Source organism: Centropristis striata, chromosome 8 (assembly GCF_030273125.1).
Source record: "Centropristis striata isolate RG_2023a ecotype Rhode Island chromosome 8, C.striata_1.0, whole genome shotgun sequence".
NCBI lineage: Eukaryota > Metazoa > Chordata > Actinopteri > Perciformes > Serranidae > Centropristis > Centropristis striata.
The window spans coordinates 15,809,093-15,879,955 of record NC_081524.1 but is presented as its reverse complement, the minus strand read 5'-3'; the positions used below and the strand labels follow the sequence as shown (position 1 = coordinate 15,879,955).

General features: G+C 41.1%; 32 non-coding genes across 32 annotated transcripts; all 32 read right to left on the bottom strand.

The window, feature by feature from the left end:
* Positions 1-23,959: 23,959 nt before the first annotated feature.
* On the bottom strand, positions 23,960-24,031 carry trnap-ugg (transfer RNA proline (anticodon UGG)). The gene has a single exon. It is a non-coding gene; the product is annotated as a tRNA-Pro (tRNA).
* Positions 24,032-24,586: 555 nt separating this feature from the next.
* Positions 24,587-24,658, bottom strand: trnap-agg (transfer RNA proline (anticodon AGG)). Its single transcript has one exon. It is a non-coding gene; the product is annotated as a tRNA-Pro (tRNA).
* A 966-nt stretch (positions 24,659-25,624) lies between these two features.
* Positions 25,625-25,696, bottom strand: trnap-agg (transfer RNA proline (anticodon AGG)). Its single transcript has one exon. It is a non-coding gene; the product is annotated as a tRNA-Pro (tRNA).
* Positions 25,697-26,072: 376 nt separating this feature from the next.
* Positions 26,073-26,144, bottom strand: trnap-agg (transfer RNA proline (anticodon AGG)). The gene has a single exon. It is a non-coding gene; the product is annotated as a tRNA-Pro (tRNA).
* A 1,093-nt stretch (positions 26,145-27,237) lies between these two features.
* On the bottom strand, positions 27,238-27,309 carry trnap-ugg (transfer RNA proline (anticodon UGG)). The gene has a single exon. It is a non-coding gene; the product is annotated as a tRNA-Pro (tRNA).
* An 802-nt stretch (positions 27,310-28,111) lies between these two features.
* trnap-ugg (transfer RNA proline (anticodon UGG)) lies at positions 28,112-28,183 on the bottom strand. The gene has a single exon. It is a non-coding gene; the product is annotated as a tRNA-Pro (tRNA).
* Positions 28,184-29,419: 1,236 nt separating this feature from the next.
* On the bottom strand, positions 29,420-29,491 carry trnap-agg (transfer RNA proline (anticodon AGG)). The gene has a single exon. It is a non-coding gene; the product is annotated as a tRNA-Pro (tRNA).
* Positions 29,492-30,872: 1,381 nt separating this feature from the next.
* trnap-ugg (transfer RNA proline (anticodon UGG)) lies at positions 30,873-30,944 on the bottom strand. Its single transcript has one exon. It is a non-coding gene; the product is annotated as a tRNA-Pro (tRNA).
* A 526-nt stretch (positions 30,945-31,470) lies between these two features.
* trnap-agg (transfer RNA proline (anticodon AGG)) lies at positions 31,471-31,542 on the bottom strand. The gene has a single exon. It is a non-coding gene; the product is annotated as a tRNA-Pro (tRNA).
* A 962-nt stretch (positions 31,543-32,504) lies between these two features.
* Positions 32,505-32,576, bottom strand: trnap-cgg (transfer RNA proline (anticodon CGG)). The gene has a single exon. It is a non-coding gene; the product is annotated as a tRNA-Pro (tRNA).
* Positions 32,577-33,269: 693 nt separating this feature from the next.
* On the bottom strand, positions 33,270-33,341 carry trnap-ugg (transfer RNA proline (anticodon UGG)). Its single transcript has one exon. It is a non-coding gene; the product is annotated as a tRNA-Pro (tRNA).
* Positions 33,342-33,943: 602 nt separating this feature from the next.
* trnap-cgg (transfer RNA proline (anticodon CGG)) lies at positions 33,944-34,015 on the bottom strand. The gene has a single exon. It is a non-coding gene; the product is annotated as a tRNA-Pro (tRNA).
* Positions 34,016-35,396: 1,381 nt separating this feature from the next.
* trnap-ugg (transfer RNA proline (anticodon UGG)) lies at positions 35,397-35,468 on the bottom strand. Its single transcript has one exon. It is a non-coding gene; the product is annotated as a tRNA-Pro (tRNA).
* Positions 35,469-35,994: 526 nt separating this feature from the next.
* On the bottom strand, positions 35,995-36,066 carry trnap-agg (transfer RNA proline (anticodon AGG)). The gene has a single exon. It is a non-coding gene; the product is annotated as a tRNA-Pro (tRNA).
* Positions 36,067-37,028: 962 nt separating this feature from the next.
* On the bottom strand, positions 37,029-37,100 carry trnap-cgg (transfer RNA proline (anticodon CGG)). The gene has a single exon. It is a non-coding gene; the product is annotated as a tRNA-Pro (tRNA).
* A 693-nt stretch (positions 37,101-37,793) lies between these two features.
* Positions 37,794-37,865, bottom strand: trnap-ugg (transfer RNA proline (anticodon UGG)). Its single transcript has one exon. It is a non-coding gene; the product is annotated as a tRNA-Pro (tRNA).
* A 966-nt stretch (positions 37,866-38,831) lies between these two features.
* Positions 38,832-38,903, bottom strand: trnap-agg (transfer RNA proline (anticodon AGG)). The gene has a single exon. It is a non-coding gene; the product is annotated as a tRNA-Pro (tRNA).
* Positions 38,904-40,239: 1,336 nt separating this feature from the next.
* Positions 40,240-40,311, bottom strand: trnap-agg (transfer RNA proline (anticodon AGG)). The gene has a single exon. It is a non-coding gene; the product is annotated as a tRNA-Pro (tRNA).
* A 962-nt stretch (positions 40,312-41,273) lies between these two features.
* Positions 41,274-41,345, bottom strand: trnap-cgg (transfer RNA proline (anticodon CGG)). Its single transcript has one exon. It is a non-coding gene; the product is annotated as a tRNA-Pro (tRNA).
* Positions 41,346-42,038: 693 nt separating this feature from the next.
* Positions 42,039-42,110, bottom strand: trnap-agg (transfer RNA proline (anticodon AGG)). Its single transcript has one exon. It is a non-coding gene; the product is annotated as a tRNA-Pro (tRNA).
* Positions 42,111-43,072: 962 nt separating this feature from the next.
* trnap-cgg (transfer RNA proline (anticodon CGG)) lies at positions 43,073-43,144 on the bottom strand. Its single transcript has one exon. It is a non-coding gene; the product is annotated as a tRNA-Pro (tRNA).
* A 1,381-nt stretch (positions 43,145-44,525) lies between these two features.
* On the bottom strand, positions 44,526-44,597 carry trnap-ugg (transfer RNA proline (anticodon UGG)). The gene has a single exon. It is a non-coding gene; the product is annotated as a tRNA-Pro (tRNA).
* A 588-nt stretch (positions 44,598-45,185) lies between these two features.
* On the bottom strand, positions 45,186-45,257 carry trnap-agg (transfer RNA proline (anticodon AGG)). The gene has a single exon. It is a non-coding gene; the product is annotated as a tRNA-Pro (tRNA).
* Positions 45,258-45,783: 526 nt separating this feature from the next.
* trnap-ugg (transfer RNA proline (anticodon UGG)) lies at positions 45,784-45,855 on the bottom strand. Its single transcript has one exon. It is a non-coding gene; the product is annotated as a tRNA-Pro (tRNA).
* Positions 45,856-46,373: 518 nt separating this feature from the next.
* Positions 46,374-46,445, bottom strand: trnap-agg (transfer RNA proline (anticodon AGG)). Its single transcript has one exon. It is a non-coding gene; the product is annotated as a tRNA-Pro (tRNA).
* A 1,367-nt stretch (positions 46,446-47,812) lies between these two features.
* On the bottom strand, positions 47,813-47,884 carry trnap-ugg (transfer RNA proline (anticodon UGG)). Its single transcript has one exon. It is a non-coding gene; the product is annotated as a tRNA-Pro (tRNA).
* Positions 47,885-48,492: 608 nt separating this feature from the next.
* Positions 48,493-48,564, bottom strand: trnap-ugg (transfer RNA proline (anticodon UGG)). Its single transcript has one exon. It is a non-coding gene; the product is annotated as a tRNA-Pro (tRNA).
* A 1,154-nt stretch (positions 48,565-49,718) lies between these two features.
* On the bottom strand, positions 49,719-49,790 carry trnap-agg (transfer RNA proline (anticodon AGG)). Its single transcript has one exon. It is a non-coding gene; the product is annotated as a tRNA-Pro (tRNA).
* A 526-nt stretch (positions 49,791-50,316) lies between these two features.
* Positions 50,317-50,388, bottom strand: trnap-ugg (transfer RNA proline (anticodon UGG)). The gene has a single exon. It is a non-coding gene; the product is annotated as a tRNA-Pro (tRNA).
* A 2,000-nt stretch (positions 50,389-52,388) lies between these two features.
* On the bottom strand, positions 52,389-52,460 carry trnap-cgg (transfer RNA proline (anticodon CGG)). The gene has a single exon. It is a non-coding gene; the product is annotated as a tRNA-Pro (tRNA).
* Positions 52,461-53,062: 602 nt separating this feature from the next.
* Positions 53,063-53,134, bottom strand: trnap-ugg (transfer RNA proline (anticodon UGG)). Its single transcript has one exon. It is a non-coding gene; the product is annotated as a tRNA-Pro (tRNA).
* Positions 53,135-54,708: 1,574 nt separating this feature from the next.
* trnap-agg (transfer RNA proline (anticodon AGG)) lies at positions 54,709-54,780 on the bottom strand. Its single transcript has one exon. It is a non-coding gene; the product is annotated as a tRNA-Pro (tRNA).
* Between the last annotated feature and the right edge of the window lie 16,083 nt (positions 54,781-70,863).

The following is a 70,863-nucleotide window of genomic DNA, read 5'->3' as shown; positions in this document are numbered from 1 at the left end:
TAAAATGCATCATGCGTCTACCCTGGTGATGTGCCTCAAGGGCATTAATGAAGTGAAGACTATGAGGGCAGCCGGCCCATCTGCGACAGAGCACACTCAGACATATGGTAACTTCTTAAGTTACAAATTAAAGCAAAAAAGCATCTAACCTGATTGGCTAGGATGTGAAGCGCAGTAGAGTGGGTTAGAATATCAACACAGCCAAATGTATGGTATGTGCATTCATAAACATAAACACAAACACACACGCTTGCACATTTGTAAATGAGAACCCCTAAGCAAACACACACATCCAAAAGAGGAAAACCAGCGTAACACACACACACACACACACACACACACATGCTAATTAATAGAAAACAAACAGTTACTCAGACGGTCTGCAGGGACTGGATTATACTGTGTCTCTCCTTGCTGAACAAATTGCTCTCTAAATTCAATCAAACACACCAAGCTCTTCTGTGAGTCTACGGGAGGTTGTAATCAGCCTGGTGGAGACTGAAGATGAAAAAAAAAAACACAACACAACAAACAAAACAGAAAAAACAGTCAGTGCCCTCAAATTATCTCAGAGAACAGTTTGTTTGAGAGTTAGAAGTCTACAGGAACAATGTCTTGATTAAGTGCAATAGATATCTGCCTACAGAGAGCTTCAGGCTTCAAGCTTCCACAAAGAGCAGTGAGCAGCATGGGAGCTGCTCTGTGGAAGCTGCAGTCATCATTTGCAAGAATTCAAAACACTCATCTTGCCAAATCAACCTCTTTACCTAGTTTAGCCAACTTAATTTGCTGTAGGAGTAATATAGCAATGAGTCCAGATAGGGGCTCATTCAAATAAATCATGGACTTTTACCCAGTGGACCGGTTTCTATGGCCCAAGAGTCAGTTGGTTCTTTTGGAGTCAACCCTACGAGTCGAGTGTTTTTTGCCTTAATCCTCCTGTTGTCCTCGGGTCGAGGAAGGAAGAAGAGGAAAGGACGCAAAGGGAAGTAAAAAAGGATGGAGGAAAGAAGGAAGGAAAGAAAGAAGGATGGAGTAAGAAAAGAAGAGAGGAGGAAAGGGAGAAAGAATGGAAAGGAGAGAGAAAGGAAGGAGGATGGAGGAAAGAAAGGGGAGGAGGAGAAGAAAGGAAGGAAAAAATAAAGAAGGAAGGAGGGAGAAAAGGAGGGAGGCAGGAAGGAAAGGAGGGAAGGAAAGGGGGGGGGTGAGGGAAGGGAAGAAGGAAGGAGGAAAGGAGAGGAAATCAGGAGGAAGGAAAGAAGAGAGAAAGGAAAGGAGATAGCGGAAGGAGGAAAGAAAAGAAGGGAAGGAGGGAGGAAAGGAAGGAAAGAAAGAAAGGAGGGGTGAGGGAAGGAAATAAGGGAGGAGGAAAGAAGAGAGGAAGGCAGGAGGAGGGAGGAAAGAAGGAAGGAGGAAAGAAGAGAGGAAGGCAGGAGGAGGGAGGAAAGAAGGAATAGTCAAAACAGATTGGGTCAATCTGACCCGGAAGGACGACAGGAGGGTTAAGTTAACCATTTCCTGTAAACATGGAAGTTTATTTTGAAAAGACACTATAAATATAACTAGCAAGTGTCCCCCAAACACTTCAATTCATTCTTTGTACACCGAAAAACAGGATGAAGATTTGTGAAAAGTAAAGTAGACTATTTAATAGAATTAGTCCTATATAAATGATGTTTAAATAAGCAACTTAAAGTAAGTTTTTCATACAAAACACAGTATGGAAATGAATTGTAAAACAGTAAATGTATTAATATGATTTTCTTCAGTGTATAGAGTAATCGCTTGCAATTACTAGTTATTTCTATAAAAAGTAATGATGAAATTATTATCAAATTAACAGCTTTGTTGACAATTGACACATACAGTAACATTAAAAATCAAAATTTGTAACTGTTTCTTTGTTTTCACAGTAAACAAATCAGTACTGTAAACAACTAAAAAAAATCAGTGTTTATTTTTTATTTCACAGTAAAGAAACCAGTATTGTGAATAAAACTAAAATCAATGTTTAATTGTTTTTTATTTTACAGTATAAAAAACAGTACTGAAAATAAAAATACAGTAATTCTACTGTAAATAATAATTACAGTAAGTTCAGTGGCGGTTCTACACAGGGGCCTCCAGGGGCCACTGCCCCTGTGAAGAAGCCCTTGGCCCCTGCTGTGGCCCCTGTGTCAAATTAAAAATAAAATGATCAATTTATAACAATGAACAACGGAACAATTCTTACCTATTTTTAGTTCAAACAATATATTATTGTACACAAAAGGAACCCAGACTGTGTACATTGTATAATAGTTTAATTGTGCAATAAAATATTGTGTATATAAAAAGATCATTCTCACTGTACTGCACTTTCAAAATAAAAAAAGTGATTGCGCAGAAAAATGAGAAATGTCATTGTCATACAAAAAAAACTGTTTGAGTCTCATTGTTTAAATCAATGTATTTGTATCTTCCAAATATACTTTGATGTTTAAATTAAGCTAAAATAATGGGTTTTAATGCTTAAATATCATCTTTTTTTAATGTGCTACTGTGCCCCTCTGATTAAACACTGGCCCCTCCTTGATCCACAGTAAAATTGGTCTAGAACCGCCACTGAGTAAGTTACTTGTTAATGGCTGCCAATAACTTAATGTAAAAATCACAGCAAATTCTTTACAGAGTGGCTTGGTAAACTAATATAATGGTTAGCACAAAAAACTGCATTTTTGAAGATTAATCTGGCAGTAAGCACAGTATAGTTCACCCTGCTCAGTTGAGCAGTCCCACACTCTCATCAGTGGGGAAACTTATCACAAAATACTACTTTGGACACTTCCTTGTATAGATTCTAATGAGTTATTGTGTACTGTTTATATCTGTCCAAGGTAACTCCTTTGTGACTTAAATTACTTTTCCACCACCAGGATGTTAAAGCTGTTCTTCTTTCATTAACTGAGTAATTGAAGGGACAAGGAAAAAGAGACAAAAAATTAATTATGCCTGCACAATTAAGCAGAAGATCCCACCGCTTTTGTCTGTCCCTTATGATATTCAATAATGGACAAAAATTGTTTCTGCTACTCACATATTGATTTAATTCTGTCATCTACTGTGTTAATTAACAAGGTATGACAGCTGAAGTCAGACGTTTCCAGTGTGAGCATGCCCCCTGAAGTATAATTATAAGAGCGCTACACTGGCATATTAAACAAACAACAATCCACAGTTAAACAATGGAAACAGATTCCTTTAATGTATATTCAGTGTACATATATATTTTTTTCAGGTAAAACAAGGATAATGAAAGCTGTCCAGCAAGGACATAAGGAAATAAATAATGACAGAAATAAAGGCACATCATATGATGCTGAATCAGATTTGACACTTTACTCATGGTGGGGTCTACCACTCAATATGTAAGCAGTTGTATAAGGTCTTCTGTGGCTTTAGAGCAGTAGTTCTCAACCTTTTTGAGTCGTGACCCCCAATTTAACATGCATGTTGTCCGCGACCCCCACTCACTGAACAGAATCTCACACGCACAGTTCAGATCACCCAGAAAAGAAACAAAATGACCAAAAAAAGGAAACAAAATGAACAAAAAAGACACAAATTGACCCCAAAAAGAAACAAAATTACCATAAAAATACACAAAATGACTAAGAAAGACACAAAATGACCAAAAAAAGACACAAAATTATCAAAAAAAAGACAAAATTATCAAAAAAAGACACAAAATGACCCCCCAAAAAAAGACACAAAATGACCAAAAAAGACATAAAATTACTAAAAACAAAAACACAAAATGACCAAAAAAAAGACATGAAGTGACCAAAAAGACTAAAACACATTAAAACATGAACACTTTAACACAGTGGAGACAGAGCTGACTTCCAAAATGATTTGGCGACCCCCAGAAATCATCTCGCGACCCCAATTGGGGTCCCGACCCCAAGGTTGAGAACCGCTGCTTTAGAGGACTTTTATTAAGTCTAAGACAATGATGATGATGATGATGATGATGTCATCAGGGTCATTTCAGCTGGATTTGGAGAATTCAAATGTTAAACAGAGATCTTAGAAATCAACTATGAACAATGTAGCCAATATGCACCAGTTTTTGCCATTCTTTGGCAAAAACTGACACAACTTCAATGGACAGACAAAAATACATTGCTGGATTACTCGTTTAAATAAGCGACAATATCTATTTTCTATGGTAGTATTGACAGGAAGACTCTGATTTAGGATCAATGAGCCCTTGATTGCATTAGTGCTCAAGGTTAAATGAAACCAATGTTGTCTGTTGTAACAAGATGTGATATGACCCGACCAATGTCAAATGCTGTGTAGACCCATACTGCACCCAGTGGCACACCTTTAACTTCACGCATTCTATAACAACAATAGACCTCATTTCACTATAAAGGTAACAAGACACTCCCAATATTGTTCCAGTATTCAAATTGTGATGTATGTATGCACAATAATCACATTGCAGGACATAAGATGTAATGCTCCAACTTTTTTACAGCATGATACACTGAACAGTTGAAAAAAACTGTTGTTTTTACAGTAAAAAAAAACAAAAATCAGCTGTGGTTGCCACAACTTTACCATAATAAATACGGTAGAACTTTTTTTTTAATAGTACGTTAAAAAGATGTTGGCACTGTTGATTTCACATTTAAGAGTGCCATTTTATTCCATTGTTTGCCTTTTAAATAAAAAGTTTTTCAATCAAAAGAAACGCTGTTCTGGCATATAATTGACAAGAAAATATTTTACCATTAAATATTACAGTGTATTTCTGTTAGAGATATGGTGTTTAGTACATTTAACAGTGAGAAAAAGTGTTTTTTACAAAAGATGAATTCAAAAATTACAGTGATGCTTGTATATTACTGTGTATTTTTGTTACACACACGGTACCAGTGTATTTTACAGTGGAGTAATGTATTTATTTATTTTTTATTTAAAAAATACTGTTTTGGGTGATATATACATTTATGGTGTTTCATTGTAACTGAAACTGAATTAACCCATTTATCATTCTAGGTGTTTTACTGTCATGGTTTAGCAGTTTTTCACCGTAAATATCTACATTTTTTACAATGTATGAAATAAATAACTTGCAAAGTGCTCATTTTCCCCAGGTGTTTTTTTTACATGTTAGGAGAAGAATCATAACCTACAGGTGCCGCAGACACAGTGATGTGCAACGCAGTATAACAAGTGAAAAAAGCTGTACTTTTTGTTCCCTGCTCAGAAGAAATAAAGTACCTATCTATGTTATCACAATGTCTCCTGACCATTCTTCCCTTGCAGAGTTGCCAGATTTAAAAGCTAGGTATAAGCCAGGTTAACATTAAAGCTAATTGAGTTAGCATGTAGAAACCAGACGTGTCACAACTAATGTCATGGTTTGGAGCTGCGACAAGTAACAGATCTATAAGAGGAGTCTGTTACATCATGTACTCCAATGTAAGGGTTCCTGGGATTTGTTGCTGTGTGACAGACTGGCTCTGCAGACTCAGTGAACCAATCACAATCATTGTTGATAAATTTATCAAACAAGGTGCAAAGATATGTATTATTAACATGATAACATTTTATATTATTGACTCCAGTCTGGATGAAGAGTTTAATATGAACACAATTTTGACGTGTGAGTCAACCTGGGTATTAAAGTACATATTTTCCTTTCGTTGTCACAGCCCTCACCCACTTTTGTCCCATTAAAAAGTCTAATATTTCTGCTTCTAAAACTGCTTTTAAACTAAAAACAGCTATTTATGCCATCTATGAAAATTCCTGCATCTCCTCATATCACAGAAAAAACAACTTTCACAGTTTTTTCCAATAGCGTGGAACCCTATTCCCCACAGAATGTAACACAAGAGAGCTTTCCACATCCAAGATTTGGCAGAGCCAACTGTCTTGTACATGGGGTTAAAGCTACCACTGATGACACAAGGGTCATGTATTTTGGGGTTGTTTTAGAAATATAAATAGAAATACTTTATGTTCGTTACAGCAGCTGCCAAACTACAAATCAGACAGAAATGGCAAGAGAAAAGAAAAACATTTGAACACTATACATACTATGATCACATCAAAAGAGAAAAAACTTTAACACTATACACTTTAAAATGTAACACTTTATACATGGGGGTATAAATAACAGTTAAATAAAACCAGTGACAGTAAAATAAAAACCAAATAACCTTAAACTGAAAACCAAGAAAAAAAGAAAGAAAGAAAAATCAGTGTGAGCAATATATAAATCTAAAACCTTATAAGATAGTTGTGTTTATGGGAAACTGTACAGAGCAGAGACACTGATTGTTTAAACTGCAGTATGCATTTGAGGGAATTGTCCTATTTTATTGCACAAACAAGATTGGAAGCTATTGGACCTGATTTGGAGTGTGTGATATTTATTTTATTTGAAGGGAGGAGTTGTAGAGACTGATGCTCACAGGTAGGAAAGACCTCCTGTGTCTCTCTGTGGAGCATCTTGGTGCCAGCAGTCTGGCTGAAGGTGCTCCTGAGTCTATCCAGCTCCTCATGGAGTCATTGTCCATGATGGCCTGAACCTTAGACAGCATCCTCCTCTCCAACACCACAGTCAGCGAGTTCATCTGCATCCCCACAACATCACTTGCCTTATGGACAAGTGTGTTGATCTTTTTGCCATCGGCTACCTTTACACCGGTTTTGGGAGTTTTAACATGCAAATAACTTTCTTTAGAAAGGGTGGGTTTAGAGCAGGGGTGTCAAACTCTGGCCCGCGGGCCAAATTTGGCCCGCAGTGTAATTTTATTTGGCCCGCGAAGCAATACCAAATTATTATCTTATTATTGTACTATAAAAGCTGACCCGCCGGTATTATACGGCGCATTTACCGCTAATGCTACAAATCCCACAATGCCCTGCTGTTGTTTTGGCGCGTCAATCAGGACAGGACCCAGAAACGCTCCTCTGGGACAGTCGTCATAGCAACCTCAAGCTAGAGCTGTCTGTCTATATTAAGTTATATATTGTATGTTTATAAGCGTTGCTGGTTCCATATTTAATGTTAAAGCAAAACATGTTTGGTATATATTAAAAGGTTTATTTGTTCAATGTTGGCCCGCGATTTTATTCAAGTTTTAAATTTTGGCCCATTGTGTATTTGAGTTTGACACCCCTGGTTTATAGGGTACTGTAGCAGTCCTGTAGGATTCCCAGAAGATGTCATGGATGATTGGGGAGAGCTCTGTGGCACAGTCGCCTGGATGCCGTCAGGACCCTGGGCCTTGCCTGACGTACACCGGCCCAGCTGCTGGCGCATGTCGTCCACGGTGAAAAGCGCCTGGTGTGTTGTCTCTGGGATTGGCAGGGTTTCCAGCAGCACCTCGCAGTCCTCAAGCCAGGAACACACCGGCCTGATGTTCGGGCGTCGGGGACAGTCGGTAGTGGTCGGATAACGTCGGGTACGCGTCTGTTTGGTGTGTTCATCTGCGTCGGGGAAGCACGGAAGCTGTCGGGCCTCATCGGGCCTGATTCGACTTGCTCAGTCAGGGAGCGTCGGCTGTCCAGACAGTAGACTCGTCAGGTCCTCTGATTGGCTGTGTGCTAGCTATGGGAGGATCTTACAACGCTTAAAATATGAAATTTAGTTTTACAACAACATAAATTGTTGTTGAACTGGCCTGAGCAGAGTGCACTGACAATTATTTGTTTCTTACCAAGATAAAATAAACTTTAGATTTAGAAGTGTAAGATCATTTATCTTGTTTTAAGAGTTAATTTCTTATTTTAAGCATTCAACATGCTTATTTCTAGATTTAATAATCTTAATTTAAGAAATCTTGTCAAGTGAAATTATTTGTCCATGCAGCAAGATCATTTCCCTCAGATTTACTGTTTTTATCTGGTTTTTAAACACACCTTTTTGCAGTGTATACATTTAAACAAAATATACTCAAACAAAACATACATGTATAAAAAATGTGGTGGGTCACCTCTGAGTGGAATTTGGACTAAAGGCTTGTAACAACAATAACCTATAAGATATAAGATGTCTGTCACTAATGTGTAAAAGTCGTTTTTTCCATGCAATATGTTGATTACTTTTTTCACTAAAATGTAAATATAAACGATAGGAGTTTGCATCGATTTTAAATAAACAAATATATTTCTCTCTATCACACTCCAGTCTCCATATGAATCATCACAATCATCTTTTAAAGTATTTACATCCTAATAACTTCATGTGTTTACTGTTTTATCTGTTTGTCAGACCGCCGTTTCCTGTAATGATCTAACATTGTTCTGGTACCAGGGGACACACTCCAGATGGCACTGACAAGATTAAGCACTTTCTATTGGCTTAAATTAATTGGGGACACTTTGGTGAAGGCCATCCCTTCCTTTGACAGGCATTTTTCTGGCTCTTTGTGCTGCTGCCACCCTGCACCACACTGCATGATGGGAAAACTAATGGTCCTGTCATCTTATATGGAGCAGCTGGCAGGAGACGTAATAGGGGGATGCAGGAAGACTGTACTCACATTGAGGGACTGGACCAATAAGGATGTCTGCAGATGCAGTTAACTCTCTGAAATGAAGATACTTATTACTGGCTATAAAGAATGAAGGAAACCATTATATGGTACCAACATTTGGAACCATATAATGGTATGTCCTACTGCATTTGTGTGCACTATACTGTACAAATGTATATTCACCTCTAGGGCAAAAGAAGGCTTTCATCATTTTAAACATGGCATGCTGAGTGAAGGTTTGGCATGTCACTGTCAACATCATTATACACAGTCTCATTTTTTTATTTGGCCCAGAGCAGGATCACATTTTGTAACAACTTGTTGGCTGCAGGTTTATTAATTGGTATTTCAAAATTAGTCAGATGGCTTAGGACAAGATTTGAGGAGAATGGGGACACGCCAGACAAAAGCACCAACATTTTTCCACACCTATAGAAAAAATATTGAAACCTATATCACTATAGGTTTAAATTTTTTGTAGAAGCCACTTCATTAAGATTGTGGATCGGAGATCGCAGCCATATAAAGTATATGAGAACCAATATATCTTCAAAGTCACATAGAAGGTCAATCTTGGTGTCGAAATCTACATTTTCTGGGTCAAGGAATTATTTAAAGCTATTGAGAATATCACTAGATGACTCACTGTAAATCATTTGTTGATCAAGATCTGACATGAGATGAAAGCGTCCCCTTAATTTTTTGTACATGGCAGCTAATCTGCACTCTCCCGTAAACATAGATTCCAAACATTTTCAGATCAGGATTCCCTGCTGCAGCACTTGAAGCGAGAAATGAACATATCTATTTCATCAAATAATCATCTAGTTGATCATGTTGAATTGGAGCCCATCAATTACATATAAAATGTCACAGATTAATCTTACAAACTAATCTCACATTCAAACCCATACACCTACCAAAACCCCAAAAATAAATAATTATCAAATTCAGTTTTTGACATTTTATGTTTTTTTTATCGAGGTATTTGTTTGTTGCTTGTATTAGCAGATGTCAGTTAACTCATTGACACAGTGTGAAGAGTCAGAGACCCATGAAAGTCACTGCTTCTGTCTGTTATTTACCACTAAAACAAGACATAGTTGTTTTGTTTGTTTGTTTGAATATTGTTCAAGTTTTTGGAGATTTTACATTCAGTGTTCAACCCAGGTGCACTGAGGCCTAGTCATTTTAAAGACTGAGAAACAAAAGAGTTCCTCAACCTGTTCAATTGCGTATGTTGGAGTGGAATTACTACCGCTTTTGAGTGAGAAAATGAATCAAACATCACGTCGAAGTTCCTTTTAGTTTTCTTTATTATCAGATATCAGAATACACTGCCTCGGTACAGCGGAGGAGAACTTCCGATCTTAAAGGCTGCTGAAAAAAGGTGTCCCTTTCCAATAAAAGCCCTAAGTTCTTTCTGCTCTTTCTGTCTGTGTTAGAGCATTTAACAATTCTGTGAACCACAATTGTAACGTCCCACACCTCCAACGTATAGAGCACGTTTTTCCTGAACGCGCACGCTGCAAGGTGTTATTTTAACCTTAAAAGGATACAACTTATACTGTTTATATTCTGCCCCCAAACGCCTCTAATATCTGACAAATCACAGATCCTACAGTACGTTATTTCGAGTTTAAACTGGCTGTTACATGATCATGAGGTGCCTTTTAGTAAAGCAGAGAATTTATGATTAAAAGTAACAGAAAATATACCACAATGTGGCACTGTAATCTAATATTATGAGAATAGTATGTGAGTGGGGTCTGATGTAATATAGCTAGAAACAATGTTCTTTCAGCATACACAGTTGAAAATTTGCCATGGGTTACCTTGTCTGACCCACAATCTAGCTAAACAGGAGGTATGGAATCTGTGAATGTTACAGTTTTCTCTTTCACACTTTGTATAAAAGATTGGAAAAATTATAACATGATCTAATTGTTTGCTCCGGATGACATCACGATCCTCAGAAAGCAAATGCATGCACTGTACCTTGCTACACTGCACTTCAGAATGTGTTTTGTCTATCCGGTGTTATGGGCAGTCACAGGAGTACAATGGAAGACCAAAAATTATGTTTTTGGTCTTAATAATAAGTTCCTGCACACTTTTCCACTAATATGTCTATGCAAAACAAATTAATAGGTAGGAATTTGATCAAATCATTGGATTGAATCAGTTACATTTTAATAGTCTATGATTTTAATATCAATATTATCTGCTTACAGGAGATCTGGCAGCTTTTTTGTTCTAACTGTATGTATATATGTTTTTCTATATCTGTATGCAGCATAAATATTTTATTTTTTACAGACATATGGCCCATGCACATGCACACAGCTCTTAAAACTTCCCTCTGCATCAATCAGTGACTGTAAAGCAGCAGGTTAATGGTATGTCGTCTTTTGTTTGTTTGTTTGTTTTTTAATTTAGACAAAAAACTGCATTATGATTATCTAAACATAGGCTTAATATGTAATCAATAAAACATATCCATTGAGGGTTTATAGTACACAGACAGGAGATAGAGCACAATAATTTGGTCCTATTTTTTATTAAAATGATTATGTCAGCCAATATACTAAGCTCATACATCCAAGTGTACTCATTAATAAAATATTACTCTTCTCATAATAGATATTATATGTAAAAAAATTATTTTAGTTCAGCCTCATGTTAAAATGAGCACAATATTTCAAAGTCAAATTACGAACACTATCAGCAAAGTTATCTTTTTACCCCTGGAATTGCTGCGGTGCTCATATTCGCCATCATTTCCTGTTTTTGATACATTCATTCATTCATTCATTAATTCTTTCTGTCTCTTACATTACTTTTGTATTAGAAACTTAGACAGAGGACTGACCAATCGGCCCAAATGAATGCATACAAAACAAAAAAATACATACATAAGTACATATTTTTTTCCAATTCTCCAGATCATCCAACTGCCCCAGGACGAAAAACGGTCCTTCATATGATGGGAGGAACTTTTTGACTTTGCTCTTGACTTTCTGTGCCTTTGATGAGGTACCACACAGCATCGCCCACCCGATACTGTGTGCGACAACAGTTCTTATCATATTGTCTCTTAGCCTGTTTCACAGACTCACCAAGAGCATCCCTGGCAATTTGATGTGCCAGCTCCAGGCGCTCTCTGAGGTGCTGGATATACTCAGGGGCCGAGGGAGTTTCGTCACTCACCTCCTTGCCGAACATCATGAAGTTGGAACTGTCACGCTGTGCTTTGTCGCCCTGTATGCCATGACTGCGTAGGGGATCATTAGGTCCCCGTCCCAGTGACAACGCTCCGCTGTAGTGGCCAGGATCTTTTGTAGTGTAGCATTGAACCGTTCAACTTGGCCGTCAGACTGAGGTCGGAAGGGTGTAGTGTGCGTTTTCTCAATACCAAACAGTGTGCACATTTTCTGGAAAACTTCAGACTCCAGACTTCAGAAAGTTCCGTCCTTGATCGCTGTGCAGCGACTGTGGTGCCCCATAACGACACACCCATTGTGAAGAAAGCACTTCTGCCACAGTTACAGCCTTGTCATTGGGTAGAGGAAAGGCTTCCACCCTTTTCGTGAAATAGTCCTGAATGACGAACACGTAGATGTTGTGGCGCTCTGTCTCATTCAGTGGGCCCATAATATCCAGTGCAATGCGCTCCATCGGGGCTCCCACACGAACAGTGCCCATAGTGCCCATGGTGCTTGTGGTGTTCTGAGGGGCCTGGCCTTAGATGCACAGCTGGTACAGGTGCCACACCAGAGGGCAACATCCTCTCTCATCCGGTACCAGAAGTATCATGTCTGCAGCCGGGCGACAGTGCGTTCTACCCCAAAATGCCCACCAACCTGCCCTTCATGCATCTGCTTCATGACATCAGGCCGGAAGACACAAGGCAGCACAATTTGGGGGTAAAACTGGGTGTTGCTGAGGCAGTAATACCGCCTAACCAATATTCCATCCCGGATGTAAAGCCGTTTCCACTGGCTCCAATATGTTTTTGTGGCTGGGCTATGTCGTGACACTGTTACCCATGGAGGGCGCTCTCCACTGGCCTCCATCCATGTTCTGATGGGGGCTATGTCTGGGTCAGCTTCCTGAGCCTGACGCAGCTCCTCTAACGACCAGTCACAGAACAGCTCAGTTTCAGTCTCATTAGCTCTCGTCAGATAAATTTTCTCTTGGGAGATTAGCATGTCAGTGCTGGCAGTTGGAGCTTCATCTACCCCCACTGGAATCTGCGCCACCTGGTCGACATCAGAGTCCAAATCACACTGCATGGCCTGATGACTGAAGGTTGCAGGCTGGGGAGGGGGATCTGGCAGCTTTGCTGTGCAGCTGACCGGGGCGATGGATGATCTCAAAGTTGTACTCGCCGAGTCTCTCGAGCCACCTAGCGAGCTCTCCTTCAGGCTCTTTCATCCTTGTTAACCACCGAAGACTGCTGTGGTCTGCACGAACACATGTGTGCTGCTGTTCAGTCCACTGAAACCGGGCGTATTTCTTGGTCAGGGCGTGGATCGGTTCAGCTATGGTAGCAAAGTCTCTCACAAACCGCCGATAATATGATGCAAGGCCAATGAAGCGACGGACTTGCGTGGGCCACTCCTGCACTTTTTGAACCTTGCTGGGGTCAGTGGCCACACCATCCTCCGAGACGATGTGGCCCAGATAGGCAACTTGGCGTTGGATGTGGGTAGATCTCACCTTCTGGAGAGATCTACCCACATCCTTAGTAAAACATTGTTAGGTTAAAATAAAATTATGTTAAACTGAGAACTTGGACATCTCTTGCTCATCATTCCCCATCAAACGATCTGTACAGAGAATTGGTAAGAGGATTTACTATTGGAGTCAGATAATTTAATTGTAAAGGTTTCCTCAATACATTTCTCAACAAAACCAAAGACACAAATGTCTTTCTTCTATCATGACTATTGCAATAATAAATTCAACACTAAGAATCCGAACACTGAAATTAGATGACGAAGGGTAAATGTAGTGGACAATAAATTTAATAGGCAGTAATTTGACATAATGCCACAAACCTACATTGGTTTCTTGGTTACTTTTGGTTCTACTGAAGGAGTAAATAAAAATTTAAAAAACTCAGAGGCTTAGAAAATATAATTTAACAGCTGGGCACAGAAGGAAAAAAGTTCATTTGTTCAGAGCACTTTTTTGTAGCGAAGGAACATGCCTATCACTGCAGCAGCGTGCCTTTTTAATATGTTTTTAATAGTTTTTGGACAACAATGGAGCTCTACGACAGAGAAGCATTTAAGAAGCAGCTAAGACTGATATATCTTATGCTTCTATTAACTTAGATACACATAACACTTGTTAGCGGGATCAATTTAATGTTAGTTTGGGTCTTTTGGTAGACTGTTAACAATAATTAACACATAGAATATTACCAGATTTTTCCATTTAATCTCTCCTATAGAAAAATAGAACAGTTGTGACCTGGTACTCATTAATGAGAGCTAATGAGCTAGGTGCCTAACGAGGGTTGACGAGCTGGATGACCCTCATGGGGTTAAACACGTGCTTATGTGACCAAATGTTTCTGCAGGTCAATGGCCTTGTTTACAAGAATAGTGAGCTATTGATACATTCCAAGATAAAAAAAAATCAAATAAATTGCCTAATACCGCACTCTTTAGGTTAGATTTAGATCAAGGAATACATGTGGCAAGATTTTAGAGGTCCATGAACCATTTTCCTTCAGCAAATACACATTCTGCCAGATGATATATATATATATATATATATATATATAGTGGGCCTAGTCCCTCTGAAGTCACACATAGGTTTATGAACCCCTTTGCTTGGCAGTGATGTCCCTGCTAAGAAAGTTAATGTCAATACTACGCAATAAACTGTAGAAAGTGTAAAAGCAATCTTTGTTGCTGAATTAAATGACATATACATGTCCACGTTTTGTCAATCATTTCAACTGTATTTCGAAATATAAATTATGTTGCACTGGAAATTCAGCAACCTCTTTTTATTAACCCTCTGGAGTCCATCCATTCATTAAAAATATACTGAGCATGTTTTTCTTTTACAGTAATAACTTTATTTATATAACAGACAAGCTGGACAAAGCCAGTTGAAAGTACCATTTATGTTTTTAGACCATTTTTAAAATGTGAATTTTCTTTCTACAATGAAAACATTTTTTTTTAATTTGCATGCAAAAAGACTGTTTTATAGTTTTATTTATCTATTATTTTTTCTGCTGTTTTTGTGTGTATAAATAGTAAAAAAAAATGGTACATTTCCTTAGAATCATGTGTCTTTTGTTTGTATTTTGGGTTCCTGGTAGCTTTATAATTTGTTAATTAAAAAAAAAATGAAAAATCAGACTGATAGCTAAGTGTTTAACGAGAGAAAGGAGCCATGCATGTGATATAAGGACAGACTGAAAAATGCTAAACAGAGACAGAAATTAATGGGAAGTTGACAAATTTGAACCAAAATACTTCGGAGATTTAAATGTCTTGTGACAGTTAAGTCCACCTTTACCCTGATCCAAAGATGTTTTTTAAAGTATTTACACTAGTATGCAATGTAAATTGCATACTACATTATCTAACTTAATAATTCATCCATTTATTACATTATTTTATACATCTTTCTGGTGTTCTGGCTGTTTAAAAATCCACAGTGCCGTGGACACACATTGCTTTTCTTCTCTCCTGATGACAGCTTGCCATGTTAGCCACCTATCAATCACAGGTAGCCACGTCACAAATCATACCCTGCTTTATCATCAAATTTCTTTTAAATGGGACTATTATTTACAGAATTAACATCATATTGCAAGACTTGAAACTAGCAATTGGGAGCATAATATTGCCACGAGAATTTTTTCTGAGGTTTAAAATCAAGTGAGAAGTCGTCTCATTTTGTATTGAGATAGATAGGACCGGAGTTCTTTTGCAACCGGCGTTGGCGAGCCCTGTTATACTTTTGAAAGATTGCAGGCTTTATTTTACTTTTGCTGTTCTAGCGATCATCATCTATCAACCTTTTCTGTGAGAGAAAAGAAATTCTCTAGTACACAGGGAGTGATGAGTTTGTTTATGTTGGTTTGTTTTGAAAAATAAATAATTAAAATAAGTGCAACATAAAGGTGAATTTTAATAGCTACAGTGACTGAACAGGAAAGGGAAAAGTGCCACGCAGTGAACCTCAAAGGCCAAAGACAGCACACACTGACAGGTTGGGCATTATTGGAGGCACACACTGCAGCTTGAACATGTCTTGACCAGCATAAAAACACAATAATATGACCACAGAGTATCATCTATAGGAAAATGTGTGGGGCTGGGGGGAAACAGTTCTCATTAACCTCTGGCTGGTCTGGAGGGTAAGGAGAGGAGCAGAGTGACTCAGCTTTAATATTAAAGAGACTTTACCCTTCTGGTTGTTATTATGAAATACAGTATCCACAGACACAGCAGCTCTCCTGGGCGGGGGGATTTTTAATAAAGCCTTATATTTACTCTTGTGAACAATATAAACAGATTCCGGCCAGACCGTCAGAGATATGACAAGGCTTCTACGAATATGGTGTCATAAATTATGAGAGGAACTCTCCATGTGTTTACTGCATAATGCCTCATTTAAAGTGGGCAATTGTGATTTATGGCTTCCCATGCATCATTGCATGTTTAATGTTATGAACTACATAAGGCACAGGTCCTGATATTTAAAATCTTAATCTTAATGTTAACTGTTGCTATTCAGGTCACGTATGAAATAAAGTTATGATACATGATGGTGTAGTGGTTAGCACAGTCACCTCACAGCAAGTTGCAGGTTCAAATCTTCTCTGTGGAGTTTGCATGTTCTCCCATTCAGCATCTCAAAATGTGTTTCGGGTCAATGTGACTCATATTGATGGAGCAGGTCACATATGTGTTATTATAATGTATATGCTGTAGAATGAATGTACAATATGATATCTATTATGTGTTAGTAGATTGTGTAATGATGTATACATATATGATATGTAGAAATGTGTGTAATATGGATTAGTATGTGAATAATTGATATAACGAAGAATGAATGAAGCACAGTCAAGAAGTGTAAACGCTCACTCTGTTTTTGTTTTGTTAGGTGAAGCAAACATATATATTAGTTTTTAGTTTTTATAATGTTGATGTTTTGTGTTTTCAGCTGTATATTTGATACTGTTGGACCCCAAGACGAATAGCTGTGGCTTTGCCGCATCTAATGGGGATCTTAATAATAAACTAAAGTAAACTAAACTTCCCAGTTAGGGATGCAAGACACTTCAATTCATGCTCATCCCTCTGAAGCAAGGACCAGAACTTTCCAGGCCTGTTCAACATCTTAACTGCATTGTCAAATAGTGATGACAGCTGGTCAGTCTGTGCCCTTCAACCACAGGGAGCTGCAGCATCTGATTCACACGTCCTTAGAAATGCTAATTTAGTCTTGCATTCACCAGAAAGGACGCCCAAGTGTCCCTGTCTTGAAGAGCTTGAAGTTTTTGCTAAAGATGTGTGTTTCAGCCCAAAAAGCAGTGATTAACATGTGGATGATTATTTTACTGAATTAGAACAGAGTCTAATTGGCTTGCCCCATGCAACCAACAGGGAGAAAGTTAAACTTGTGTGGAAAACCAGTGCTACAGATCAAAAGTGTATCCAGATACAACCTACCAGTGTCAGAGAGGATTAAACCAAGCCCCATCATGCAGTAATAGAAGAATTAACTTCTATTGCTAATGACTTCACAACCATAGTTGCAGCCCTCCAAATTAAACATTCCCATTGTAGGCTCCCATAGATTATTGCTAATGATGATAATAATACATTTTATTGGTAATGCACTTTACATAAAAGGAAATCTCAAAGTGCTCGTACTTTCAGGGTAAGAATGCACCAGGCTTAGAAGAAAACCCTACTGTAAAGGGTTCAGGTTTGTTTATTGTGTTGAGAATTGCATTGAGGAAACCTTTAGCATTAAATTATCTGACTCCAACACAAAATCCTCACCTATTTCTCTGCGCCGATCGTTTGATGGGGAATGATGAGAAGGAGACGTCCAAGTTCTCTGTTTAACTTCACTTTATTACAATACGTCAAGAAATGTGCAGTAACAGAGTCTCTGGGTTCAAACTACACGTCCCTGACATGACATGCCACTCTCCCCTGAACCCTTTTTTATATCCTAACAAAGTTCACTAGAATGTAGGTAGATCTCTTCCAGAAGGTGCCTCCCTCTCGATCCGTTGGATTTGTCAGTTTAATCAATACGTGGACACGTCATGTCACCAAGCAGAGAAGTCAGTTATCTTTCTGCTCAGCACACCAAGTCTGTGACCTGACCTAGAACCAACTCTCAAATCACAACCTCCTCCCCTAGTATGATTTGCAGAGATATTATTGGAGACAGATTTCTATATAAAATATAAAACATATATTTTTGTGATTATAGAATCTTACTCTAAGTAGGACAGAGAAAGTTTAAGCAGATAGTAATCACAGTTTTAAAACAATATTAGCACAAGATCATTATATCAAAGCATCTTACATGATTAATCTATAAATGCACAGAGAGGTTACATATACAGTTAGTGAATTACGCATGTATAGATAGTGACCTTCGTCAATCAGAGACAGACAACAGAGACGGAATCACAGATTATTCTAACTATTGGAAGGCCAAAAGTAAACACAATAGGCAAAAAAGGTCTGGTCTCAATGCAAGCCTTTTATTTAGGTCACATGTAAAGTTATGCAGCGCTGGACTCAGACTGACACAGTTCTCGTAGGATCCCAGTCAGAGTGTCTGTAGTACTAATTCACATTTCATTTTCTTGGGCTGGACCCGCCCCTTAGGTTGGACTTACATGCAAACAATTTATATTGGCCAGTTACCAATGACATGGACAGGCCAACAGCTGTCCATGCCTCGATCGATGATTGTGATACACAATGCGAGTGTGTTGTCTTACAGGCGAGTACCGGTATCTATGAGCTAAAAAGTCTTGATCAAGATAAAATACAGCTTGTAGCCACATCTTGCTTCTGTGGGAACACAAACTGTGTGCTCCCACAGGCCTGTGGAAAAAGTAAAATGGAAGATTACTGGCATAGTGAAAGCTATAGTGGAGTAAAACGCATTGGCTATGTGAGCTAATAGCCTCTTTTTAATTTCCTAATTCTAACACTACCTTCAAAGCCTTATTCTTGCAGAGCTCCTATCCATCCACTCAAGTTGTACTTAGGAAACATCAAGGTAACCCCTCTATGCATGATTTAAGGAAGATGAATTTTGGAGACTGTTAATTCAAAAGCAAGAGGGTAACCAGCTAAGCCTGCCAGCTTAAACAATGCTCTCCTGCCTGAAATGCTCACCTTCACAAGAGACCAGAGGGGGGTGAAAAGAGGTCAGACAAGCACTGAGCGTAACTGCTGTGTCCACAAACAGCGTTGAGATAGGCATTCACACATCAGAAGTTGTAGAATGCCATACTCTTAGATATTGGCCCAAAATGATGACCAGCCAATGAACCAATCTACGGAGCCCCTAAGGGGACATGATGAAAAAACAAAGCTCACAAGTTACTACTGTGAGTGCTCAAAATGCTATTTCGTGCACACAAGGTAGTAACTTCGTGCACGCAAGGTAGTAACGAACCTAACCTGGGTTTAACAATTTGTACAAGTATTAGACATTGGGGCATTGGAGACATTGCATATTAGAAACTATAACTATTCTACATGAGGTAGATGATTAGCTATTTACAGTATTGATATAAAAACAGACTGCATCCATTCCAGTTACTGCACTCACTGTACAGTAGGCTGTAGGGACTACAGTGTATCTTGCATAAAATGTGTGCATTAAGTTATTCACAAAACTGAGAAAAAATACAAAAGTTTATGTTATTAAGCAGTTTGAGCATTTCCTGTCACTATCTGTCATCTAAATAAAAAATAAATGGAGCCATTCTTGTGCAGTTTTGCAGTCATGTGCAATCCTCTACTCCAGACTAGGCTATCGAAAAGAGAGAGAAAAGGTTTATCTCAGTGTAGAACATAGCAAAATGATACTCTGGTTTTTGTCTGAAGACCCAATAGAAAGGCTATCCCTCTTGGGTAAGCAGCACAGAAATGGGGGGAAAATCCTCCTGCTTCCACTGTTGTCTCATCATATTTTTTTACCTGAGACATCAGATGGCAGAGGCTGTAACTGCTCCTCTTCCTTTTTTTGTCAAGTCCATCAACCCATTCTGTACTTCTCAAGAATAATAATCATGATAATAACAATCATCCACTTATCTGGGGCCGGGTCACGGGAAAAGCAGGCAAAGCAAGGCTCCAGACCTCCCTCTTCCCAGCCACAACATCCAGGCCATGTGTCTTCCCCGGGGCCTCCTACCAGATGGATGTGCCCAGAACACCTCTAATGGGAGGTGCCAGGGACGCATTCTTAACAGATGTCCGAACCACCTTAGCTGGCTCCTTTTGATGCGAAGGAGCAGTGGCGCTACCCGAAGCTACCTCCGGATATCTGAGCTCCTCACCCCATCTCTAACTTTGAGGTCCTTTGTTCTGACCTCCACGCCTCAAATCGTGACAAGGCAGAACAAAGACCTAGAGTTTTATGCTTTTATGGTCCTTTGTATTGAAGCCATGTGGCCATTTGGACATCTCGTCTTCGTTCAGCAAACTTTTTTATCAATAAATGTCTTTTGGAATATAATGCAAAATATTTAATGTTGTAAATACATGAATGATACCAACCTCTTCTATGAGAAGATCTCCAAATTCATTCAACCTTAACTAAATATTAACATGGTGATTGGGTTATAATTATTAAGTTAATTATTAATCAGAGTTCAAAATTGATAGTTTCATAAAATTAAGAGACTAATTTAGTTAAATTGGTGATCTTTTCTCTGTTTTACAGAGTGGTGACCCATCCCAAGGTGACTCGTGAATAAATTAAGTCATATCATTAAACATAATTAAATAAGTTTTATTATATTTATTTATAACTTTGATAGACATCTTTACGCACTTTTGAACCATGACACCCACATAAGTGGAGCTCAGGATTGAGGCATATATAAACCCCAACAAGCACACGGGTTATCATTTACAATGGCTTTGTTCTATAAAATCTTCCCAGTAAGCCATGATTGAAATGAACATTGTACAGCCAGACCACAATCATTTAATTAAAAATCCATATTTTTAACAGCACTTACATATCCTTCACATTGGCTTTTGCATTCAAACTGAATGTGATTGAGCTTTATCATAGATTTTTTGAAACATTTGTTTAATATACATGTTTCTGGCTGCCATTTAATTTTCCAAAAGCATAATTGCATATGCAAAATAATTTCATATTAACATAATTGAAAATAGATTGGGTTGGTAGTAATATGACTTCATTTGAAGTTGTTTGAACTCAGCGGCAGTGTTCTGAAGCTTCTACTATATGAAGCTTATTGTGTTGAACCTAAAGACCACAATTTCCGCTGCACCTCTGTGGATGTCATTTTTTAACTGTCAATTGTTACCCCCCACCCACCCTCCCTGAGAAGATCTATTCACACATTATCATATTCACTTGGCAGTCCTGTATGTCATATATTGTGGAGATGAAACCCACAAAGTGGCCTGCTACATTCGATGATTGAAGATGCTATCTCCACCATTCAATCTTGCTTCTCACTGCTGTTATGTTTGATGAATAGCTAGCTTGACATACAGTTCCTGAGATCTCATTTGGATTTTAGCCTGTAGCTAGAAGGCCTGGCACCATTACACTCTGGCAGACACACATGCATGTGCAAACACATGCACAGATCACACACATAGCAAAAACATATAATCATGTGCGTTCAGGCAAGCACACGAACACATGTGAAACACCCATTTGCATCACTCAAAGTCTAATTTAGGTCATTCACATCAGACTTCATACTCCCTCACTTTTTCTCTTACTCCCCTCTCTCTCTCTCTCTCTCTCTCTCTCTCTCTCTTTCTCTCACTCTATGTGTCTCGACAGAGTCATTGTATTTTACCTAGACTATTATTTTAGACTAGAAAAACTGGGCAGGTCATGTATTACCTAGAGTCAAAGCAAACTTAGGGAAAATCTTGAGGCAAACTGGGAAACAGAACCAGCAATGAAGCCTGCTGTTGTGATGGCAATAGCAAACTGTGGACGATGTTAACGGCTGTTTTTCTGTGAAACAGCACACTCTTATCACTCATAAAATGAGTCCTACCTCCTTACATACCCCCATTGGTGTGATAACAGTCATAAAACTCAGTGACGGCCCTGTCGATGTGAGGGAATGCGTTGCATCCCGGTATCGTTCTCCTCCAAAGTTTTCTCATCTCAGCCGCCTACGCAGCTATGCTGATTATATAGCAACATAACAGATGTTCATTTTACTCGCCTCTCCCACACACAGTAACACCAGCCACATACATTTGTTCACCACAACAACCCCATGCACTGAGAGATCACCGGCTGTCAAAAGAATTTGTGTGCAAACTAAGTGAGTAGATGTGATTGTGTGTCTGAGGGACAGCATCACAGAAAATGTGTGTAGGAGGATAAAGTGTTTTGTAAAGCTGAAGGAAATATGACTGTGGTGAGTTTATGTGTGTGTCTGTGAGGGACTAACTTTTAGTTTTCCCGTTAAGTTCACTACAAACACCTTCCACGTAAGCAACAGTTTGCAGTCAAATACACAGGGGCAATGACACTGGAAGCTGACCAATGTGGAAAATAATATTATATTATTAATACTTTAAATCATTAAGCATATAGCATAGGAATTAAATCCACCTCTCAGAGACACATGTAAGACACATGTAAGCGAGCAAGTAAGATTGACCCTAATGTTAAAATGTCCAATTTCACAGGAAAAATAAACGTGTTAACAGCCTGGTTCAAATGATGCATCTACTCTCAAAAGATGATTTCCCCTTCCGTAACAACTCCGAGGGGGGTGAATTATTTTATATCTCACTCGTTTAAGTTTAGAAAATTCTGCACAATGAAGTGGGTCCGCGCTTTGAATGACAGGTGACGTAGCTGACGGCACTAGCCGCTAGCTGTCTGTAGCTTCTAGCAACGTGGCCCGTTGATTAGTACGTTCTCAAGAATTGTGACTCATTGTTGGGTTGACTCATGCAATCTTGGCTTTATAATCAAAACACAGCGTGGACTTGCCGAACATGGCTTACTTTTTGTCACAATAGATGACTTCCTTTCGTTCTCTTTCACAGAGAGCACAGGACAAGGCTCATCCGGGATTTGAACCCGGGACATTTCTCACCCAAAGCGAGAATCATACACCTACACCAACAAGCCGAGCTACTTTAATGTTATAGGAAGGCCGCGCGTCCATCGTACATCAGGACACACTAGAGAGTTTCCATTGTTTGACCTATGCAATATTTGCTTGAGAACAAAACCACAAGGTTGACATGCAAAATCCTCAAAGTTGGCCCAATCTTTGACTATACACATGACTTTGGCAGTACATGATTGGTGATCTTCGAGAACTTAAAGTTCTACCCTGTTTGTTCTCCTACCCAGAGAGCACAGGACAAGCATTGCTCGTCAAGGATTTGGACCCGGGACATCTGGCACCCTAAGCGAGAATGATACGCCTAGACGAACAATCCGAGGTACTTTTCTCTCATAGGAAGCCCGCACGACGGAGTCCATCGTAGATTAGTACGTACTCAAGAATTTACATTGTTTAGGTTGTGACTCATGCAATCTTGGCTTTGAAATCAAACCACAGCGTTGACTTGCCGAAATCTAGAGCATGGCTCACTTTTTGTCACAACACAAGACTTTGGCAGTACTTTTGTGGTCAACTTTCAGTTCTATCCTTTCGTTCTCTTTCAGAGAGAGCACAGGACAGGATTTGGGCTCCTCCGGGATTTGAACCCGGTACCTCTCGCACCCAAAGCCAGAATCATACCCCTAGACCAACGAGCCGAACTACTTTAATGTTATCGGAAGGCCGCGCGACGCGGTCCATCGTACATCAGAACAAAACCACAACGTTGACATGCAAACGGGGTTTGGACTTTTTTTCATGATACCGCTAGACAAACAATCCGAGGTACTTTTATCTCATAGGAAGCCCGCACGACGGAGGCCATTGTAGATTAATACTTACTCAAGAATTTACATTGTTTGGGTTGTGACTGATGCAATCTTGGCTTTGAAATCAAAACACATAGTTGACTTGCCGAAATCTAGAGCATGGCTCACTTTCTGTCACAACACATGACTTTGGCAGTACTTCTGTGGTCAACTTTCAGTTCTATTCTTTGGTTCTCTTTCAGAGAGAGCACAGGACAGGCTTGGGGCTCGTCCGGGATTTGAAACCGGGACCTCTCGCACCCAAAGCGAGAATCATACCCCTAGACCAACGAGCCGAGCTACTTTAATGTTATCGGAAGGCTGCGCGACGCGGTCCGCCGTACATAAGAACAAAACCACAACGTTGACATGCAAACAGGGTTTGGACTTTTTTTTATAATACCCCTAGACGAACAATCCGAGGTACTTTTATCTCATAGGAAGCCCGCACGACGGAGTCCATCGTAGATTAGTACGTACTCAAGAATTTACATTGTTTGGGTTGTGACTCATGCAATCTTGGCTTTGAAATCAAAATACAGCGTTGACTGGCCGAAATCTAGAACATGGCTAACTTTTTGTCACAACACAAGATTTTGACAGTACTTTTGTGGCCAACTTCCAGTTCTATCCTTCTAGAACATGGCTCACTTTTTGTCACAACACATGACTTTGGCAGTTCTTCTGTGGTCAACTTTCAGTTCTATCCTTTCATTCTCTTTCATTGAGAGCACAGGACAGCCTATGGGCTCGTCCGGGATTTGAAGACACAAGATTTTGACAGTACTTCTGTGGCCAACTTTCAGTTGTATCCTTCCGTTCTCTTACACAGAGAGCACAGGTCAGTCTTTGGGCTCGTCCGGGATTTGAACCCGGGACCTCTCGCACCCTAAGCGAGAATCATGCCCCTAGATCAACGAGACGAGCTACTTTAATGTTTTTGGAAGGCCGCGCGACGCGGTCCATCGTACATCAGAACAAAACCACAACGTTGACATGCAAAATCCTCAAAGTTGGCCCAATCTTTGCCTATACACATGACTTTGGCAGTACATGATTGGTGATCTTCGAGAACTTAAAGTTCTACCCTGTTTGTTCTCCTACCCAGAGAGCACAGGACAAGCATTGGGCTCGTCAAGGATTTGAACCCAGGACATCTCTGACCTTAAGTGAGAATAATACCCCTAGACCAAAAATCGGAGGTACTTTTATCTCATCGGAAGCCCACACGACGCAGTCCATCTTAGATTAGTACGTACTCAACATTGTTTGGGTTGTGACTGATGCAATCTTGGCTTTGAAATCAAAACACACAGTTGACTTGCCGAAATCTAGAACATGGCTCACTTTTTGTCACAACACAAGATTTTGACAGTACTTCTGTGGCTAACTTTCAGTTCTATCCTTCTGTTCTCTTACACAGACAGCACAGGACAAGATTTGGGCTCGTGCGGGATTTGAACCCGGGACCTCTCGCACCCAAATCTAGAATCATACACCTAGAGCAACGAGTTGAGCTACTTTAATGTTATCGGAAGGCTGCGCGACGCGGTCCACCGTACATCAGAACAAAACCACAACGTTGACATGCAAACAGGGTTTGGTCTTTTTTTTGATGATACCAATAGACGAACAATCCGAGGTACTTTTATCTCATAGGAAGCCCGCACGACGGAGTCCATCGTAGATTAGTTCGTCCTCAAGAATTTACATTGTTTGGGTTGTGACTCATGCAATCTTGGCTTTGAAATCAAATCACATAGTTAACTTGCCGAAATCTAGAACATGGATGACTTTTTGTCAAAACACATGACTTTGGCAGTACTTCTGTGGCCAACTTACAGTTCTATCCTTTCGTTCTCTTTCAGAGAGAGCACAGGACAACCTTAGGGCTCGTCCGGGATTTGAACCCAGGACCTCTTGCACCCTAAGCGAGAATCATACCCCTAGACCAACGAGCCGAGCTACTTTAATGTTATCGGAAGGCCGTGCGACGCGGTCCACCGTACATCAGAACAAAACCACAACGTTGACATGCAAACAGGGTTTGGTCTTTTTTTTTGATGATACCAATAGAGGAACAATCCGAGGTACTTTTATCTCATAGGAAGCCCGCACGACGGAATCCATCGTAGATTAGTACGTACTAAAGAATTTACATTGTTTGGGTTGTGACACATGTAATCTTGGCTTTGAAATCAAAACACAGCTTTGACTTGCTGAAATCAAGAACATGGCTCACTTTTTGTCACAACGCATGACTTTGGCAGTACTTCTGTGGCCAACTTTCAGTTCTATCCTTTCATTCTCTTTCAGAAAGAGCACAGGACAGCCTTTGGGCTCGTCCGGGATTTGAACCCGGGACCTCTCGCACCCTAAGCGAGAATCATACCCCTAGACCAACGAGCCGAGCTACTTTAATGTTTTTGGAAGGCCGCGCGACGCGGTCCATCGTACATCAGAACAAAACCACAACGTTGACATGCAAAATCCTCAAAGTTGGCCCAATCTTTGCCTATACACATGACTTTGGCAGTACATGATTGGTGATCTTCGAGAACTTAAAGTTCTACCCTGTTTGTTCTCCTACCCAGAGAGCACAGGACAAGCATTGGGCTCGTCAAGGATTTGGACCCGGGACATCTCGGACCTTAAGTGAGAATAATACCCCTAGACCAAAAATCGGAGGTACTTTTATCTCATCGGAAGCCCACACGACGGAGTCCATCGTAGATTAGTACGTACTCAAGAATTTACATTGTTTGGGTTGTGACACATGCAATCTTGGCTTTGAAATCAAAACACATAGTTGACTTGCCGAAATCTAGAACATGGCTCACTTTTTGTCACAACACAAGATTTTGACAGTACTTTTGTGGACAACTTTCAGTTCTATCCTTCTAGAACATGGCTCACTTTTAGTCACAATATATGACTTTGGCAGTACTTCTGTGGTCAACTTTCAGTTCTATCCTTTCATTCTCTTTCAGAGAGAGCACAGGACAGCCTTTGGGCTCGTCCGGGATTTGAACCCGGGACCTCTCTCACCCAAAGCGAGAATCATACCCCTAGACCAACGTGCCTATACACATGACTTTGGCAGTACATGATTGGTGATCTTAGAGAACTTAAAGTTCTACTCTCTTTGTTCTCCTACCCAGAGAGCACAGGACAAGCACTGGGCTCGTCAAGGATTTGGACCCGGGACATCTCGGACCTTAAGTGAGAATAATACCCCTAGACCAAAAATCGGAGGTACTTTTATCTCATTGGAAGCCCGCACGACGGAGTCCATCGTAGATTAGTACGTACTCAAGAATTTACATTGTTTGGGTTGTGACTCATGCAATCTTGGCTTTGAAATCAAAAGACAGCGTTGACTTGCTGAAATTTAGAACATGGCTCACTTTTTGTCACAACACATGACTTCGGCAGTACTTCTGTGGCCAACGTTCAGTTCTATCCATCCGTTCTCTTACACAGAGAGCACAGGTCAAGCTTTGGGCTCGTCTGGGATTTGAACCCGGGACCTCTCGCACCCAAAGCAAGAATCATACCCCTAGACCAACGAGCCGAGCTACTCTAATGCTATCGGAAGGCCGCGCGACGCGGCCCATCGTACATCAGAACAAATCCACAACGTTGACATGCAAACTCCTCAAAGTTGGCCCAATCTTTGCCTATACACATGACTTTGGCAGTACATGATTGGTGATCTTCGAGAACTTAAAGTTCTACCCTGTTTGTTCTCCTACCCAGAGAGCACAGGACAAGCATTGGGCTCGTCAAGGATTTGGACCTGGGACATCTCGGACCTTAAGTGAGAATATTACCCCTAGACCAACGAGACGAGCTAATTTAATGTTATCGGAAGGCCGCGCGACGTGGTCCGTCGTACATCAGAACAAAACCACAACGCTGACATGCAAAATCCGCAAAGTTGGCCCAATCTTTGCCTATACACATGCCTTTGGCAGTACATGATTGGTGATCTTCGAGAACTTAAAGTTCTACCCTGTTTGTTCTCCTACCCAGAGAGCACAGGACAAGCATTGGGCTCGTCAAGGATTTGGACCCGGGACATCTCGAACCTTAAGTGAGAATAATACCCCTGGACCAAAAATCGGAGGTACTTTTATCTCATAGGAAACCCGCACGACAGAGTCCATCGTAGATTAGTACGTACTCAAGAATTTACATTGTTTGGGTTGTGACTCATGCAATCTTGGCTTTGAAATCAAAATACATAGTTGACTTGCCGAAATTTAGAACATGGCTCACTTTTTGTCACAACACATGACTTTGGCAGTACTTCTGTGGCCAACTTTCAGTTCTATCCTTCCGTTCTCTTACACAGAGAGCACAGGTCAAGCTTTGGGCTCGTCCGGGATTTGAACCCGGGACCTCTCGCACCCAAAGCGAGAATCATACCCCTAGACCAACGAGCCGAGATACTTTAATGTTATCGGAAGGCCGCGCGACGCGGTCCATCGTACATCAGAACAAATCCACAACGTTGACATGCAAAATCCTCAAAGTTGGCCCAATCTTTGCCTATACACATGACTTTGGCAGTACATGATTGGTGATCTTCGAGAACTTAAAGTTCTACCCTGTTTGTTCTCCTACCCAGAGACCACAGGACAAGCATTGGGCTTGTCAAGGATTTGGACCCGGGACATCTCAGACCTTAAGTGAGAATAATACCCATAGACCAAAAATCGGAGGTATTTTTATCTCATCCGAAGCCCGCACGACGCAGTCCATCGTAGATTAGTACTTACTCAAGAATTTACATTGTTTGGGTTGTGACTGATGCAATCTTGGCTTTGAAATCGAAACACATAGTTGACTTGCCGAAATCTAGAACATGGATCACTTTTTGTGACAACACATGACTTTGGCAGTACTTCTGTGGCCAACTTACAGTTCTATCCTTTCGTTCTCTTTCAGAGAGAGCACAGGACAAGCTTTGGGCTCGTCCGGGATTTGAACCCGGGACCTCTCGCACCCTAAGCGAGAAATCAAAACACACAGTTGACTTGCCGAAATCTAGAACATGGCTCACTTTTTGTCACAACACAAGATTTTGACAGTACTTCTGTGGCCAACTTTCAGTTCTATCCTTCTAGAAAATGGCTCACTTTTTGTCACAACACATGACTTTGGAAGTACTTCTGTGGTCAACTTTCAGTTCTATCCTTTCGTTCTCTTTCAGAGACTCTTTCAGAGCCTTTGGGCTCGTCCGGGATTTGAACCGGTGACCTCTTTCAACCGAAGCGAGAATCATACCCCTAGACCAACGAGCCAAGCTACTTTAATGTTATCGGAAGGCCGCACGATGCGGTCCACCGTACATCAGAACAAAACCACAACGTTGACATGCAAACAGGGTTTGGTCTTTTTTTTTATGATACCCTTCAATGAACAATCCGAGGTACTTTTATCTCATAGGAAGGCTGCACGACGGAGTCCATCGTAGATTAGTACGTACTCAAGAATTTACATTGTTTGGGTTGTGACTAATGCAATCTTGGCTTTGAAATCGAAACACATAGTTGACTTGCCGAAATCTAGAACATGGATCACTTTTTGTGACAACACATGACTTTGGCAGTACTTCTGTGGCCAACTTACAGTTCTATCCTTTCGTTCTCTTTCAGAGAGAGCACAGGACAAGCTTTGGGCTCGTCCGGGATTTGAACCCGGGACCTCTCGCACCCTAAGCGAGAATCATACCCCTAGACCAACGAGCCGAGCTACTTTAATGTTTTCGGAAGGCCGCGCGACGCGGTCCATCGTACATCAGAACAAAACCACAACGTTGACATACAAAATCCTCAAAGTTGGCCCAATCTTTGCCTATACACATGACTTTGGCAGTACATGATTGGTGATCTTCGAGAACTTAAAGTTCTACCCTCTTTGTTCTCCTACCCAGAGAGCACAGGACAAGCATTGGGCTCGTCAAGGATTTGGACCCGGGACATCTGGCACCCTAAGCGAGAACGATCACCCTAGACGAACAATCCGAGGTACTTTTATCTCATAGGAAGCCCACACGACGGAGTCCATCGTAGATTAGTACGTACTCAAGAATTTACATTGTTTGGGTTGTGACTCATGTAATCTTGGCTTTGAAATCAAAACACACAGTTGACTTGCCGAAATCTAGAACATGGCTCACTTTTTGTCACAACACAAGATTTAGACAGTACTTTTGTGGACAACTTTCAGTTCTATCCTTCTAGAACATGGCTCACTTTTAGTCACAATATATGACTTTGGCAGTACTTCTGTGGTCAACTTACAGTTCTATCCTTTCGTTCTCTTTCAGAGAGAGCACAGGACAAGCTTTGGGCTCGTCCGCGATTTGAACCCGGGACCTCTCGCACCCTAAGCGAGAATCATACCCCTAGACCAACGAGACGAGCTACTTTAATATTTTCGGAAGGCCGCGCGACGCGGTCCATCGTACATCAGAACAAAACCACAACGTTGACATACAAAATCCTCAAAGTTGGCCCAATCTTTGCCTATACACATGACTTTGGCAGTACATGATTGGTGATCTTCGAGAACTTAAAGTTCTACCCTGTTTGTTCTCCTACCCAGAGAGCACAGGACAAGCATTGGGCTCGTCAAGGATTTGGACCCGGGACATCTCGGACCTTAAGTGAGAATAATACCCCTAGACCAAAAATCGGAGGTACTTTTATCTCATCGGAAGCCCACATGACGGAGTCCATCGTAGATTAGTACGTACTCAAGAATTTACATTGTTTGGGTTGTGACTCATGTAATCTTGGCTTTGAAATCAAAACACAGCGTTGACTTGCTGAAATTTAGAACATGGCTCACTTTTTGTCACAACACATGACTTTGGCAGTACTTCTGTGGCCAACGTTCAGTTCTATCCTTCTAGAACATGGCTCACTTTTTGTCACAACACATGACTTTGGCAGTACTTCTGTGGTCAACTTTCAGTTCTATCCTTTCATTCTCTTTCATTAAGAGCACAGGACAGCCTATGGGCTCGTCCGGGATTTGAAGACACAAGATTTTGACAGTACTTCTGTGGCCAACTTTCAGTTCTGTCCTTCCGTTCTCTAACACAGAGAGCACAGGTCAAGCTTTGGGCTCGTCCGGGATTTGAACCCGGCACCTCTCGCACCCAAAGCGAGAATCATACCCCTAGACCAATGAGCCAAGCTACTTTAATGTTATCGGAAGGCCGCGCGACGCGGTCCATCGTACATCAGAACAAATCCACAACATTGACATGCAAAATCCTCAAAGTTGGCCCAATCTTTGCTTATACACATGACTTTGGCAGTACATGATTGGTGATCTTCGAGAACTTAAAGTTCTACCCTGTTTGTTCTCCTACCCAGAGACCACAGGACAAGCATTGGGCTTGTCAAGGATTTGGACCCGAGACATCTCATTCCTTAAGTGAGAATAATACCCCTAGACCAAAAATCGGAGGTATTTTTATCTCATCCGAAGCCCGCACGACGCAGTCCATCGTAGATTAGTACTTACTCAAGAATTTACATTGTTTGGGTTGTGACTCATGCAATCTTGGCTTTGAAATCAAAACACATAGTTAACTTGCCGAAATCTAGAACATGGATGACTTTTTGTCAAAACACATGAGTTGGGCAGTACTTCTGTGGCCAACTTACAGTTCTATCCTTTCGTTCTCTTTCAGAGAGAGCACAGGACAACCTTAGGGCTCGTCCGGGATTTGAACCCAGGACCTCTTGCACCCTAAGCGAGAATCATACCCCTAGACCAACGAGCCGAGCTACTTTAATGTTATCGGAAGGCCGCGCGACGCGGTCCACCGTACATCAGAACAAAACCACAACGTTGACATGCAAACAGGGTTTGGTCTTTTTTTTGATGATACCAATAGAGGAACAATCCGAGGTACTTTTATCTCATAGGAAGCCCGCACGACGGAGTCCATCGTAGATTAGTACGTACTAAAGAATTTACATTGTTTGGGTTGTGACACATGTAATCTTGGCTTTAAAATCAAAACACAGCTTTGACTTGCTGAAATCAAGAACATGGCTCACTTTTTGTCACAACACATGACTTTGGCAGTACTTCTGTGGCCAACTTTCAGTTCTATCCTTTCATTCTCTTTCAGAGAGAGCACAGGACAGCCTTTGGGCTCGTCCGGGATTTGAACGGTCCATCGTACATCAGAACAAAACCACAACGTTGACATGCAAAATCCTCAAAGTTGGCCCAATCTTTGCCTATACACATGACTTTGGCAGTACATGATTGGTGATCTTCGAGAACTTAAAGTTCTACCCTGTTTGTTCTCCTACCCAGAGAGCACAGGACAAGCATTGGGCTCGTCAAGGATTTGGACCTGGGACATCTCGGACCTTAAGTGAGAATAATACCCCTAGACCAAAAATCGGAGGTACTTTTATCTCATCGGAAGCCCACACGACGGAGTCCATCGTAGATTAGTACGTACTCAAGAATTTACATTGTTTGGGTTGTGACACATGCAATCTTGGCTTTGAAATCAAAACACATAGTTGACTTGCCGAAATCTAGAACATGGCTCACTTTTTGTCACAACACAAGATTTTGACAGTACTTTTGTGGACAACTTTCAGTTCTATCCTTCTAGAACATGGCTCACTTTTAGTCACAATATATGACTTTGGCAGTACTTCTGTGGTCAACTTTCAGTTCTATCCTTTCATTCTCTTTCAGAGAGAGCACAGGACAGCCTTTGGGCTCGTCCGGGATTTGAACCCTGGACCTCTCGCACCCGAAGCGAGAATCATACCCCTAGACCAACGAGCCGAGCTACTTTAATGTTATCGGAAGGCTGCGCGACGCGGTCCACCGTACATCAGAACAAAACCACAACGTTGACATTCACAAACCTCAAAGTTGGCCCAATCTTTGCCTATACACATGACTTTGGCAGTACATGATTGTTGATCTTCGAGAACTTAAAGTTCTACCCTGTTTGTTCTCCTACCCAGAGAGCACAGGACAAGCATTGGGCTCGTCAAGGATTTGGACCTGGGACATGTTGACATGCAAAATCCGCAAAGTTGGCCCAATCTTTGCCTATACACATGCCTTTGGCAGTACATGATTGGTGATCTTCGAGAACTTAAAGTTCTACCCTGTTTGTTCTCCTACCCAGAGAGCACAGGACAAGCATTGGGCTCGTCAAGGATTTGGACCCGGGACATCTCGAACCTTAAGTGAGAATAATACCCCTGGACCAAAAATCGGAGGTACTTTTATCTCATAGGAAACCCGCACGACAGAGTCCATCGTAGATTAGTACGTACTCAAGAATTTACATTGTTTGGGTTGTGACTCATGCAATCTTGGCTTTGAAATCAAAATACATAGTTGACTTGCCGAAATTTAGAACATGGCTCACTTTTTGTCACAACACATGACTTTGGCAGTACTTCTGTGGCCAACTTTCAGTTCTATCCTTCCGTTCTCTTACACAGAGAGCACAGGTCAAGCTTTGGGCTCGTCCGGGATTTGAACCCGGGACCTCTCGCACCCAAAGCGAGAATCATACCCCTAGACCAACGAGCCGAGATACTTTAATGTTTTCGGAAGGCCGCGCGACGCGGTCCATCGTACATCAGAACAAAACCACAACGTTGACATACAAAATCCTCAAAGTTTTCCCAATCTTTGCCTATACACATGACTTTGGCAGTACATGATTGGTGATCTTCGAGAACTTAAAGTTCTACCCTCTTTGTTCTCCTACCCAGAGAGCACAGGACAAGCACTGGGCTCGTCAAGGATTTGGACCCGGGACATCTCGGACCTTAAGTGAGAATAATACCCCTAGACCAAAAATCGGAGGTACTTTTATCTCATCGGAAGCCCACACGACGGAGTCCATCGTAGATTAGTACGTACTCAAGAATTTACATTGTTTGGGTTGTGACACATGCAATCTTGGCTTTGAAATCAAAACACATAGTTGACTTGCCGAAATCTAGAACATGGCTCACTTTTTGTCACAACACAAGATTTTGACAGTACTTTTGTGGACAACTTTCAGTTCTATCCTTCTAGAACATGGCTCACTTTTAGTCACAATATATGACTTTGGCAGTACTTCTGTGGTCAACTTTCAGTTCTATCCTTTCATTCTCTTTCAGAGAGAGCACAGGACAGCCTTTGGGCTCGTCCGGGATTTGAACCCCGGACCTCTCGCACCCGAAGCGAGAATCATACCCCTAGACCAACGAGCCGAGCTACTTTAATGTTATCGGAAGGCTGCGCGACGCGGTCCACCGTACATCAGAACAAAACCACAACGTTGACATTCACAAACCTCAAAGTTGGCCCAATCTTTGCCTGTACACATGACTTTGGCAGTACATGATTGTTGATCTTCGAGAACTTAAAGTTCTACCCTGTTTGTTCTCCTACCCAGAGAGCACAGGACAAGCATTGGGCTCGTCAAGGATTTGGACCCGGGACATCTGGCACCCTAAGCGAGAACGATCACCCTAGACGAACAATCCGAGGTACTTTTATCTCATAGGAAGCCCACACGACGGAGTCCATCGTAGATTAGTACGTACTCAAGAATTTACATTGTTTGGGTTGTGACTCATGTAATCTTGGCTTTGAAATCAAAACACACAGTTGACTTGCCGAAATCTAGAACATGGCTCACTTTTTGTCACAACACAAGATTTAGACAGTACTTTTGTGGACAACTTTCAGTTCTATCCTTCTAGAACATGGCTCACTTTTAGTCACAATATATGACTTTGGCAGTACTTCTGTGGTCAACTTACAGTTCTATCCTTTCGTTCTCTTTCAGAGAGAGCACAGGACAAGCTTTGGGCTCGTCCGCGATTTGAACCCGGGACCTCTCGCACCCTAAGCGAGAATCATACCCCTAGACCAACGAGACGAGCTACTTTAATATTTTCGGAAGGCCGCGCGACGCGGTCCATCGTACATCAGAACAAAACCACAACGTTGACATGCAAAATCCTCAAAGTTGGCCCAATCTTTGCCTATACACATGACTTTGGCAGTACATGATTGGTGATCTTCGAGAACTTAAAGTTCTACCCTGTTTGTTCTCCTACCCAGAGAGCACAGGACAAGCATTGGGCTCGTCAAGGATTTGGACCCGGGACATCTCGGACCTTAAGTGAGAATAATACCCCTAGACCAAAAATCGGAGGTACTTTTATCTCATCGGAAGCCCACATGACGGAGTCCATCGTAGATTAGTACGTACTCAAGAATTTACATTGTTTGGGTTGTGACTCATGTAATCTTGGCTTTGAAATCAAAACACAGCGTTGACTTGCTGAAATTTAGAACATGGCTCACTTTTTGTCACAACACATGACTTTGGCAGTACTTCTGTGGCCAACGTTCAGTTCTATCCTTCTAGAACATGGCTCACTTTTTGTCACAACACATGACTTTGGCAGTACTTCTGTGGTCAACTTTCAGTTCTATCCTTTCATTCTCTTTCATTAAGAGCACAGGACAGCCTATGGGCTCGTCCGGGATTTGAAGACACAAGATTTTGACAGTACTTCTGTGGCCAACTTTCAGTTCTGTCCTTCCGTTCTCTAACACAGAGAGCACAGGTCAAGCTTTGGGCTCGTCCGGGATTTGAACCCGGCACCTCTCGCACCCAAAGCGAGAATCATACCCCTAGACCAATGAGCCAAGCTACTTTAATGTTATCGGAAGGCCGCGCGACGCGGTCCATCGTACATCAGAACAAATCCACAACATTGACATGCAAAATCCTCAAAGTTGGCCCAATCTTTGCTTATACACATGACTTTGGCAGTACATGATTGGTGATCTTCGAGAACTTAAAGTTCTACCCTGTTTGTTCTCCTACCCAGAGACCACAGGACAAGCATTGGGCTTGTCAAGGATTTGGACCCGAGACATCTCATTCCTTAAGTGAGAATAATACCCCTAGACCAAAAATCGGAGGTATTTTTATCTCATCCGAAGCCCGCACGACGCAGTCCATCGTAGATTAGTACTTACTCAAGAATTTACATTGTTTGGGTTGTGACTCATGCAATCTTGGCTTTGAAATCAAAACACATAGTTAACTTGCCGAAATCTAGAACATGGATGACTTTTTGTCAAAACACATGAGTTGGGCAGTACTTCTGTGGCCAACTTACAGTTCTATCCTTTCGTTCTCTTTCAGAGAGAGCACAGGACAACCTTAGGGCTCGTCCGGGATTTGAACCCAGGACCTCTTGCACCCTAAGCGAGAATCATACCCCTAGACCAACGAGCCGAGCTACTTTAATGTTATCGGAAGGCCGCGCGACGCGGTCCACCGTACATCAGAACAAAACCACAACGTTGACATGCAAACAGGGTTTGGTCTTTTTTTTGATGATACCAATAGAGGAACAATCCGAGGTACTTTTATCTCATAGGAAGCCCGCACGACGGAGTCCATCGTAGATTAGTACGTACTAAAGAATTTACATTGTTTGGGTTGTGACACATGTAATCTTGGCTTTAAAATCAAAACACAGCTTTGACTTGCTGAAATCAAGAACATGGCTCACTTTTTGTCACAACACATGACTTTGGCAGTACTTCTGTGGCCAACTTTCAGTTCTATCCTTTCATTCTCTTTCAGAGAGAGCACAGGACAGCCTTTGGGCTCGTCCGGGATTTGAACGGTCCATCGTACATCAGAACAAAACCACAACGTTGACATGCAAAATCCTCAAAGTTGGCCCAATCTTTGCCTATACACATGACTTTGGCAGTACATGATTGGTGATCTTCGAGAACTTAAAGTTCTACCCTCTTTGTTCTCCTACCCAGAGAGCACAGGACAAGCATTGGGCTCGTCAAGGATTTGGACCCGGGACATCTCGGACCTTAAGTGAGAATAATACCCCTAGACCAAAAATCGGAGGTACTTTTATCTCATCGGAAGCCCACACGACGGAGTCCATCGTAGATTAGTACGTACTCAAGAATTTACATTGTTTGGGTTGTGACACATGCAATCTTGGCTTTGAAATCAAAACACATAGTTGACTTGCCGAAATCTAGAACATGGCTCACTTTTTGTCACAACACAAGATTTTGACAGTACTTTTGTGGACAACTTTCAGTTCTATCCTTCTAGAACATGGCTCACTTTTAGTCACAATATATGACTTTGGCAGTACTTCTGTGGTCAACTTTCAGTTCTATCCTTTCATTCTCTTTCAGAGAGAGCACAGGACAGCCTTTGGGCTCGTCCGGGATTTGAACCCTGGACCTCTCGCACCCGAAGCGAGAATCATACCCCTAGACCAACGAGCTGAGTTGCTTTAATGTTATCGGAAGGCTGCGCGACGCGGTCCACCGTACATCAGAACAAAACCACAACGTTGACATTCACAAACCTCAAAGTTGGCCCAATCTTTGCCTATACACATGACTTTGGCAGTACATGATTGTTGATCTTTGAGAACTTAAAGTTCTACCCTGTTTGTTCTCCTACCCAGAGAGCACAGGACAAGCATTGGGCTCGTCAAGGATTTGGACCTGGGACATGTTGACATGCAAAATCCGCAAAGTTGGCCCAATCTTTGCCTATACACATGCCTTTGGCAGTACATGATTGGTGATCTTCGAGAACTTAAAGTTCTACCCTGTTTGTTCTCCTACCCAGAGAGCACAGGACAAGCATTGGGCTCGTCAAGGATTTGGACCCGGGACATCTCGAACCTTAAGTGAGAATAATACCCCTGGACCAAAAATCGGAGGTACTTTTATCTCATAGGAAACCCGCACGACAGAGTCCATCGTAGATTAGTACGTACTCAAGAATTTACATTGTTTGGGTTGTGACTCATGCAATCTTGGCTTTGAAATCAAAATACATAGTTGACTTGCCGAAATTTAGAACATGGCTCACTTTTTGTCACAACACATGACTTTGGCAGTACTTCTGTGGCCAACTTTCAGTTCTATCCTTCCGTTCTCTTACACAGAGAGCACAGGTCAAGCTTTGGGCTCGTCCGGGATTTGAACCCGGGACCTCTCGCACCCAAAGCGAGAATCATACCCCTAGACCAACGAGCCGAGATACTTTAATGTTTTCGGAAGGCCGCGCGACGCGGTCCATCGTACATCAGAACAAAACCACAACGTTGACATACAAAATCCTCAAAGTTGGCCCAATCTTTGCCTATACACATGACTTTGGCAGTACATGATTGGTGATCTTCGAGAACTTAAAGTTCTACCCTGTTTGTTCTCCTACCCAGAGAGCACAGGACAAGCATTGGGCTCGTCAAGGATTTGGACCTGGGACATCTCGGACCTTAAGTGAGAATAATACCCCTAGACCAAAAATCGGAGGTACTTTTATCTCATCGGAAGCCCACACGACGCAGTCCATCTTAGATTAGTACGTACTCAACATTGTTTGGGTTGTGACTGATGCAATCTTGGCTTTGAAATCAAAACACACAGTTGACTTGCCGAAATCTAGAACATGGCTCACTTTTTGTCACAACACAAGATTTTGACAGTATTTCTGTGGCTAACTTTCAGTTCTATCCTTCTGTTCTCTTACACAGACAGCACAGGACAAGATTTGGGCTCGCGCGGGATTTGAACCCGGGACCTCTCGCACCCAAATCGAGAATCATACCCCTAGAGCAACGAGTTGAGCTACTTTAATGTTATCGGAAAGCTGCGCGACGCGGTCCACCGTACATCAGAACAAAACCACAACGTTGACATGCAAACAGGGTTTGGTCTTTTTTTTGATGATACCAATAGACGAACAATCCGAGGTACTTTTATCTCATAGGAAGCCTGCACGACGGAGTCCATCGTAGATTAGTTCGTCCTCAAGAATTTACATTGTTTGGGTTGTGACTCATGCAATCTTGGCTTTGAAATCAAAACACATAGTTAACTTGCCGAAATCTAGAACATGGATGACTTTTTGTCAAAACACATGAGTTGGGCAGTACTTCTGTGGCCAACTTACAGTTCTATCCTTTCGTTCTCTTTCAGAGAGAGCACAGGACAACCTTAGGGCTCGTCCGGGATTTGAACCCAGGACCTCTTGCACCCTAAGCGAGAATCATACCCCTAGACCAACGAGCCGAGCTACTTTAATGTTATCGGAAGGCCGCGCGACGCGGTCCACCGTACATCAGAACAAAACCACAACGTTGACATGCAAACAGGGTTTGGTCTTTTTTTTGATGATACCAATAGAGGAACAATCCGAGGTACTTTTATCTCATAGGAAGCCCGCACGACGGAGTCCATCGTAGATTAGTACGTACTAAAGAATTTACATTGTTTGGGTTGTGACACATGTAATCTTGGCTTTAAAATCAAAACACAGCTTTGACTTGCTGAAATCAAGAACATGGCTCACTTTTTGTCACAACACATGACTTTGGCAGTACATGATTGGTGATCTTCGAGAACTTAAAGTTCTACCCTGTTTGTTCTCCTACCCAGAGAGCACAGGACAAGCATTGGGCTCGTCAAGGATTTGGACCTGGGACATCTCGGACCTTAAGTGAGAATAATACCCCTAGACCAAAAATCGGAGGTACTTTTATCTCATCGGAAGCCCACACGACGCAGTCCATCTTAGATTAGTACGTACTCAACATTGTTTGGGTTGTGACTGATGCAATCTTGGCTTTGAAATCAAAACACACAGTTGACTTGCCGAAATCTAGAACATGGCTCACTTTTTGTCACAACACAAGATTTTGGCAGTACTTCTGTGGCCAACGTTCAGTTCTATCCATCCGTTCTCTTACACAGAGAGCACAGGTCAAGCTTTGGGCTCGTCCGGGATTTGAACCCGGGACCTCTCGCACCCTAAGCGAGAAATCAAAACACACAGTTGACTTGCCGAAATCTAGAACATGGCTCACTTTTTGTCACAACACAAGATTTTGACAGTACTTCTGTGGCTAACTTTCAGTTCTATCCTTCTGTTCTCTTACACAGACAGCACAGGACAAGATTTGGGCTCGCGCGGGATTTGAACCCTGGACCTCTCGCACCCAAATCGAGAATCATACCCCTAGAGCAACGAGTTGAGCTACTTTAATGTTATCGGAAAGCTGCGCGACGCGGTCCACCGTACATCAGAACAAAACCACAACGTTGACATGCAAACAGGGTTTGGTCTTTTTTTTGATGATACCAATAGACGAACAATCCGAGGTACTTTTATCTCATAGGAAGCCCGCACGACGGAGTCCATCGTAGATTAGTTCGTCCTCAAGAATTTACATTGTTTGGGTTGTGACTCATGCAATCTTGGCTTTGAAATCAAAACACATAGTTAACTTGCCGAAATCTAGAACATGGATGACTTTTTGTCAAAACACATGAGTTGGGCAGTACTTCTGTGGCCAACTTACAGTTCTATCCTTTCGTTCTCTTTCAGAGCGAGCACAGGACAACCTTAGGGCTCGTCCGGGATTTGAACCCAGGACCTCTTGCACCCTAAGCGAGAATCATACCCCTAGACCAACGAGCCGAGCTACTTTAATGTTATCGGAAGGCCGCGCGACGCGGTCCACCGTACATCAGAACAAAACCACAACGTTGACATGCAAACAGGGTTTGGTCTTTTTTTTGATGATACCAATAGAGGAACAATCCGAGGTACTTTTATCTCATAGGAAGCCCGCACGACGGAGTCCATCGTAGATTAGTACGTACTAAAGAATTTACATTGTTTGGGTTGTGACACATGTAATCTTGGCTTTAAAATCAAAACACAGCTTTGACTTGCTGAAATCAAGAACATGGCTCACTTTTTGTCACAACACATGACTTTGGCAGTACTTCTGTGGCCAACTTTCAGTTCTATCCTTTCATTCTCTTTCAGAGAGAGCACAGGACAGCCTTTGGGCTCGTCCGGGATTTGAACGGTCCATCGTACATCAGAACAAAACCACAACGTTGACATGCAAAATCCTCAAAGTTGGCCCAATCTTTGCCTATACACATGACTTTGGCAGTACATGATTGGTGATCTTCGAGAACTTAAAGTTCTACCCTCTTTGTTCTCCTACCCAGAGAGCACAGGACAAGCATTGGGCTCGTCAAGGATTTGGACCCGGGACATCTCGGACCTTAAGTGAGAATAATACCCCTAGACCAAAAATCGGAGGTACTTTTATCTCATCGGAAGCCCACACGACGGAGTCCATCGTAGATTAGTACGTACTCAAGAATTTACATTGTTTGGGTTGTGACACATGCAATCTTGGCTTTGAAATCAAAACACATAGTTGACTTGCCGAAATCTAGAACATGGCTCACTTTTTGTCACAACACAAGATTTTGACAGTACTTTTGTGGACAACTTTCAGTTCTATCCTTCTAGAACATGGCTCACTTTTAGTCACAATATATGACTTTGGCAGTACTTCTGTGGTCAACTTTCAGTTATATCCTTTCATTCTCTTTCAGAGAGAGCACAGGACAGCCTTTGGGCTCGTCCGGGATTTGAACCCGGGACCTCTCGCACCCGAAGCGAGAATCATACCCCTAGACCAACGAGCCGAGCTACTTTAATGTTATCGGAAGGCTGCGCGACGCGGTCCACCGTACATCAGAACAAAACCACAACGTTGACATTCACAAACCTCAAAGTTGGCCCAATCTTTGCCTATACACATGACTTTGGCAGTACATGATTGTTGATCTTCGAGAACTTAAAGTTCTACCCTGTTTGTTCTCCTACCCAGAGAGCACAGGACAAGCATTGGGCTCGTCAAGGATTTGGACCTGGGACATGTTGACATGCAAAATCCGCAAAGTTGGCCCAATCTTTGCCTATACACATGCCTTTGGCAGTACATGATTGGTGATCTTCGAGAACTTAAAGTTCTACCCTGTTTGTTCTCCTACCCAGAGAGCACAGGACAAGCATTGGGCTCGTCAAGGATTTGGACCCGAGACATCTCATTCCTTAAGTGAGAATAATACCCCTAGACCAAAAATCGGAGGTATTTTTATCTCATCCGAAGCCCGCACGACGCAGTCCATCGTAGATTAGTACTTACTCAAGAATTTACATTGTTTGGGTTGTGACTCATGCAATCTTGGCTTTGAAATCAAAACACATAGTTAACTTGCCGAAATCTAGAACATGGATGACTTTTTGTCAAAACACATGAGTTGGGCAGTACTTCTGTGGCCAACTTACAGTTCTATCCTTTCGTTCTCTTTCAGAGAGAGCACAGGACAACCTTAGGGCTCGTCCGGGATTTGAACCCAGGACCTCTTGCACCCTAAGCGAGAATCATACCCCTAGACCAACGAGCCGAGCTACTTTAATGTTATCGGAAGGCCGCGCGACGCGGTCCACCGTACATCAGAACAAAACCACAACGTTGACATGCAAACAGGGTTTGGTCTTTTTTTTGATGATACCAATAGAGGAACAATCCGAGGTACTTTTATCTCATAGGAAGCCCGCACGACGGAGTCCATCGTAGATTAGTACGTACTAAAGAATTTACATTGTTTGGGTTGTGACACATGTAATCTTGGCTTTAAAATCAAAACACAGCTTTGACTTGCTGAAATCAAGAACATGGCTCACTTTTTGTCACAACACATGACTTTGGCAGTACTTCTGTGGCCAACTTTCAGTTCTATCCTTTCATTCTCTTTCAGAGAGAGCACAGGACAAGCTTTGGGCTCGTCCGGGATTTGAACGGTCCATCGTACATCAGAACAAAACCACAACGTTGACATGCAAAATCCTCAAAGTTGGCCCAATCTTTGCCTATACACATGACTTTGGCAGTACATGATTGGTGATCTTCGAGAACTTAAAGTTCTACCCTCTTTGTTCTCCTACCCAGAGAGCACAGGACAAGCATTGGGCTCGTCAAGGATTTGGACCCGGGACATCTCGGACCTTAAGTGAGAATAATACCCCTAGACCAAAAATCGGAGGTACTTTTATCTCATCGGAAGCCCACACGACGGAGTCCATCGTAGATTAGTACGTACTCAAGAATTTACATTGTTTGGGTTGTGACACATGCAATCTTGGCTTTGAAATCAAAACACATAGTTGACTTGCCGAAATCTAGAACATGGCTCACTTTTTGTCACAACACAAGATTTTGACAGTACTTTTGTGGACAACTTTCAGTTCTATCCTTCTAGAACATGGCTCACTTTTAGTCACAATATATGACTTTGGCAGTACTTCTGTGGTCAACTTTCAGTTCTATCCTTTCATTCTCTTTCAGAGAGAGCACAGGACAGCCTTTGGGCTCGTCCGGGATTTGAACCCGGGACCTCTCGCACCCGAAGCGAGAATCATACCCCTAGACCAACGAGCCGAGCTACTTTAATGTTATCGGAAGGCTGCGCGACGCGGTCCACCGTACATCAGAACAAAACCACAACGTTGACATTCACAAACCTCAAAGTTGGCCCAATCTTTGCCTATACACATGACTTTGGCAGTACATGATTGTTGATCTTCGAGAACTTAAAGTTCTACCCTGTTTGTTCTCCTACCCAGAGAGCACAGGACAAGCATTGGGCTCGTCAAGGATTTGGACCCGGGACATCTGGCACCCTAAGCGAGAACGATCACCCTAGACGAACAATCCGAGGTACTTTTATCTCATAGGAAGCCCACACGACGGAGTCCATCGTAGATTAGTACGTACTCAAGAATTTACATTGTTTGGGTTGTGACTCATGTAATCTTGGCTTTGAAATCAAAACACACAGTTGACTTGCCGAAATCTAGAACATGGCTCACTTTTTGTCACAACACAAGATTTAGACAGTACTTTTGTGGACAACTTTCAGTTCTATCCTTCTAGAACATGGCTCACTTTTAGTCACAATATATGACTTTGGCAGTACTTCTGTGGTCAACTTACAGTTCTATCCTTTCGTTCTCTTTCAGAGAGAGCACAGGACAAGCTTTGGGCTCGTCCGCGATTTGAACCCGGGACCTCTCGCACCCTAAGCGAGAATCATACCCCTAGACCAACGAGACGAGCTACTTTAATATTTTCGGAAGGCCGCGCGACGCGGTCCATCGTACATCAGAACAAAACCACAACGTTGACATGCAAAATCCTCAAAGTTGGCCCAATCTTTGCCTATACACATGTCTTTGGCAGTACATGATTGGTGATCTTCGAGAACTTAAAGTTCTACCCTGTTTGTTCTCCTACCCAGAGAGCACAGGACAAGCATTGGGCTCGTCAAGGATTTGGACCCGGGACATCTCGGACCTTAAGTGAGAATAATACCCCTAGACCAAAAATCGGAGGTACTTTTATCTCATCGGAAGCCCACATGACGGAGTCCATCGTAGATTAGTACGTACTCAAGAATTTACATTGTTTGGGTTGTGACTCATGTAATCTTGGCTTTGAAATCAAAACACAGCGTTGACTTGCTGAAATTTAGAACATGGCTCACTTTTTGTCACAACACATGACTTTGGCAGTACTTCTGTGGCCAACGTTCAGTTCTATCCTTCTAGAACATGGCTCACTTTTTGTCACAACACATGACTTTGGCAGTACTTCTGTGGTCAACTTTCAGTTCTATCCTTTCATTCTCTTTCATTGAGAGCACAGGACAGCCTATGGGCTCGTCCGGGATTTGAAGACACAAGATTTTGACAGTACTTCTGTGGCCAACTTTCAGTTCTGTCCTTCCGTTCTCTAACACAGAGAGCACAGGTCAAGCTTTGGGCTCGTCCGGGATTTGAACCCGGGACCTCTCGCACCCAAAGCGAGAATCATACCCCTAGACCAATGAGCCAAGCTACTTTAATGTTATCGGAAGGCCGCGCGACGCGGTCCATCGTACATCAGAACAAATCCACAACATTGACATGCAAAATCCTCAAAGTTGGCCCAATCTTTGCTTATACACATGACTTTGGCAGTACATGATTGGTGATCTTCGAGAACTTAAAGTTCTACCCTGTTTGTTCTCCTACCCAGAGACCACAGGACAAGCATTGGGCTTGTCAAGGATTTGGACCCGAGACATCTCATTCCTTAAGTGAGAATAATACCCCTAGACCAAAAATCGGAGGTATTTTTATCTCATCCGAAGCCCGCACGACGCAGTCCATCGTAGATTAGTACTTACTCAAGAATTTACATTGTTTGGGTTGTGACTGATGCAATCTTGGCTTTGAAATCAAAACACACAGTTGACTTGCCGAAATCTAGAACATGGCTCACTTTTTGTCACAACACAAGATTTTGACAGTACTTCTGTGGCCAACTTTCAGTTCTATCCTTCTAGAAAATGGCTCACTTTTTGTCACAACACATGACTTTGGCAGTACTTCTGTGGTCAACTTTCAGTTCTATCCTTTCGTTCTCTTTCAGAGCCTTTGGGCTCGCCCGGGATTTGAACCCGGGACCTCTCGCACCCTAAGCGAGAATCATACCCCTAGACCAACGAGCCGAGCTACTTTAATGTTTTCGGAAGGCCGCGCGACGCGGTCCATCGTACATCAGAACAAAACCACAACGTTGACATACAAAATCCTCAAAGTTGGCCCAATCTTTGCCTATACACATGACTTTGGCAGTACATGATTGGTGATCTTCGAGAACTTAAAGTTCTACCCTCTTTGTTCTCCTACCCAGAGAGCACAGGACAAGCACTGGGCTCGTCAAGGATTTGGACCCGGGACATCTCGGACCTTAAGTGAGAATAATACCCCTAGACCAAAAATCGGAGGTACTTTTATCTCATTGGAAGCCCGCACGACGGAGTCCATCGTAGATTAGTACGTACTCAAGAATTTACATTGTTTGGGTTGTGACTCATGCAATCTTGGCTTTGAAATCAAAAGACAGCGTTGACTTGCTGAAATTTAGAACATGGCTCACTTTTTGTCACAACACATGACTTTGGCAGTACTTCTGTGGCCAACGTTCAGTTCTATCCATCCGTTCTCTTACACAGAGAGCACAGGTCAAGCTTTGGGCTCGTCCGGGATTTGAACCCGGGACCTCTCGCTCCCAAAGCGAGAATCATACCCCTAGACCAACGAGCCGAGCTACTCTAATGTTATCGGAAGGCCGCGCGACGCGGCCCATCGTACATCAGAACATATCCACAACGTTGACATGCAAAATCCTCAAAGTTGGCCCAATCTTTGCCTATACACATGACTTTGGCAGTACATGATTGGTGATCTTCGAGAACTTAAAGTTCTATCCTTTCGTTCTCTTTCAGAGAGAGCACAGGACAAGCATTGGGCTCATCAAGGATTTGGACCTGGGACATCTCGGACCTTAAGTGAGAATAATACCCCTAGACCAAAAATCGGAGGTACTTTTATCTCATCGGAAGCCCACACGACGCAGTCCATCTTAGATTAGTACGTACTCAACATTGTTTGGGTTGTGACTGATGCAATCTTGGCTTTGAAATCAAAACACACAGTTGACTTGCCGAAATCTAGAACATGGCTCACTTTTTGTCACAACACAAGATTTTGACAGTACTTCTGTGGCTAACTTTCAGTTCTATCCTTCTGTTCTCTTACACAGAGAGCACAGGACAGCCTTTGGGCTCGTCCGGGATTTGAACCCGGGACCTCTCGCACCCTAAGCGAGAATCATACCCCTAGACCAACGAGCCAAGCTACTTTAATGTTTTTGGAAGGCCGCGCGACGCGGTCCATCGTACATCAGAACAAAACCACAACGTTGACATGCAAAATCCTCAAAGTTGGCCCAATCTTTGCCTATACACATGACTTTGGCAGTACATGATTGGTGATCTTCGAGAACTTAAAGTTCTACCCTCTTTGTTCTCCTACCCAGAGAGCACAGGACAAGCATTGGGCTCGTCAAGGATTTGGACCCGGGACATCTCGGACCTTAAGTGAGAATAATACCCCTAGACCAAAAATCTGAGGTACTTTTATCTCATCGGAAGCCCACACGACGGAGTCCATCGTAGATTAGTACGTACTCAAGAATTTACATTGTTTGGGTTGTGACACATGCAATCTTGGCTTTGAAATCAAAACACATAGTTGACTTGCCGAAATCTAGAACATGGCTCACTTTTTGTCACAACACAAGATTTTGACAGTACTTTTGTGGAAACCTTTCAGTTCTATCCTTTTAGAACATGGCTCACTTTTAGTCACAATATATGACTTTGGCAGTACTTCTGTGGTCAACTTACAGTTCTATCCTTTCGTTCTCTTTCAGAGAGAGCACAGGACAAGCTTTGGGCTCGTCCGCGATTTGAACCCGGGAACTCTCGCACCCTAAGCGAGAATCATACCGCTAGACCAACGAGACGAGCTACTTTAACATTTTCGGAAGGCCGCGCGACGCGGTCCATCGTACATCAGAACAAAACCACAACGTTGACATGCAAAATCCTCAAAGTTGGCCCAATCTTTGCCTATACACATGACTTTGGCAGTACATGATTGGTGATCTTCGAGAACTTAAAGTTCTACCCTGTTTGTTCTCCTACCCAGAGAGCACAGGACAAGCATTGGGCTCGTCAAGGATTTGGACCTGGGACATGTTGACATGCAAAATCCGCAAAGTTGGCCCAATCTTTGCTTATACACATGCCTTTGGCAGTACATGATTGGTGATCTTCGAGAACTTAAAGTTCTACCCTGTTTGTTCTCCTACCCAGAGAGCACAGGACAAGCATTGGGCTCGTCAAGGATTTGGACCCGGGACATCTCGAACCTTAAGTGAGAATAATACCCCTGGACCAAAAATCGGAGGTACTTTTATCTCATAGGAAACCCGCACGACAGAGTCCATCGTAGATTAGTACGTACTCAAGAATTTACATTGTTTGGGTTGTGACTCATGCAATCTTGGCTTTGAAATCAAAATACATAGTTGACTTGCCGAAATTTAGAACATGGCTCACTTTTTGTCACAACACATGACTTTGGCAGTACTTCTGTGGCCAACTTTCAGTTCTATCCTTCCGTTCTCTTACACAGAGAGCACAGGTCAAGCTTTGGGCTCGTCCGGGATTTGAACCCGGGACCTCTAGCACCCAAAGCGAGAATCATACCCCTAGACCAACGAGCCGAGATACTTTAATGTTTTCGGAAGGCCGCGCGACGCGGTCCATCGTACATCAGAACAAAACCACAACGTTGACATACAAAATCCTCAAAGTTTTCCCAATCTTTGCCTATACACATGACTTTGGCAGTACATGATTGGTGATCTTCGAGAACTTAAAGTTCTACCCTCTTTGTTCTCCTACCCAGAGAGCACAGGACAAGCACTGGGCTCGTCAAGGATTTGGACCCGGGACATCTCGGACCTTAAGTGAGAATAATACCCCTAGACCAAAAATCGGAGGTACTTTTATCTCATCGGAAGCCCACACGACGGAGTCCATCGTAGATTAGTACGTACTCAAGAATTTACATTGTTTGGGTTGTGACTGATGCAATCTTGGCTTTGAAATCAAAACACACAGTTGACTTGCCGAAATCTAGAACATGGCTCACTTTTTGTCACAACACAGGACCAAATCTTGGCTTTGAAATCAAAAGACAGCGTTGACTTGCTGAAATTTAGAACATGGCTCACTTTTTGTCACAACACATGACTTTGGCAGTACTTCTGTGGCCAACGTTCAGTTCTATCCATCCGTTCTCTTACACAGAGAGCACAGGTCAAGCTTTGGGCTCGTCCGGGATTTGAACCCGGGACCTCTCGCACCCAAAGCGAGAATCATACCCCTAGACCAACGAGCCGAGCTACTCTAATGTTATCGGAAGGCCGCGCGACGCGGCCCATCGTACATCAGAACAAATCCACAACGTTGACATGCAAAATCCTCAAAGTTGGCCCAATCTTTGCCTATACACATGACTTTGGCAGTACATGATTGGTGATCTTCGAGAACTTAAAGTTCTACCCTGTTTGTTCTCCTACCCAGAGAGCACAGGACAAGCATTGGGCTCGTCAAGGATTTGGACCTGGGACATCTCGGACCTTAAGTGAGAATAATACCCCTAGACCAAAAATCGGAGGTACTTTTATCTCATCGGAAGCCCACATGACGGAGTCCATCGTAGATTAGTACGTACTCAAGAATTTACATTGTTTGGGTTGTGACTCATGTAATCTTGGCTTTGAAATCAAAACACAGCGTTGACTTGCTGAAATTTAGAACATGGCTCACTTTTTGTCACAACACATGACTTTGGCAGTACTTCTGTGGCCAACGTTCAGTTCTATCCTTCTAGAACATGGCTCACTTTTTGTCACAACACATGACTTTGGCAGTACTTCTGTGGTCAACTTTCAGTTCTATCCTTTCATTCTCTTTCATTGAGAGCACAGGACAGCCTATGGGCTCGTCCGGGATTTGAAGACACAAGATTTTGACAGTACTTCTGTGGCCAACTTACAGTTCTATCCTTTCGTTCTCTTTCAGAGAGAGCACAGGACAACCTTAGGGCTCGTCCGGGATTTGAACCGGTGACCTCTTTCAACCGAAGCGAGAATCATACCCCTAGACCAACGAGCCAAGCTACTTTAATGTTATCGGAAGGCCGCACGATGCGGTCCACCGTACATCAGCACAAAACCACAATGTTGACATGCAAACAGGGTTTGGTCTTTTTTTTTATGATACCCTTCGATGAACAATCCGAGGTACTTTTATCTCATAGGAAGGCTGCACGACGGAGTCCATCGTAGATTAGCACGTACTCAAGAATTTACATTGTTTGGGTTGTGACTTATGCAATCTTGGCTTTGAAATCGAAACACATAGTTGACTTGCCGAAATCTAGAACATGGATCACTTTTTGTGACAACACATGACTTTGGCAGTACTTCTGTGGCCAACTTACAGTTCTATCCTTTCGTTCTCTTTCAGAGAGAGCACAGGACAAGCTTTGGGCTCGTCCGGGATTTGAACCCGGGACCTCTCGCACCCTAAGCGAGAATCATACCCCTAGACCAACGAGCCGAGCTACTTTAATGTTTTCGGAAGGCCGCGCGACGCGGTCCATCGTACATGAGAACAAAACCACAACGTTGACATACAAAATCCTCAAAGTTGGCCCAATCTTTGCCTATACACATGACTTTGGCAGTACATGATTGGTGATCTTCGAGAACTTAAAGTTCTACCCTCTTTGTTCTCCTACCCAGAGAGCACAGGACAAGCACTGGGCTCGTCAAGGATTTGGACCCGGGACATCTCGGACCTTAAGTGAGAATAATACCCCTAGACCAAAAATCAGAGGTACTTTTATCTCATTGGAAGCCCGCACGACGGAGTCCATCGTAGATTAGTACGTACTCAAGAGTTTACATTGTTTGGGTTGTGACTCATGCAATCTTGGCTTTGAAATCAAAAGACAGCGTTGACTTGCTGAAATTTAGAACATGGCTCACTTTTTGTCACAACACATGACTTTGGCAGTACTTCTGTGGCCAACGTTCAGTTCTATCCATCCGTTCTCTTACACAGAGAGCACAGGTCAAGCTTTGGGCTCGTCCGGGATTTGAACCCAGGACCTCTCGCACCCAAAGCGAGAATCATACCCCTAGACCAACGAGCCGAGCTACTCTAATGTTATCGGAAGGCCGCGCGACGCGGCCCATCGTACATCAGAACAAATCCACAACGTTGACATGCAAAATCCTCAAAGTTGGCCCAATCTTTGCCTATACACATGACTTTGGCAGTACATGATTGGTGATCTTCGAGAACTTAAAGTTCTACCCTGTTTGTTCTCCTACCCAGAGAGCACAGGACAAGCATTGGGCTCGTCAAGGATTTGGACCTGGGACATCTCGGACCTTAAGTGAGAATAATACCCCTAGACCAAAAATCGGAGGTACTTTTATCTCATCGGAAGCCCACACGACGCAGTCCATCTTAGATTAGTACGTACTCAACATTGTTTGGGTTGTGACTGATGCAATCTTGGCTTTGAAATCAAAACACACAGTTGACTTGCCGAAATCTAGAACATGGCTCACTTTTTGTCACAACACAAGATTTTGACAGTACTTCTGTGGCTAACTTTCAGTTCTATCCTTCTGTTCTCTTACACAGACAGCACAGGACAAGATTTGGGCTCGTGCGGGATTTGAACCCGGGACCTCTCGCACCCAAATCGAGAATCATACCCCTAGAGCAACGAGTTGAGCTACTTTAATGTTATCGGAAAGCTGCGCGACGCGGTCCACCGTACATCAGAACAAAACCACAACGTTGACATGCAAACAGGGTTTGGTCTTTTTTTTGATGATACCAATAGACGAACAATCCGAGGTACTTTTATCTCATAGGAAGCCCGCACGACGGAGTCCATCGTAGATTAGTTCGTACTCAAGAATTTACATTGTTTGGGTTGTGACTCATGCAATCTTGGCTTTGAAATCAAAACACATAGTTAACTTGCCGAAATCTAGAAAATGGATGACTTTTTGTCAAAACACATGACTTTGGCAGTACTTCTGTGGCCAACTTACAGTTCTATCCTTTCGTTCTCTTTCAGAGAGAGCACAGGACAACCTTAGGGCTCGTCCGGGATTTGAACCCAGGACCTCTTGCATCCTAAGCGAGAATCATACCCCTAGACAAACGAGCCGAGCTACTTTAATGTTATCGGAAGGCCGCGCGACGCGGTCCACCGTACATCAGAACAAAACCACAACGTTGACATGCAAACAGGGTTTGGTCTTTTTTTTGATGATACCAATAGAGGAACAATCCGAGGTACTTTTATCTCATAGGAAGCCCGCACGACGGAGTCCATCGTAGATTAGTACGTACTAAAGAATTTACATTGTTTGGGTTGTGACACATGTAATCTTGGCTTTGAAATCAAAACACAGCTTTGACTTGCTGAAATCAAGAACATGGCTCACTTTTTGTCACAACACATGACTTTGGCAGTACTTCTGTGGCCAACTTTCAGTTCTATCCTTTCATTCTCTTTCAGAGAGAGCACAGGACAGCCTTTGGGCTCGTCCGGGATTTGAACGGGCCATCGTACATCAGAACAAAACCACAACGTTGACATGCAAAATCCTCAAAGTTGGCCCAATCTTTGCCTATACACATGACTTTGGCAGTACATGATTGGTGATCTTCGAGAACTTAAAGTTCTACCCTGTTTGTTCTCCTACCCAGAGAGCACAGGACAAGCATTGGGCTCGTCAAGGATTTGGACCCGGGACATCTCGGACCTTAAGTGAGAATAATACCCCTAGACCAAAAATCGGAGGTACTTTTATCTCATCGGAAGCCCACACGACGGAGTCCATCGTAGATTAGTACGTACTCAAGAATTTACATTGTTTGGGTTGTGACACATGCAATCTAGGCTTTGAAATCAAAACACATAGTTGACTTGCCGAAATCTAGAACATGGCTCACTTTTTGTCACAACACAAGATTTTGACAGTACTTTTGTGGACAACTTTCAGTTCTATCCTTCTAGAACATGGCTCACTTTAAGTCACAATATATGACTTTGGCAGTACTTCTGTGGTCAACTTTCAGTTCTATCCTTTCATTCTCTTTCAGAGAGAGCACAGGACAGCCTTTGGGCTCGTCCGGGATTTGAACCCGGGACCTCTCGCACCCGAAGCGAGAATCATACCCCTAGACCAAAGAGCCGAGCTACTTTAATGTAATCGGAAGGCTGCGCGACGCGGTCCACCGTACATCAGAACAAAACCACAACGTTGACATTCACAAACCTCAAAGTTGGCCCAATCTTTGCCTATACACATGACTTTGGCAGTACATGATTGTTGATCTTCGAGAACTTAAAGTTCTACCCTGTTTGTTCTCCTACCCAGAGAGCACAGGACAAGCATTGGGCTCGTCAAGGATTTGGACCCGGGACATCTGGCACCCTAAGCGAGAACGATCACCCTAGACGAACAATCCGAGGTACTTTTATCTCATAGGAAGCCCACACGACGGAGTCCATCGTAGATTAGTACGTACTCAAGAATTTACATTGTTTGGGTTGTGACTCATGTAATCTTGGCTTTGAAATCAAAACACACAGTTGACTTGCAGAAATCTAGAACATGGCTCACTTTTTGTCACAACACAAGATTTTGACAGTACTTTTGTGGCCAACTTTCAGTTCTATCCTTCTAGAACATGGCTCACTTTTTGTCACAATATATGACTTTGGCAGTACTTCTGTGGTCAACTTTCGGTTCTATCCTTTCATTCTCTTTCAGAGAGAGCACAGGACAAGCTTTGGGCTCGTCCGGGATTTGAACCCGGGACCTCTCGCACCCAAAGCGAGAATCATACCCCTAGACCAACGAGCCGAGCTGCTTTAATATTATCGGAAGGCAGCGCGACGCGGTCCAACGTACATCACAACAAAACCACAACGTTGACATGTAAAATCCTCAAAGTTGGCCCAATCTTTGCCTATACACATGACTTTGGCAGTGCATGATTGGTGATCATCGAGAACTTAAAGTTCTACCCTGTTTGTTCTCCTCCCCAGAGAGCACAGGACAAGCATTGGGCTCGTCAAGGATTTGGACCCGGGACATCTCGGACCTTAAGTGAGAATAATACCCCTAGACCAAAAATCGGAGGTACTTTTATCTCATAGGAAGCTCGCACGACGGAGTCCATCGTAGATTAGTACGTACTCAAGAATTTACATTGTTTGGGTTGTGACTCATGCAATCTTGGCTTTGAAATCAAAATACAGCGTTGACTTGCCGAAATCTAGAACATGGCTAACTTTTTGTCACAACACAAGATTTTGACAGTACTTTTGTGGCCAACTTTCAGTTCTATCCTTCTAGAAAATGGCTCACTTTTTGTCACAACGCATGACTTTGGCAGTACTTCTGTGGTCAACTTTCAGTTCTATCCTTTCATTCTCTTTCATTGAGAGCACAGGACAGCCTATGGGCTCGTCCGGGATTTGAAGACACAAGATTTTGACAGTATTTCTGTGGCTAACTTTCAGTTCTATCCTTCTGTTCTCTTACACAGACAGCACAGGACAAGATTTGGGCTCGTCCGGGATCACAGCGCGACGCGGTCCATCGCGACGCGGTCCATCCTCCTACCCAGAGACCACAGGACAAGCATTGGGCTTGTCAAGGATTTGGACCCGGGACATCTCGGACCTTAAGTGAGAATAATACCCCTAGACCAAAAATCTGAGGTACTTTTATCTCATCAGAAGCCCGCACGACACAGTCCATTGTAGATTAGTACGAACTCAAGAATTTACATTGTTTGGGTTGTGACTCATGCAATCTTGGCTTTGAAATCAAAACACAGCGTTGACTTGCCGAAATCTAAAAATGGCTCACTTTTTGTCACAACACATGACTTTGGCAGTACTTTTGTGGCCAACTTTCAGTTCTATCCTTCTAGAACATGTCTCACTTTTTTTCACAACACATGACTTTGGCAGTACTTCTGTGGTCAACTTTCAGTTCTATCCTTTCGTTTTCTTTCAGAGAGAGCACAGGACAGCCTTTGTGCTCGTCCGGGATTTGAACTTTAATGTTATCGGAAGGCCGCGTGATGCGGTCCACCGTACATCAGAACAAAACCACAACGTTGACATGCAAACAGGGTTTGGTCTTTTTTTTTATGATACCCTTAGACGAACAATCCGAGGTACTTTTATCTCATAGGAAGCCCGCACGACGGAGTCCATCATAGATTAGTACGTACTCAAGAATTTACATTGTGTGGGTTGTGACTCATGCAATCTTGGCTTTGAAATCAAAACACAGCGTTGACTTGCCGAAATCTAGAACATGGCTCACTTTTTGTCACAACACATGACTTTGGCAGTACTTCTGTGGCCAACTTGCAGTTCTATCCTTTCGTTCTCTTTCAGAGAGAGCACAGGACAACCTTTGGGCTCATCCGGGATTTGAACCCGGGACCTCTCGCACCCTAAGCGAGAATCATACCCCTAGACCAACGAGCCAAGCTACTTTAATGTTATCGGAAGGCCGCACGACGCGGTCCATCGTACATCAGAACAAAACCACAACGTTGACATGCAAAATCCTCAAAGTTGGCCCAATCTTTGCCTATACACATGACTTTGGCAGTACATGATTGGTGATCTCCGAGAACTTAAAGTTCTACCCTGTTTGTTCTCCTACCCAGAGAGCACAGGACAAGCATTGGGCTCGTCAAGGATTTGGACCCGGGACATCTCGGACCTTAAGTGAGAATAATACCCCTAGACCAAAAATCGGAGGTACTTTTATCTCATTGGAAGCCAGCACGACGGAAGCCAGCACGACGGAGTCCATCGTCGATTAGTACGTACTCAAGAATTTACATTGTTTGGGTTGTGACTCATGCAATCTTGGCTTTGAAATCAAAACACATAGTCGACTTGCCGAAATCTAGGAAAGGCTCACTTTTTGTCACAACACATGACTTTGGCAGTACTTCTGTGGCCAACTTACAGTTCTATCCTTTCGTTCTCTTTAAGAGAGAGCACAGGACAAGTTTTGGGCTGGTCCGGGATTTGAACACTGGACCTCTCGCACCCTTAGCAAGAATCACACCCCTAGACCTACGAGCCGAGCTACTTCAATGTTATCGGAAGGCCGCGTGACACGGTCCATCGTACATCAGAACAAAACCACAACGTTGACATGCAAAATCCTCAAAGTTGGCCCAATCTTTGCCTATACACATGACTTTGGCAGTACATGATTGGTGATCTTCGAGAACTTAAAGTTCTACCCTGTTTGTTCTCCTACCCAGAGAGCACAGGACAAGCATTGGGCTCATCAAGGATTTGGACCCGGGACATCTCGGACCTTAAGTGAGAATAATACCCCTAGACCAACGAGCCGAGCTAATTTAATGTTATCGGAAGGCCGCGCGACGTGGTCCGTCGTACATCAGAACAAATCCACAACGTTGACATGCAAAATCCGCAAAGTTGGCCCAATCTTTGCCTATACACATGCCTTTGGCAGTACATGATTGGTGATCTTCGAGAACTTAAAGTTCTACCCTGTTTGTTCTCCTACCCAGAGAGCACAGGACAAGCATTGGGCTCGTCAAGGATTTGGACCCGGGACATCTCGAAACCTTAAGTGAGAATAATACCCCTGGACCAAAAATCGGAGGTACTTTTATCTCATAGGAAACCCGCACGACAGAGTCCATCGTAGATTAGTACGTACTCAAGAATTTACATTGTTTGGGTTGTGACTCATGCAATCTTGGCTTTGAAATCAAAATACATAGTTGACTTGCCGAAATCTAGAACATGGCTCACTTTTTGTCATAACACATGACTTTGGCAGTACTTCTGTGGCCAACTTTCAGTTCTATCCTTTCGTTCTCTTTCAGAGAGAGCACAGGACAAGCTTTGGGCTCTTCCGGGATTTGAACCCGGGACCTCTCACACCCTAAGCTAGAATCATACCCCTAGACCAACGTGCCGAGCTATTTTAATGTTATCGGAAGGCCGCGTGACGCGATGCAATGATTTTACAAGAGCTGTCCCAAGCTTTATTTCCAGATTTTGCTCATATACTCAATTCATATGCGCAGGTGCTAAAGATGTGCTGGATGAGGTCACTGAAGAAAGCAGAAAGCAGCAGTGAGCTCTGATTGTCAGGCAGCATAGACTTGTTCACTGCATCAAAACGACGTATCCGCTTTTCCGGCCTTAATGGTAGAATAACACAACATTGCTCTTGGTTTTAATGGTAAAAATGTGGTAATGCTTCCCGTCTTAAATGGGTTAATATACTAATTTATACTAGCTCCTCATCCAGTTTAGTGTATCTGCAATGGATTTGAGACAATTTTGGGGCTGGGGTGGAGCTGGAGTCTCTGATGGTGACAAACTGTTTCCTGTTGGAGAGGTATGATTGGAACCAGAATAGAGATGTACAGGTCAAGATGTTCAGATAGGTGGTTAAGAAAGACCTGACACTGAATTCATGTCATATATTTAAATAATATATGTAACACTTTATTACTCCCCTTCCAGAAAGATGTTCCAGAACTGTCCCCATGAAGTGTGCCCCAACTTCTGTTTCTATGCTCAGCCACATTCCCACTTACTTGACACTGTGCAGTTATTGCCTTTATATCCTCAGACTTTTCCACCTCCCACATTCAACTGCTCACCTGTATTATGAACCTGTTGTTCCTTTTGTTGTGACTTACAAGTTTTTGTTGACTGCCATTTGACGATGACACACACACACACACACACACACAAAGGAGCTTCTATATTAAACTTACTAACTGCAATTATTATCATAGGAATAGGCAATCGCAATGTGAATAAGGATGTTTTTATTCAGGATGATGATTATATATGAATAAAGATTTTGACGTGATGTGATCACAAGTATTCCTTTTTTAAACACCAAAGCAAAATTGGGAGACATAAAAAGGTACTCAGTGCACAGTTGAGGATTGAATAGTCTGGAAAGCAGGAACTAGCTTCACAGGCTTCACTTCTTTTGTTTCACTTGAAAAAGTACACTGCCACTCAATAAGCAATGCTTTTATCAAAGGTGTCTTTAACTAGAACATTGTTTCAGGGGACTGACCTTTACCATGCACCAACTTTGTGATCCTCTCTCTCTCTCTCTCTCTCTCTCTCACACACACACACACACACACACACACACACAAAAGAACACACGCAAAAGAAAAACTGTTTCTTATGTAGCAAGGCTAATTGTACAGAACTATTGCAAATAGGATAGTTAATATTTAGTTTTGATTTCTTGTATTATAATTTCCCAAAATCTGTATATATAGTTCTTACCTGACATGTTATCCTCTTTAGTCTGCTTGTGCTTGTGTTTTCATTAAGCTCCTGTAATCCAAGTCATTTTTGTGTGTCCTTCTACTGTATATGTATATATATATATGGTGTCCTTGCGCTTACCTCTCCCCTTTTGTCACTAATAATGGGAGAGGAAAGCTGCATTTTTTTCCTGTGTATGTTCGTTAATAAGTTTGAATAAATACTGTTTTGGCTAATACAGACATTTACAGTGTTTAATTGTTACTGAATTAACCCATTTATCAATTTACGTCTTTTACTGTCATGGTTTAGCAGTATTTCAAAATAAAATCTACAGACATTTTTACAATGTAGAGCAGGCTTGCTGTGTGCAGTAAAACTAGAGTAGTCTTGTGCGTGTGAATGTTATTCATCCCCACGCATGTCAATGAGCAGTGTAGAGGTGTACTCCAGGACACAATGACATACTCCAACACGAGCAGAGTTAAAACAAACTTGAAACTTTCATTTATAGCTGGCAGTGAAACACTACTGTTCAACATGGTGTTTCTGTTAAAGAAGATTAGTAGTAGAGTAGTAGGCTATTGTTTGTGTTTGATTGATTGAAAGTCCACATTTCACAGTCTAATTTGATATTTAGAAATAATGTTAATGTAAATGATGTTTTGCCATTTTTGCAAAGAGTAAATGTGTACAAAATGTTAAAATGTACAAATGGAACTAAAGTAATTTCATTAATGCCAAACCACACCAATCCGTGTATCTTTCGTTCTTTCCATTTTCAATTGGCAATCAAAAATCAAATAATGAAAATTTGACTGGTTATTTTGTTATTTGTTTTTTATTATAACACAAAAAACGAACAAAATGCTTGTTTTTTCATATTTCAATATTAGGCTCAGATCAAAAATACGAAATGGAAAAACGGGCACCAGGAATGACTTTGATTTTAATATTTAATTGGTCGGGTTTACGTGACCCAGAAATTTGTATATGTAGACTTTGTATATACATATGTATAGAGTAAATATGTATCTAGAGTAAATATATATATATATATATATATATATATATATATACAGTAAATAGATTCTGATTACACCTCCCAACAGTCACACTCTTGTAGTATAGCGGGAGGTCAAGTATACAGCCAGTTCTGTTTCTTTAACCTAAAGAGGAGTGCAGGCAGTTAAGGAGACAATAGACTCTGCAGCCCAGCATGATAACATCAGGGAGACACAAAGCCAAGCATCGATCCAGCAGGAAGTCTGCCACTTACTCTAAGCTGGACTTGTCATAGTGGCGATATCAGCAGCTATAACTGCCTCCAGTGGTCCATGAGCCCACGACAAAATTTGGTACACATTCTTATGGTGCATTGGACTATGGGCCGAAGAGGAGTTTGAAAAAGTAGCTTCTGCGTATTTCTCAATTTTGCAAAAAAAAAAAAAAAAAAAAAAAAGAAGGGCCACCTAGTGGCTGATTGGCATCAAATTTTGTAGATTTTCCACAAACACATTTGCAACATTTAAACCTCATTGAGCGTAATTGTTTCGAAAGGGGGGGAAAAAAACATCATTTTCAAAATCAATTGTTGATTTTTGGGTTCAAAATTTGAATCCAGTAAATAAAAGTGAAAAAATAATTATCAGGTTACATAAATGAGATTGTGCAAAAAAATGAAAGTATGATAGTGATGTTAAATATGTTAAATATGCATGTTACACTTTTTTTCCCAAGTGGCAGAATGAAAAGTATTTAAAAATGGACAAAATAGCCCAAGACTAGGGGGGTTAAAAAAAAGAGTAATCAATTAAGCAAAAACACATCTTTGTTTTTTCGGTATCTGAGTGAATACACTAAAAGAACGTCACTCAAAGTGTCAGTTTGTTCCATCATTCAAGTTGTACAAAAAAAAATGAAAAAAGGAAGTCACCGAAAATGGTTTGTGTTGGCTGCAGGTATGGTGAGCTAACCTGAATACATAAACAAATAACAAAAATAATAAACTTAATGAATAATAAATACCTTAACATGAGTCATAACTGATAAAGGCTGACAGATTGTAGACTGCTTCAACCTTTACTGCTCACTTAATAAATGTAAATAAAAATATTTAATATTAAAATTTCAATATTTAATATTGACATTTTAAAATCGAAACCTTTCTTTGAGACTGCTTTCACAGTTTGCTCATTAGTCAATGTTTTCAAGGTGACGCCCCGTTAGTAATTACTGTTGTTAATAATTTAATAAATATATATAGTGCTATTAATATAAATTATTATTATTATTATTATTATTGTTATTACTTTAATTAATAATATTTACTAATAACAAAACCTGTTCTGACCAGATCCCCAACACCATTGTCAGGAATACAGGGACACCCTGGAGCCAGTCGGAGTATTGAGTATTCAACAAGGCCCTAGTATAATCATCTTTTGGAATTAAAACTTACTTTAAAACATTGTTTACCTCCTTGCTGCAATCAAAAAGCTTTGAAAACTTTAAAGTCTGTGCTCCAAATGGAAAATATTTAGTGAACTTGTTTGAGTATATAACTATAAATACTTTTATTTTATAAACCTCCGTCGCTCTGTATTTCACTAATAAGTCTATTTCCTCCTGTTGTTATTTGTAACAGTGCACTTTGCTAATAAAGTTGACTTTAGGGGGAAAAATTCTCTTTTTGGCCGTATTGCGTTCTTCGGTGTCGTAAACTCTGGAGGTGAGCCATCTGAATCTGGTATATATTTATTTATATATAATATTTATATTAGGGTGTGATATTTAAATGACGTTTGTTTCGAGCCGCCACATTTATCAACAGCCGATCATTCTCATGCTGTGATTGGCGAGATACGATCGTTTGATAAATCACACTTTAACCCTGTCGTAAGACAAAATATACACTCAGATCTGACATGAGATGAAGCGTTACGTTGATTTTTTTGAGCAGTGTACATGGCAGCTAATCCGCACTCTCCCGTGAACATTGATTCCAAACATTTTCAGCTCAGGATTCTCTGCTGCAGCACTTGAAGCGAGTTGCCTACCAGTCTGGGAGAAAATGCACATATCTATTTGATCAAATAATCATCTAGTGATATTCTCAATAGCTTTAAATGATTCCTGGACCCAGAAAATGTAGATTTTGACACCAAGATCGACCTTCTAAGTGGCTTGGAAGATATATTGGTTCCCATAGACTTTATATGGCTGCCATCTTTGATCCACAATCTCGATGAAGTGGCTCTCATCAAAAATTAAAACCTATGGTGATAGAGAGCAAGTGGAAAAAATGTGGTGCTTTTGTCCAGCATGTCCCCTTTATTTAGCTAAGCCGTCTGACTATAAATGATGTTAACATATAGGCTCTGTATGAACACTGCATGCAGAAATGTGTCTTAATACACATCATTTCAAAGAGACAGGTTTTATATACATATATGGCACAAGCCACAACCCTGAAACACTAAAAAGAGCTTTTGGCCCATGGCAAATACATTAGCTATGGCAGAAAAGTAATACCAAGGTGAAGGTCACTATTCAAAGAATAAAAGAAAAATATATACACCGAGTCATCCTCTTGGTATCTAACCATTATCTTGTCATTTATTCATTAACCTGAGCTATACGTTCTTCTAAACAGTAACATAATACATGCACTTTTTAAAATACACATGCATAGTGGTTGCTACTAGTTTTCATATTTTTCATTTAAAGTACAGGACTTCATGCTCAATATCATGGCATTACAGCACCGAACCCTTTCAGATTTCACTGGACCAACCTATTCAGGATACAAATAGGATAAAGACAAAAATATAAAAAGAATAACTGGCAACAATAATGTGTGTCCTAGAGGCAGTTTTCTTATATTTGTCATATAAGAGCTGTGTGCGTACCTCAGTTCAATGATCGTACTATTATTTTAGGTCATACTCGATACCAAAAACGGTGTCCTCTCAGGCAAGGACACAGTGACGGAAAGTGATGGACGAGGTGAGAAATAGCGAGTGACATCAAGATATATTTTCTGAGCACAGAAATTGTATGTGAGCAAGAATACATTGAATGTGTGTTATCACTGAACACTGTAGGCACCATGCACTCTGTGTTTATGAAGCAGTGTTTACCAAATGCAGCTACTCTGGTCGAACAATACAAAATCTTTCGAGGGAACAATCTGCTTGTCATGCTCTTAGTGAGGAGTGAACAATGTTGCAGCACTGAACAGCAACCATGGAGAGTTTATGGGAGTTACTTAAAGTGAGCTCAGAACACCCTCCGAATCTCAGGAACGCCGCAGCTTTTTGAACGGGGGGAGCAGATTGTTTAAACCTGCTCTGTATTTCAAACAGGCAGGCACAATGCTGCCTTTTCTTGACATTCCATTAAAGAGGCTGGTTTCAGCTTCCATGCGAAAGGGAACTGGGCTGGGCTGCAAGAGGGAGAGGTGAGAGGGGGGAGTGGGATGATAGAGATGGAAAGCTGGCTTGAGTCATACTGCCATCTAGTGTCAGCTCAGAAATCAACAGGTGCTATCCATGGTTCTGATCATGCACACAAAATTGTATCTGGTTACTAGTCCTCTGGTGCCAATCATTGTATACTGTATATATTCTATCAGGATGCAGTTTGAGCAGCCACAGCACGAAGATCACTGCTGTTCAGTTAATCCTCTTGAGTCAGTCTTAGTCATCATGGACGCATTACTTCTTCATGACGTCACAACATAAAAAACGTGGAAACGGCGTAACCATCAAACAGGTAAAACAGAGATAAGGTCAAATATATTCAGTATAAAAATATAGAACTTATATGTTATATTTGCAACCTGTAAACACATTTGCAACATTTAAACCTCACTGAGCGTAATTGTTTCGAAAGGGGGAAAAACATAATTTTCAAAATCAGATTTTAATGTTGTTTTTTGGTTTCTTTTGGGTTCAAAATGTTAATCCAGTAAATCAAAGTGAAAAATAATTATCAGGTTACATAAATGAGATTGTGCAAAAATTGAATTTACACTTTTTTCCCAAGTGGCAGAATGAAAAGTATTTTTTTTAAAATGGACAAAATAGCCCAAGACTCCAAAGGGTTAAAGGCCAAACCATCTGGATTTGAGCAAAAAAGATATAGTAGATGAGTCTAATTGCAATGTTCAAGACTAGTTCACAGCCTCTCCCCTGTGCATGAGGAATACCAAACACACTCATATGGACAACTCAGCACCTGCAGGTCAAGCCTAATAGATTGTAGAACTAATTCTTCCCTAGTTCAGTTTAACAGCTAGTGCAATATAGGAGCTCACAGGAGGCCAAGGGCTATGTGCAGTGCAGATCATTGAGAAAATGTTTGCATACGTTGCCAGTGGTGAAGACTTGTGAGTTAAAGTAGGTCTTGTCATGTAGTGGATACTATTGAGAGGGTGTTTATTGTAGCACATGCACTGCAATACATTGTCAGATATGTCCATATAAAACAGATAAATCCAGGCATAACTTTTAAATATACATTTTAACCCTCTGGAGTCACCAATCACGCCAACATTATCAAATCATATGACTTCTTCATGATGTCATGGCGTAAAAAGGAAGCAGTGTGTTTACCTGCCATCTACTTCCCTCTAAAATACTGTCTTAAAACTCCATGCCAGTTTTTGTTTGATGATGATAGGCCAAGTAAAACCGGAGATAAGGTCAAATATATTTAGTATAAAAATATAGAACTAGATGTTATCCTCATTTTCTTATATGAAACTTGTATCCACATTTGCAACATTTGTTGTGTTTCTTGGGGTTCAAAATGTTGATACAGTAAGTCAAAGTGAAAAAATAATTATCAGGTCATAAAAGTGAGGTTGTGCTGAAAATAAAAGATACTGACATGAAGTGGTAAACATTGTTTTAAGTGTTATATACAGGCAGAATGAAAAGGATTCAAAAACGGCCAAAATAGCTCAAGAGGGTTAATACACATAAGGTTGGAAAACCTGATAAAACAGGTTTAACATGAACCATATTCATAATTTTAAGTATTTTTTATGTATTCTTGTTACACAAGAAAACTAGTTAAATGCAATACTATTTGCTTTACTGATAACATTCATGCTTGCCTGAGAATGAACTCTATCTCTGTCTATTTTGGACACTGATCATTAGGCACCATCTCTATGTAAAATGTAAACTTCAGGCTTCTTAAAATGCCTATAATGTGGCCGCACATGAGGGGAAAATGTGGAGTGAAACTGTTGTCAGACTTGATGAGAGATTTTGACTTCTGTATTCCATGCACATCAAAGGTACGCTGCAAAAAGAACCTTTGAATCTGATTAATTTTGTAACAATAAAGAAACAAGGCTACTCTGATGCTAACAAGGCTACCAAGATTCAAGGGCAAGGGCGGGGATATTATATTGTTTGATTTAAGAGAACTAAACCAATGTGTTTGCCCGTCTTTGCAATATTTTTTATGAGGCATTCAGTCCCACCTTAGGGGTTCCTTCTGAAAGAATCTCATGCATAATGGGTATTTTTAATAAAGCCTCAAACATTACTCACAAGGAGGAAATAGTGCAATTGACCATTAGAGTAATTGACATTTGGTCCTCTAGTGACTATTTGGGGCAGCAGAGTGGTCAATTTGGGATTAAGTCAAGAAATTGAGTTTAAAAAAAGATTTTAAACTCACAAAGTCTTATATTTTATATATGCATACCCCTACTTAAGCACTGAAAATGATTGATACAGCTTACCAGGCTCCCCTCAGATTCTTCACTAACTGTAAAGCTCTGAACTGTGAGATTTACTGCTGGGTAAGATGGTCTGCTCTGGCAATCTGCAGGTCAACACATTGGTATACTTTTATATGCAAGCCAGTTCTACACAATGATGTCCAAATAATACATGTCACTCGCTTGTATTTTCCCAGTGTCCTCCACTTTTCTTTGCTCTCCCTTTCACAGCGTGTGGAGCTGTGGTCCTCCTCCATCACTCCTGCTGGTCTCAATGCTGTGCATCTGGTTCGGCCCCAGATGGGAATGCTCCTCTCCTGGTCCACTCTACACTCACCATCACTACACTGCAAAAAAAGAAAAGTTGGGTGAACTCAAAATTTCAAGGCAACAAACTTCGATAAAATTTCAAGTTGGACAATTAAACTAAATATTATAAGTTTTGTTTTTGAGTTTGCTCAACTCTGATTTCAGATTTTTGTCAACTCAACTGTAAGTTGTACTAACTTACAATTTTACATTGTAATAACTTTTAGTCCTTACTTCTGCTAACTTCTGCAATGTGCTGAATTGGCACGATTGTAACGCTGCTATGAAATGTCAGCTAATGTTGCGACCGCAATTTTGAGTTAGCATTGATACGCTAATGGCTACTCTTGTAGCTGTAACAAGCAGCGCCGCTAGCATCAGTTAGCCGCTAGCATCAGACCGAATTTCACCGCTTTCCCGCATTTCACAACAAAGAAATAAGAGTTATCAGAACTATTGTCCCTTGTTGTGAACCCCAACTTAAAGATATAAGTAACAACAACTCACCAACTTGTTTTTGAGCAAACAACTGGCTTCCTTTGTTGTGCTAATTTACATTATTGGCCTAAATGTCAATAATTTATATTTCCAAGTTTTACCAACTTAAATCACTGTTTTAGGCAAAAAATACAAGTTGGCTTTTTTTGCAGTGTACTGGCCAATGGTGGCGCTTCATCAGCTGCTGCTGTCTCCTCCCAGAACTCCTGCTCCTCTCTATCCTCCCTCCCTCTCCTCCTTCAACCTCCATCTATTCTATTCTACTCTGTTGATCCTGTACAACGACATCTACTGCACGTCTGTCCGTCCTGGGAGATGGATCCCTCCTCTGTCTCTCCCTGAGGTTTCTTCTTCTTTTTCCCCTGTTAAAAGGGTTTTTAGAGGAGGGTCTAAGGACAGAAGGTGTTGTACCATGTACAGTCTGTAAAACCCTTTGAGGCAAATCTGTGGTTTATGATTTTGGGCTGTATAAATAAAATTGACTTGACCGTGGCTGCTCTTTATATTTTAGTGCTGGATAATAATAAGATTACAGGGCTTTTTATATGTTGTCTGTACCAAATGTTTGTACAGAGATTGGAAAAATGGCATGTAGGTGTTCCGCACCATCAGACCAGAATCTTTTGCACAATGTTATAAACTTAATGATTTGATTTCTTTGAATAATTGAAATCTATTTTAAAAGACAGAATTGTTGGGGTGTCGGTGATTAAAGCAATATTTTGAATGCATACTACTTGGGATGTTAGACATTGTGGTAGTGTCTGTCTTCTACTTTACCTTGATTATACCTTGATTGTTCCCCTTTTTCCTGTAAGTCTTTTTGGATAAAAGCATCTGCTAAATGACTAAATGTAAATGTACTTTGTGGCTGTTCAAACTTTTTTTTTTGCTGCTGCCTATCTTGGTCAGGACTCCCTTGAAAATGTTTTAATCGCAACTGGACCTGTCCTCAATAAATAATGGTTGAATAGAATAGAAATATTTAAATGAAATCCAATGTACAGTTTCCTTTTATCTCATGAGGAATGACTCAAAATTACTATTTTCTAATACTGAATGTAATAAAATAAGTGTTTGAATTTTGAGCTTTTAGCTATTTTCAAATGAATTTAAATACTCTGGAAACTGCAATCATACCTACTACAGCAATTGGAAATTCAGAGTGTAATGAATAAGTTCTATAGCAAACACAGAGCAGGAGTCAAAGAGATAACTGAATAGTCCAGTTGACAGAAAGGTGAACCCGGAAATGTTGAGTACACCGAAGTTTTATGATAGAAATATATAGTATAGGTCCCCAGCATGCAGAAACTGCTGGATGCTAATTAAGCTAATTAGCATAAATGAGCATAATCACCTGGTCATATTACGGAGCTGCTTGGCCAAATGATACAATGTTAGCATGTTTTGGGGGTTACTTGGGATGTTGAATCAATTTAAACATTTGAAATGCACCTTTTAAAACAATTTGCTATTGATCTGGTCAGATTTAAATTCATTTCCAAATTCATTTTGATGTAATTTACATACCTATACATTGCACTATCAAGAGAGTTAAAGTACATCAGTGTAAATGTTGAGACATTATATTTGTTCAAATATATTTGTTTTTATTTGTAATTTTTGCTGCAAATCAGTGTCATGGACATTTGATAGTTGCTTCTGTAATCTACGCCATTCGTACCCGGAACGCTGCTCCACATACTGCATGCTGGGAACCCATACTATATATATTTCCATCATTGAACTTTGGTGTACTCAACATTTCCGGGTCCACAATGGGGCTCTATGGGCCGTCAACCGGACTAGAACCAAAGTGTTCACCCAGGAATTACAAAATATTGTCTTCAATAAACATTCCCAGATACCTTGTAGGAAAGGTCCCACTTCCATTGTTCCATAATATGGAGCTCTATTGGGATGTCATAATATCTATGTAATATTTTGTATTGTAAACATTTTTCTCTTTTATATATTTTCAGCATTATTGTGAAAAAATGTTGATGATGCACTCAAAATAAATTATTAAGCCAAAAATGTGGACTTTATCTAATTTAATTACATGTAAATTTTCCATGTAATTTTGTCACATACGTTGAATGTAAAAGGTCAAATTAAATGCAATGTTTTCCTTTCATTAAAAAGTAATATAGATAAATTAAATAGCGTTAATGCAAATTTCTACATAAACTTTACTTAAAATTTACGTATACTTTTACATAAACCTTATGAGTTCATTCAATATTACATAGAAAGTTAAAGAGACTTATAAAGTCCATACGAAGTAAAGCATATTAAGATCATAACTCGTATAGAAAACCTTCCTTACTTACTACTAATAATCAATAATTCTGAGGTTATTGAGGGAAAACTCTTAGTTAATGTCTAACTGGTTGTATAATAAGGCCATGCAGAATAAGGCATTAATAACTACTGAATAATGACTCATTAAGAGACAATATGTTACTGATTTGCATGCTAATAAGCAGCTTATTAATGTTGAATATGTGTTCCCTAAACAGTAATCTGTTGCCCCAATTTGGTGCTTAATGTTAATAAAGAAACTCATAAGGTTTATGTAAAAGTATACATAAACTTAAATAACATAATAACATAACAAATAAATTTACACATTAAGTTTATGTAATTTGCATTAACGTTATTTAATTTATTTATGTTGCTTTTAAATGAAAGGAAAACATTGCATTTAATTTGACCTTTTAAATTCAACGGATGTAACAAAATTACATGGAAAATTTACATGTAATTAAATTACATAAAGTCCACATTTTTGGCTTAATTATTTTTTTCAGTGTGGTCCTTACCCAATGCAGTACAGGGTTATAATGCCCAATGATGCTTTCCCACCCTGACTGAATGTTTTTGCCATGAAAATGCCCCATTTTCATTATATTGTATATTTGTGCAATTTATCAGTACCTGCAGTCCATCTGTATCCGTCTGTCTCTGGTGACTGTCCAGTGTCTCGTGGCTCTGAAATAGATCACAGCAGTTCAGCCACACACTGATCCATGGCAGAGGCATTACCCCCACCGCACACACAAAAACATGCATCACCATCAGTCTTTTTGACTGGAAGGCCTGTGTTTTTCTGAGGTCATGGAAGATCAATGTTGACTCCATGGTGTAATCATCTGAGGAATAAGATTAGCATATCTTAGCGCCGATTGAGTTGTCTCACTGGTTGCAGTGGGGAGGGGTGATTAAGGATTGATTGTACCAGCAGGAGCACTTGTGAAATTCAGGAGACAAGGATGGAGAATGGAGGGAAAAGAAAGCTGAAAGGCAGTGTGGGGAAATAGTTTGACGGACTTTGAAAGGGCCAGCTAAAACTATTTCCCTTCCAAATGTAACTATTCTTACTAAGAATTATTTTATAGTTTGTAGTTCTGGATAATTTCAAATTATCAGATTATTATTTAAACCCAAACCCTTGTTTTTTCTGGACTGTAACCAAGTACTTTAACGTCACAACCTGAAAATGTTCAAAATAGCAACAGTCACGTTTGTGAAGATTGTGACAAAACAGTGTGACCATATACTAATGTTTAATAGAACAGTCATACTTCGTAGGATTTCATACAAACTGTTGTGCATACATTTATACAAGATATATAAACTTGTTCATGACAATACCTTGAACATGTTCACTGGTCTCTAATGAAAATATCATTCATGTCATTATCCATTTCCTACACCTACAGCAAGTTGTTATGGCCTAAATCTGAATGAGATTAAGTGCTAATTATTTTAAAATATTCAATTTAAAACTGTACAAAGAGAATATATTTAATGTTTTTGCTTATCAACTTGATTTCTGCAACACATTTTTAAAAAGTGTGGAAAGGGCCCATAAAAGACAAGAGAAGTTGTGGAACACCTGGAACACTCCACAGGTAGACAGGTTAATTGTTATTGTTATTAATTGGTAATATTCATCATGATAGCTCAGCTGGGATGGGTTATGCAAAGTGGAAAAGTTTGCTGTGCTCTGATGAGTCCACGTATCAAATTGTTTTTGAAAATCATGGACAATGTCCTCTGAGCTAAGGAGTCAAAAGACCAGATTGTTGCCTGCACAAGGTTCAAAAGCCAGAATCTGTGATGTCATGAGGGCGTGTTAGTGCCCATGGCATTATAGGTAACTTTCACACTATTCATGCTGAAAGGTATATACACACTGCAAAAAAGATGAAGCTTACCAAGTATTTTCTTCCTATATCTAGCAATAGTATCTTAATTTAACATGATTTCACAGGAATCCGTGAAATAGCCACGGATTCGCTTAACTCTAAATCCGTGGAATAGCCACGGAATCACGCAAATGTCCGTGAAACTGACACGGATTTGGCTACAATGCAAGTTAATGACAGTCATATCCCGTGGCTATTCCAACATACAAAGTGATTATGTACATTCACTGAGTGAATATTTAGAAAATAAAACATATATTTCTCGCTAGAAATGTGATCAAAATCCATTTCTATGCAGAAACTAAGTCAAAATATTGATTTTTCACTAAAAATGAGAGAACTGTCCGCCATGTTTTTTGTTCTGACCGCCGGGACCTTGAAAGTCACGTGACTTGGAACAAACCAATAGGAACAAATATTAACTTGCATTGTAGTGAAATCCGTGTCAGTTTCACAGAAATCTGAGTGAATCCGTGGCTATTCCACGGATTTCTGTGACACCAGGTTCTCTTAATTATATTGTTTTAAGTATAAATATATATTAAGTATAATTTACCAACTGACCATCGTGTTATGTGTTTTTAAGTATTAGTTTTATTATTATGTGCTTATTTAATTATCTTATTGTTTAAAGACTTGTTTTTAGGATTGACATTGTGAGCTTTTTCATGATTTTCAAGCTGTGGTTAAATGTTATTTTAAAAGCATTTTCTAACCACCAAAACGTGCTCGTTTCAAGTATTACTGGCTTATTTTAATGTTACTACAGTTGGGCTATTCAAGCCACAAATGCTTAAAATAAATATATTTGGATTTATTTCAAGACATCATTGTTTTTCCAGTGCCTACATACTTTACTGATTCAAAGAATTCTTACAAAGAAAAATTGACTTATTGCACTGGCAGATAATTTTACTTGTTTTGAGCATGTTTTTTGCTTAATTCTAGTTATTTATTTCTTATTTTTTTGTCAGTTGGTTTTTGCAGTGCAGCTTTGGAGCAACAAATGCTGCCATCCAGACAACTTCTTTTCATGGGAAGCTCCAGCTTATTTCAGCAAGACAATGCCAAGCCATAGTGTGCATGTGTTACAACAGCATGTCTTATAATAAGGATAAGAGTGCAGATACTTGACCTTGCAGTCTGGACCAGTGTCCAATTGAAACAATTGCAATTCCCGTTCAAGTGCAAAACACAAGAATAGAGAACCTGGATTGTTAATAATAATACATTTTATTTGGAAGGCCCCTTTCTTGGCACTCAAGGACACCGTACAAAAAAGATAGAAAAAGAAACAGCAAAAAAATACACAGAATTAAGAACAGTACAATACAATAGATTGTTGAGCAACTCAACTCGCCTTTCAAGCAAGAATGCAAACAGATATTTCAGAAGTTCAAAAATGTGTGTCCTCATTTCCTAAACTCTGAGTGTAGCTAAAAGAAAAGGTGATGTAACTATTAAATTCAGAATGAGTATAAATTTACTATTTAAAATAAA